Source organism: Gymnoscopelus microlampas (assembly GCF_963454915.1).
Source record: "Gymnoscopelus microlampas genome assembly, chromosome: 21".
In the NCBI taxonomy this organism is placed as follows: domain Eukaryota; kingdom Metazoa; phylum Chordata; class Actinopteri; order Myctophiformes; family Myctophidae; genus Gymnoscopelus; species Gymnoscopelus microlampas.
Window position 1 is genome coordinate 25,335,071 of NC_139958.1, and position 72,089 is coordinate 25,407,159.

The following is a 72,089-nucleotide window of genomic DNA, read 5'->3' on the forward strand; positions in this document are numbered from 1 at the left end:
GAACTGTCCACATCTCGTCCTGAGAGAGGAAGCCTCCTCAGAACGCTGTAAAGTTAGCCTGATTCATACTACATCGTACAACAACGCCCTTGCCAAAAATACCAGATGTTCAACTAAAGAAAGTGTAAGAAGAATAAGAAATGTAGCCTAATTAACACTTTGTTGCATGGTGGTGTTGCTTGTCACTGCATGTAATCCTATAGGGCTGAGGAGGTGGCACCTGTCAGCAGGGAGTGTTTGGCGGGAGGAGTAGGATGAAGGCTCTACGTCCTCCCGTTGGGGGCTCCTCACTGGTAGGTGAGTCAGTAGGATACACCAGCAGTGACAACACTTTTTATGTGTTTCTTTCTTTTTTTCTTTCTCTCCTTTATTTTTACCCCTGAGCACTGTGAGTGTTGTATGTGGTTTGTGTAGATTTGTGTAACCGGGTGGGATTGTGTAGCGGGTGGGAAGGGGTTTATGTAGGATGAATGTGTACTGTCAAAGAAAACATTTGAAAAAATGTATAGAAATATTAAAATGTGTGTGGGGAGGAATCAATTGGCATTATGACTAAATTGGGGAGAAAAAGGGGTAAAAGGCAACACAAAAAAAAAACATGCATTGTGTTACAAAATAAAAATATCCCAAAAAGAATTGTATCAAGATAAAATACGAAAGCATACTGTCAAAGTAACTTCTATTCTATCTACATATTAATCTACACAATCTCTATCTGTGTGTCCCGGCCATTACTGTATGTCCCATACATGCCCATCGGTGTGCAGTGCTGAGTGGCAACACGCCAAATGTGTTTGTGTTGTAGACACTCGACACAGCCGGATGCACCACGGTGGTAACACGATACGCGTTGATGTATTTTCTGTTCACCGTCAGTATAGCATGTACTGTATGTGTGCATGTGCTGGGCATATAGCCTGGCAAGGAGCAAAGAATCATGACACTCTGAGAAGCTTCCGGAACCTTTATTGCCGTGGCAATAATCAATAGCAGCGTTCCCACAGAGACGTCTCTTTGCTGGCCGGGTCAATACCCGTCACTCAGTGTCCCACCCATGGAATAGACCTTCTTAGTCAGCAACAAGAGCAGGCTTGCCTCTCCTTTCCCTTTCTTTCCTGTCCTGTAATCTCGTTTCCTTTCCTCTCTTTTCCATTCATTTCGTTTCCTTTCCTGTATTCTCACCACCTTTCCTTTCCTTTCCTTTCCTTTCCTTTCCTTTCCTTTCCTTTCCTTTCCTTTCATTTCCTTTCCTTTCCTTTCCTTCAGTGGTTCTCAAAGTGGGGTCTGGGGACCCCTAAGGGTCATGAAGGGGGTTCCAGTGGGTCCCCAGCAAAATGAGGAACAGTTTAATGTAGATCACTGCATATCCCCTTTTTAAAGAGAGAAATCTTTACAAGTCTTATCTTGTGGGGGTCCCTGGCACACAATCTTTTCAAAAGGGGGTCCGTGCCCAAACACAAGGGTCCTGTTTGAGAACCAGTGCTTTACTTTTCTAAGGAGAGATGTTACATTTTTTTATTCTTTCCATTCCTACCGTTGCCTCTTATTATAGTGTTTGTCTGTGCACGCAAGGGACATGGTTGAAACAATGCAACCGGTCTTTTCAGGGGAGTGAGTGACACATATTTACTAAAACGGTTATTAAGACTCTACTCAAAGCACTGCATAAATTCATTATAAAAGATGATACATTATCCAGTATCAGTCCTACATTATTTGCCATGACAGCTTTCTGAAGAGTAATCAAATGTAATTACTCTTGATTACCCGAAAGTTAATTTACCTTAAAATGTATAGAACTGGCAATCAAATTTAATATTGATTTCTATTGTCATACATATCCACGGTTCTGTCAACAACCATGTTTGCCAATGACGTTTCCATCAAAATGGCATACTCCCCTTATTAATATGTCCAAGTTCAACAGGAAAAGTGTTATTTAATCAAACTTATTTAGAATTTGTTTACTGGATTTCGATACAGCAACTAACCAATCATGGTCATCAGTTTTTCATGGAGCCAACTGTAATCCCATTACATGTAAAGCCTAGTTCAGGACACAGTGAGCATTATGAAGGAGGGATGTTTAGGAGCCAGCAGCAGTATGGATAAATTGACCGCTGGGCCAGTAGGCTTGGCATTTTTTACCCCAAGTGGCCAATACTGCTGTTTGACCCAAGCACTTTAACTGAATTGCTTCAGTAAAAAAAATGACCCGTGTCCTTCAGTTCCAGTCTCTAAGGTACACCACTGGTCAGCATGAGGGGATTGACACCCTTGCTAAATACTACATGAGGTAATTTGAGAGGCACTGCGACTTGATTCAAATAAAGTATTAAGAACATGGAAGAGAACAGATCACTTTTTAAATACCTGTACTTCCATGGTTACGTATATACGTTAAAATGAAAATGCCAATTAAAAACCATAAATCTCAACAGAAAGATTTTTTTTGTGATTGTGACCAATGACCATATATTCTATTATGCTATTATTAATGATGGTAAGCCTACTTGTGTTTTAGATCCCTGATGATATACCCAACAGTATATGAACAACGGAATTGAGACTCAAAGATTATCGCTCTGGAACTTAACCACTTAAGCCTTAGACTGGGATCAAGTCGCTTTGCAGGTTGCTGATCCGGATCCAGTCTGGGTCTAGAGCGGATATGGATAGTAGGGCAGGGGAGAGGCTCCCCCAGCAGTGCACCCGAATGACGTGTTTTTGTAACCTGTTTTTTTAGGACCCTTTATGGTGTCTAGTTAAGATTTCTTCTTGTTGCCCAGGTAATTTTAACCCTTTCCTCCACCTATCCCCAACCCGAACCATAAGATGGAGATATAGAAAATACCATAACTCTTATAAACAACATACAGAAACAAATGAACACATTTATATATATAATTTTGACCCAAGGAATTCATTCAAGTGGTTATTATTCATATTCAAGCACGTCTTGACTCTATTTCAGGACAGAAACTAACAGAAAATGTTCAAATCACATCTATATTTCTCCTTGTAGTAAATACTTAAGGTGTATTCTTTTTTGCCACATGTTATTTATAAACCCTTATCAGTGGTGTGTTCTATTTTTTTTTGGAGGGATACGATAATTATTCCCTGCACGACATGCACATGGTCGTGGAGCTACACTAGCCCGTTTTCAAAGGATGAAATGGTTAGTAGAGGGCTACGCTTGGCTACGAAAATGCTCTGCAGGTCACACTACATAACGTAACACGGTGGAACACACCACTGACCCTTGGTGTCTAGTTAAGATTAGTTAAGACAAATAAACCCACTTTTTCATAATTTGAACACAAGGAATCTAATGGAAAGGTCACTGACATGGTAACCATTCTTTATTGGTGAAAAACACACAAATATCACATTTCTGGCTCATGTTTAGGCATAATGTAACTTTCTTAAGTAATCAAAACACAATTTCACTGATCAGTATCATCCATCTCATCATCGATCTCCACCTCATCCTCTTCCTTATCATCATCATCATCAATTGTGTAGTATAGACGCCCGACAAAGCCGGATGCACCACGGTGGAATCGAACCCACAACCCCCGTGGTGGTAGGCAGGGACTTTACCACTGCACCACCCGAGCGCCTTCTTAAATATTATACATCTTGTATGCTCACGATTCACCAGGAGCCTGGATGGCTTGGTTCCAGGTTCAGAATATACTTACAGTACAAAAGTAACTAACATGTTTGCAAATTTGTCAAACTTACAAGCTCACACCGGTCACATCACGCCACGTTGTGAGCTTGTAGATCGGCTACATTTCAAATAGATTAACTATGAAATAGGGCTTAATTGTTTGATGTATGTTTTGCAATGATAATCTAAATCAACAAAGTAACTTGTAACTACATTTTTCAAATAACTGTATATTTACATCTGAGATGTGGTGGGGTACATTTTAATACTCAAGTAAAGACAAATTGGCCTGGATTACTGGCGCAGCGGTCCAGGCACCTAGACTCAGTATAGCCTGACAGTGTGTCGCGGGTTCAAGTCCTGATCCCGACAGCCTTTGCTGCATGTCACTCCCCATATCTCCCCGTTTCCTGTCAGCCTGCTGTCCCATCACAGTAAAGGCATTAAGCCCAAAAATAAATCTTAAAAGTACCTCAAATTTGTTCTTAGTAAATTAATTTATTATTTCCTGTTCCGTGGGACACACAGCGTAGCTATTCATGGAAATGTATGTTGAATACATTTGTTTCTATCTGTAGGCTACAGCAACATCGACAATGGACCCTTTTGGGTCTATAAGTCAGGGACTGTACACTGGCAGCAAATGGACCCTTATAAGAGTCACAACGAGTCGTGATGCGATGCTTTGGGAGCTTGTCGATCTTCTATTTTTGCTATGTTGTCAGTGAAAGTGGTTTAGTCTGTCTCTGGGTTTCATGGATATTGGAAAAAAATGTAAAGTATTAACAAGAGCTTGTGACTAAATAAGGCCTAATAACTACATTGGATCCATTGGAACACAGGTTATTCTTTTTTTCCATTTGCTGAGAAGCAACAGTTTTGGACATACAAGGTTTTCACACAGACGATATGTACCAAGTCATGTGAGATTGCTGTAGTGTTCCCACTCCTTCTCATCTCCTCTGCCTTGCTGTGGATGACGCTGTCCGTCGCCTCGTTGCCAAGCAACAGTGCAGCCACTGTCAAAGAATTCTGGGGGCTGTTTAGGCAGAAGCATGCTTGGAGGGGGAAGGTAGGCGTGCATGCGTGTGTGGTTGTAAGTGTGTGTGTGTGTGTGTGTGTGTGTGTGTGTGTGTGTGTGTGTGTGTGTGTGTGTGTGTGTGTGGGTGTGGGTGTGTGGGTGTGTGTGTGGGTGTGTGTGTGTGTAACTGTGTGTGTGGGTGGGGGGGTTTGGGGCAATAAAGGTGAGAAGGGAGCTGCAGGACAGCTCGATGCTCTTCTGAAAACAGATCTGTTTGTGGATTCCCTGCTTACTTGAGAGAAATCATTTTTTTGCGATCTTTTGCAACCGTATGCTTAATTAATAATCCATTGTTCAAATTAAGCATTAGTGATTCTCCAAGACTCTCTTACTATGCGTCATTCACCACAGATCCCCACCAATTCAAATTACATACATTAACCATACATTATGAAAATGATACTTAAAAAGTCGACTTTTTAGGAAATTAGGTGGGAAACTAAGATGCATTTATTTATTATTATTACAATGTATAATCAATGGATTTTTAATTGTCATTCTTTATTGATGGGTGATCTTCAATAGCAAACTACAAATGGAAACAGCATGAGAACATTTTTTGTAATTCCACACTTCCCATACCTCCATCCTCAAAACCACAACTACAAGCAACTTTTTCAGTCGACGGAACATGGCTAAACTATGGCTGGACAGCATGCATGTTAACACTGGATGATATTATTAGTATTGTTATGTATTGTAGTGAATGTATTTAAGTCATACAAAATATAACTGTCAGAAATGCTGGCCACTAAAAAGTTTAATCTGTGTCATGTAGCCTACCCTAAAAACCAAATAGTAACCACTGAACACGATGGTGTTGCTCATTAAAACGACTGATTTACAAGCGATGGGTTGCATGTTTTGCATCGTAATTCAGTGAAAATGTGGCTTCAATCCTTTTCACTGCCAACCTTTTCTCACAAATTATGTTTTTACTTTCTTGTTGTAATCCTGCTGCATTGTTTTTGCACCCCTTTAGGAATTACTAAATTAACGTGGGAAATTAGTATGAATATGGCACAGGTTAGAAAGATGTCTGGCTAGTCTTCTACTGTAGGATACAGTATGCTACTGCAGTAGTTCACTCCTGTTGCATCAAACAGGTGACACGTTGGGACAGGATTTGACCATGCAGCACCCATTAGACGCGACAGGACCGTGCGTTAGACGTTGACGCAGTGGGACGGTCCTATCTAGTCACATGTTGACAAGGAGGGATGACTTATGGTTCCATGCAACTCGAACAGCACTGAGTCTGCAGAAATTGGCTTCGCACCACTCTGCGAGGCCACTCGCTCGTCTGGCGGCTCGCTCGGGGGTGCCTCACAGGGCTCAAGTCCGCTTCTGATAATGCACATGCCTTGTTTTAAATGGATATTTTTTTAACTTTTTTCTATCGATTAGTCACCCCATGGAGACTTGAATTCATGGACATTATTTAGTTTTTGTTGCATTCCTAAGCCAATAATTTGATGTGGTTCCGGTAGGAGACACAAAGGAGACTGTGGACTTTGACCTTATTATTTAGACCTTGAATGCCCTTATATGGTCGTGGACACTTTAGGCCGGTTAGGCCGACTTTATTATTTAGACCTTGAATGCCCTTATTTGGGCGTGGACACTTTAGGCCGGTTAGGCCTAAAGTGCATACTGCATGTTCTGTATTCTGCTTATTGTATGTTCTGCTTACTGCATGTTCTATTTGTATTGTTGTTACTCTGTTGCCTTTTGTCCTGATGTTGTGTACCTTATTTTGTAGTATTGTTTCCTGTCTGCCTTTTTTGCTGTTTCCTGTCTTGTCTCACTTACCCTTGATTTAGAATTATTCTACACCTGTGTCCTGTTGTGCCCCAGCCAATCCTTGTGTTGATTTGTCTTGTGTTCACCTGTGTCCAGTTAACCCTGTGTCTATATATATTCCCCTGTTTATATAGTTCCTTGTTAGGTCGTCGTTTGATGTTAGTGCTGTACTTAGGCTGAAAGCCATCTGTATATTCTGTTCCTGTTTTGCCATCCCCATTTTATGGGTTGCATAACTTTGGTTAATAAACCTCAAAACCTTTGAACTTTGATCATTGGTCGTACTGCTTTTGGGTCCTTCGAAGTCATTCCTGACAGAGACTCTTTGTGTCTCCTACCAAAACCGCTGCCGGACATCAAATTATTGGCTAAGGAATGCGACAAAAACAAAAGAAATATCCATGAATTGAAGTCTCCATGGGGTGACTAATCGATAGAAAAAAAGTCATTTTGGGGGTGAACTATCCCATAATAAGTGTCAACCTATTACAGGTTGGGAATGAGAACAGCACTTCCGTGTTCCAGTGGGCGGCGGCCTTGAAAAACGTGACGGTGGAGTCCCACCGCGTCAAACGGGCAACACGCCTTTGCCCACATTCGTTACTATAGTGTGAATTGAGAAATATGTTGCAGTAGCCTACCAATAAACGTCCCCTGTTTGCTCTCTGTCCTCACCATGTTTATGCTTCTCAAATTCCTCTGATCTCCTCTACATCCTCTATAGCTGTGCCCTAGCAGCAGGAGGGAGATGCCTTCATGAGGGGCAACAAGCATGATTTATACACCTTCGTACGACGGTGTCTCATGGCAAAAAAATAGCAGAGCTTGTAGATTGGCTGTTTTTGGCATGCGACACTGTCCTACGACGGGGTTCAAATCAAGCACCAGGGGAGGTTTATTTAAGGAATTCCCCTGTTCCCTTTGTCCGCTCTCTCCTCTGTCCTCTCCATCTCTCGACGGGACGGTTTCATAGCCTACCACACTGATCGGGCCTCCTTCTCCCCTGCCAGGCCTTTTAGCCAGCGGGTTAAACATTGATTTGTGAATGGAGGAAAGCACAGCGGCCCTGCTAGAGTGCACTGGTCCCCTACTGTTTGTGTACACACACACACACACACACACACACACACACACACACACACACACACACACACACACACACACACACACACACACACACACACACACACACACACACACACACACACACACACACACCCCTACCACAGCTTAATAGCAATCATGAAAGCTAACTGCTCCCACTGAGATAAAAAAAGGGACTATTTCAACTGGACAATGCTGCATGGAGCTATTTCTGTGTTGGCATTAACCAGGCTTTTAATTTCCTTTTTATGCTCACAATGTCAGAGTTGACATCCACTATTATGATTGTGTTTCTCACAGGCTGATGAGTTGATCGGAGTGGGCAAACTCAGCCCACATGGAGGCCTAAAATGTCAAAGTCGAATTATTTTGCCAATACATCTGACCTTTTTGACACTATATGCTTCTCCACATTGCACTTAAAATGCTTCATATACATTTGTGGAGTAAGTGATATGTTTTTGTTAATAAAACAAGTGTGAAATAGCTCTATATTCCCATGGTAATCATTGCTATATTGTTTGTTAAGTAACAGGGGTCCCCCTGTCTCTCCAGCTTTAGTAAAGGTCAGGATACCAATTTCATCCAATCAGGAGAGAGAACTCATACAGGATACAGGATAAACAAGTGAAAGTGCTGGTGAAACAAAAAACTAAAACAAAAAAAGAGCAGATAATATTAAATTGGAACAATGTAACAATTTTATGAGTACTCTTTCCTGATTTTAATGAAATTGGTGACCCGCCTGAAAATGTGTTTTCTGCTTATTAAAGAGCTGGAGAGATGGTTGAACAAACACTCTATAGCAATGTTTTTTTGTTGTTGTTTTTTCAACAAAAACCTTTTGTTTAAACCAAAAGAATATCACATAGGCTACAGCATCTTTAATATAAATACAAAAAAGGCAATAGGGCCTTCAAAAGCACCTCAGTTCATATGAACAACATACTTTTGTGTTGCCTCGTTGTAGGCCGAGGCTAATAATAACCATAGCCCCGAGAGTCATAGCTTGAGAATGCCCAGGTATATAGGTCTATATTATAGGGAGAGAAAACAAACCCTCACACAGGACGATGCAGAGAAGGAGAGGAGAGGACAGGAGAGAGGGTTTGCTTAAAGCGTTCAAAAGAGCAATGAATGACTGGCTGGAAGAACACATGAATGAATGAATGAATGAATGAATGAATGAATGAATGAATGAATGAATGAATGGCGCGCTGAGCCTGAGAGGGGCTCTGGCCCTGCGGATCAGGAGAGGTTAACTCTACTACTTCACACGGATGAAAGGGGAAAAAACGGATTCAGCTTTAAGCAGGAGGACCCCTGCACCCAGGGCGGGATCAGCTGGGGATGATTTATTAGAGAGAGAGAGAGAGAGAGAGAGAGAGAGAGAGAGAGAGAGAGAGAGAGAGAGAGAGAGAGAGAGAGAGAGAGAGAGAGAGAGAGAGATCCATAATCCATGTGGTAAAAACTGGACTAAATGTCCACTGAATCCAAACAATGTTTTTTTAAATCTCATATCATTGCTATATTGATTACAATAATTGATTAAAAGTAGTTCACCATTGAAAAATAACTAAATTAAAATATAATGGTAAATATAATGGTCTGGGGATCTTTAGTGTAATTTGTAATTTTTTAAAAATGTATAAAAAGCATTTTTTTTTACTAAAATATAAACGTTTTTTTATACAAAGATGAGATCTGCAGCCCAGACCGGTTAGTAGGAGTAGCCTATAGCCTATTTTCACATGTGCATTCTTAATAAACACAATGAGCAAATGGAAAAGAATTGTGACTAAGATAATCTATGACCTCATTGTCCTGTATAGTGCCATTGACTTTTATAGAAATTCATAATTGTGTAATTTACTAAAAAACTGAACTGGTGGTGGCCTCCCAATCATGTTTAATACATGGGCACCATCCAATTTCACTTCTGGCGCTCCGGCTTCGTATAGGCCAGGGGTCTTCAATAGGGGGTCCGGGACCCCTTGGGGTTCCCCAGAGTTACTACAGGGGGACCGCCAAATCTTTGTGTGATTAGATTTTTTATTTATTTTTACATTAACCACTTGAACCCTATTACCCCTATTCTGAGAACTTATGTCAAAAATAGCAGATCTACAAGCTCACAACGCCTCCAGTTGTGAGCTTGTAGATCATCTATTTTCGGCAAAGAGGTTTGGTGTTGGTCTATGAAATCTATGAAAATACAATTTTATACAGTAGCCTGTAGTGGGGGGGTCCCTGCTTCATCTCTCTTTCAGTTAGGGAGTCCTTGGGCAGAAAAACGTTGAAGACCCCTGGTATAGGCTAAAATAATGTCTGAGTTTCTGTAAAAATGGTTGGACATGGCATTGAAGGAAGGCTTTATGTCCAAGTGCCTGGTTACGGCGTTGCACTAGTGTTTGCTCACACAAGAGAGGAAGCAAGAGAAACACAAACGTCATGCAGTGAGTAAACAGTGTTGGGATTGTAATCTCTTTTGGGTAGAAAATGGGGCTGTTGTGTCTTTAAGAGGGGATGCTGGTCCCTCGATCGCAGCTGCTGGCCTGTGTGTGTGTGTGTGTGTGTGTGTGTGTGTGTGTGTGTGTGTGTGTGTGTGTGTGTGTGTGTGTGTGTGTGTGTGTGTGTGCGCGTGCGCGTGCGTGCGTGCATGTGCGTGCGTGGTGTGTGTGTGTGTGTGTGTGTGTGTGTGTGTGTGTGTGTGTGTGTGTGTGTGTGTGTGTGTGTGTGTCACAGAGGACAGCGGAGATTCATTACTTCAGCAGCACAATGGACATTTATCACCCCGTGGTGTTATTCAAATTCAGTACCAAGCGAAGACCTTCCCCACTCTCTCTCTCTCTCTCTCTCTCTCTCTCTCTCTCTCTCTCTCTCTCTCTCTCTCTCTCTCTCTCCCTCTTTCTCTCTCTCTCTCTGTGTCCATCGGAGGAGCAGGAGGAGTAGCAGGAGTAGCAGGGTTACCAGGGTAGGCTATTGTTAGAGCAGCCGAAGAGAAGCCAGGAGGGCAGAGAGCTGTAGGCTAGACAGCCACAGATCCCCTCCATCCACTCATATGCTGCTGAGGAGTCTAATAGCCTATAGCAGCACCGCGATTACCAACCTGCTCTTCCACACACCGACCATGTTAAGCCATATACTACTATCTCCTCTTCTCTTCTGATCCGTTGTGTCATCTATAGCTGGAGGCTCTTGGACGGAGGATAGATTCATGCCCACGGCGCACGTCGTGGGAATTGAGCCAAGGACGCACAGGAACTAACGGATTTTCCTCTTTTTTTTTCTCTCCTCCTCGATTTCATCCGCTACCCTTACAGCTCAAACTGCTATAGATGTAGCAACTCCGAACTCATCCCTGTCCAAGTTGTTACATTTTTCATTTTTATTTTGTATATTTTAAAGAGAAAGGACATGGATGTTTTGATCGTGTCTGTGTGGAAAGCTGTGTGATTATTACTGGTGTTCGTTCTTCTTGCTTCATCTCTCGATGACACGCGATGGGGGAAACTACAGGTGCAGACATAGCGATATTCCTCGGATCGTGCGAGCTCTTTGGACTTTTAAGGGAGGAAGTCTTGTTTAGCTAATACATCTGTGTTATTATGCAGTCTCCTCGACACAGTTAAAGCGAGTTAATGGCATCTTGTTTAACATGCAATGACCATTCAGCCATCGTGTACTGTATAGGCCCCAGAAATCCAGACACACAGTTGGGGTTAACTTTACCCCCATGCAGCCAAATACGTCTTTCAAGAATTAACAATTTGACAGAAGTAGACCAAATTAAGTAGGCCTATAGCCAGTAAAATAGTATGCGTGCATTTCACATTTATTTAAAAGAACATAATAACCTAAATAAGTGATGCAAACAACATTGCATAATAGCTAATAATAGCTGCCTATATGTTTTACGTTTAGTGTGTGTGTGTGTGTGTGTGTGTGTGTGTGTGTGTGTGTGTGTGTGTGTGTGTGTGTGTGTACTTAGGGGGTACACTAGGACAGTGGTTCTCAAACTTTGTTATGTCAAGGACCCCCAAAATGATATGTATTTGGCCACGGACGCCCATCTCAAAATATTTTGTTCCAGTGACCCCCAGAAACAAAGATTTGAGTTACAAATGTTGGCTTTAAAAATGTATACCTAGATATATTCAAAGATTTGTGCAAACTTTCACGATTTTTCAAAAATAGCCGATCTACAAGCTCATCATAGCACAGCACTCGGTGCCGAGCTATATGAGCTCGTATCTGCTATTTTTGAATAGCCAAAGTATACAATAATGGTTAAAGTGGTTAAAATGATAGGGACGCTATATTAACTTATTTAGCGGGGGACCCCCTGGTACCCCGCCAAGGACCCCTGGGGGTCCCCGGACCCCACTTTGAGAATGCACTAGGCTACATGTCAAATGTAGTGCTATACCCCCCCCCCCCAAAAAAAAAACAACAACAACCAAACAAAAACAAAAACAAACAAACAACAACAACAACAACAGCCAAACAAAAGCAAAAACAAAAATAACTTTATAGAACCTTTCGATGTCCTTCAATCGAAAGTAGGCCTATCAGAAATTAACATGTTATAGTTATTAGTTATTTCAGCAATCGAAGCAGGTGCAAACTGCAGCATTTGCATCACTACTGGGACACAGAGGCTAATTAAATCATTGGTTCTCAAAGTGGGGTACGGGGACCCCCAGGGGTCCTTGGCGGGGTACCAGAGGGTCCCCAGCTAAATAAGCTAATATAGCGTCACAAATCATTTTAACCACTTTAACCATTATTGAATAGGCTACTTTTGCGAAAATGTTGGCAAATCTTTGAAAAAAAATATATATATATATTTGTACATTTTTAACCCAAATATTTGCTTCTGGGGGTCCCTGGAACAAAATATTTTGAGATGGGGTCCGTGGCCAAATACATATAATTGTGGGGGTCCTTGACATGAAACAGTTTGAGAACCACTGAATTAAATGCATGAATCGCTTCTTTTTAATGTTTTGAGACTACTTTCTGAGTCTTTAGCGACTGATTGTCCAAACGCAATTCTCGAGTAAAGCGTCAATCTATATCCCAAGAATTGTGTATGGACATCTGTTGCTGTAGACTCCAATTCATCATGTCCAGCCGCCACTCAACAAGATTACATGGCTTTCTTTCAGGAAACACAGCTAGGTAGGACTGCAATCTAATTTCATTTAATTGTGACAGTAGGAAACGAATTCTGATTTGCATGTTATAACACGATATTGGGCCAATAAAGTGGAGTAAACCTTATTCTGCCTCGTGTAATGTGTTTCTCACAGTGTGCGTTATGGTAGGCCCAAGTTTTCTTTAATACACTTTGTGTAAAAAATAAATAAAAGAAAGAATCAAGTGACAGGTCTGTTTATTTTAAATATAAATATCGTCTAGTAGTAGCATGGATGTGTCGACTGTTTGACAAATTGTACAATACAGTTACTTGACTCTCCATAGAGGGACTGAGGGAGGCCTACGATAGGGGGCTGACAGAGGGGTATGGGCCAGGTCTAACAAGGAAAACATCATTGAAAACCAAATTAATTTTTAAATATGCTATAGCAGCCAAAACGACAGGCTATGTGTTCAGTTACATGATGTATCAATTAAAACCATTGAGGTACATTCATGTTATTCTAGATTATTTTAGTCCACATCCTGTATAAGGCACATGCATTTCTAATGGGCCTAATTGTGAGATATAAGGCATGATATAGTCAGAGACCGTTTGCAAAAGGGAAGGCTGTTGTTGTATCAATGAAAGATTGTCCTTAAAAAATAGTCATGTAATAACATGAGCTTCGATGACGCTGGTGCCAAATCTGTGTGAAGCTAAATAGCGTCACAGACAAATCACGTGGGATACTTATTGGTGATGGTTATTGATCTTCCTAATTTCTCCTTTCATTAATTTTGGAATTTGAATACCTAAAATGACCAGAAATATAAATAATCTGCCATATTCAATAATCGAAACAAAAAGTAATATGTTTTTTTTTAAAGAATAGTATTTGTATTTATGTTAAGACAGACAGACAGACAGACAGACAGACAGACAGACAGACAGACAGACAGAAAGAGAGGCAAAGTGTGGAGGCTGCTTTTTTTTAATAATGTACAATAGGCCCACAAACACGTGTCCACACCAATATGATGGTCCATTGTACTGAATCAACCATGTTCATGCTGTGCAGTACAGTCAGTTGTCTATTCTGTCCAATTAAGTCGTCATGCGATTTTGCCTTAAAAAGAAATATGTAAGGTTTGTGTATAAACACAAACCTTTACCAAAACGGTGGAAGCTTCAATGACTTAAACAAATCTAAGGGCTAAAGAGAATTGCATTTACTGAATGTAGACCTATTCTATGATGTATGTGGCAGCAAAATACATTTCCTATAAGGGCCTATTACAATGTTCCGTTTGACTCACAGACCTTCAGCTTTGCTCAGTTTTACTAATAGACTATTACAATCACTTTAAGTTTGTAGGATAAACACAAATTAGATTAGCATTAGGCATAAGCCTATATCTGCGTGAAACACACTCGCAATGACAAATAGTATTTTATATCAATGTGTATTGTTTAGGCAATATCGAGTATAGGCTGATATGACCATGTTATTCAGATTCAAATTTAGCATGCGGATGCGATTATGAAACTTCTGTGATTAAGACGTGGGCATAGACCTAGGCCTACTTTATTGAAACAAGCGGCCTCAGAATGATTACTATGTGATAGCCTAACTGCTATGGTTGATGTTCTGTATTGCATTGTAGGCTTAAAGCAGTGGGTTTCAACCCCTTTCATGTAAAGGTCCATTATTTATTCGGCATTTGAGCCACGGACCACCATTTGATGAGCTTTAGACTTTTAGACACAAGACTTAAAATATTTTGTTATCGTTGGATATAGGATTTTGTCCACAATTCCATGCTGTGTTGATGTTGGTACCATATGAGAGATCCGATAACAGGCCAACATTGATCAAAATAATAATAATAATAACAATAATAATAATAATAATAATGCAGATGTTTTAACAATAATGTTACTCTTGAGAGCATACAATGAAACCAACTGGACCCTTACGGGTCCATTTGGTTTCATTTTACGCTCACAAGAGTTAAAGATCTATAATGGTACATTTGGTTACCAGCTCTCCATCATTTAGCTGGGGACCACCTGCAACCCCCTCAAGGACCACTGGTGGTCCCCGGACCACTGGTTGAGGACCACTGGCCTAAAGGGGTTAAGTAGCTGGGCTGCATTTTAGGCCTATCCGTTTTATAGCCCATACCTGGATAGCCAGGCTATACTCTCGTAGGCCCTTAATTATGGTAACAGGAAGAGTGGGCACCTTGATGTTAAATTGGCTATTGTTCCCAAAATGTTAAACAATAAAATATTTGGAAAATGATCTTAAGTAATGTAAAGTATACAGTACATTCGACAATTAAGGCCTATATTAGCCTACTATTTCTACAATTGCTAGAAAACTAGGCCTAACCAGTAATTTTGGGCATAAACAATAAGTTGGTGAGTATGCTATGTCAGTCTGATAATGATGTGTAGCTTACCATGCATGTTCAAATCATGTATAGCTTACTTTACATTTACAAAGACCCTTTTCCAAATTCTTTATTTTTTACATTTTGAAAAGAATAGCCAATTTTGACCAATTTAACATCGAGGTGCACATTCCTTAACGCACACTCTTCCTGTGTCAATTAGTCTAATAGGTTACACCTTGCTACCGGACTGGCTTCATCCGTCGTGGCCTAGATTCAACAAGGTGCTGGAAACATGTCACATATATATATATATACAGTATACTTTGGTCCATACCGATATCTGACATGACAGCATCGCAGGTGCTGCACATTCCTCGGCTGCAGTGCACAGTATGGCTACACCCCACGTCCCCACAATGCAAATCTCCCATTCCACCATACCACATCCAAGAGGTGCTCAGACCGAAGCATTTACCTCTGGTGGCTGTGGGAAGCCATTAGACTGGTCACTGCTACATCAAACTCATTGTCAAGTTCAAGCTCCAGTCTGAGACTATTTGAGTGTTTACTGTTATGCTGCTGCTGCTGGAAGGAAGTGGTTAGAAGATGTGGACCTGAAGGCTACATGGTGGCCTTAGTTGGTAGGCCTACCACAAGGGGGCTAAGGGGCGCGGGCCCAAAGTGTGACAAGAAAATACGGTATAACAGGATAGGTGGGCAGACTGGGCACTAGGGACATCTGGGCACCTCGATGTAAAATTTCCAAAATGTAAAAAAAAAAAAAAAAAACATTATATATGAAAAAATGGTCTTAAGTAAAGTATGCATGATAGAACATGCTTAAACATTCGCAATTAAGGTCTAATATTTCTACAATTGCTACAAAACCAGTCATTTTGGGGCAAAAACAAGAAGTTGAGGGGTAAAATTAAGTCTAATGATGTAGGGCCTGCTGTGCATGATCACATCATGTAGCCTATACTTTACATTACTTAAGGCCATTTTTCAATATATATATATATATATATACATTTTTACATTTGAGATAAAATAGCCAATTTTACATCGAGGTGCCCAGATGTCCCTAGTGCCCACCTATCCTGTATCCGAAAATATCCCCCACACATTATGCCACCAGCAGCAGCTGAACCGGTGCACCATGGAGTTCTGCTGCTAGCCCTTTATCTCCAAGAATCAACGCGTTGTGCGTTCAGAAATGCTCTTCTCCGGCACACCTCGGTTGTAATGTAGCCTATGTCTGTATGGTTTTAATTTATAAGCTCGTTCGAATCAGTCTGGCCATTCTTCTTTGACCTCTGCCATATCAAACAGGCATTTCGGCCCAGAGAAACGCAGCTCACTGGATGGATATTCGCTGCCTCAATAGGCCTACATTACCTGTGACAATTCTCTGTAAACCCTAGTTGTGCATGAAACTCCCACTAGATCAAACCAACCACCAACACATTTTGTTCCCCTTTTTCCTTTTTTTTCCCTTATAAATTATTTGACAATTTGGCCAATGTTTTAGCAGGCTATTTGTTGATTACTTTTGATTAAAAACGTCGCTATATATAATGTCCCGACCCACAGGTTGAGAACCACTGGTCACTAGCCTATCAGCAAGGGAGATTTTGCACCAAGGATGTAAGCGCAACAGCAATGCGTAGTGTGTAGGCTGCAGACATGGCTGCAGATGAGTTTAGACAAGGCCTGCAGAATGATGTTTAGTAGAGCCGCCCACAAGTTGACTTGCCTGTGCTATATTAGTTGAATCGGATGGGGTAGGCCTACATAATACATTACAAATGTAAAAATCTTCTAAGAGATATAATCCATTCTGCCAGCTAGCAGGCAATAAGTCTAATTAATTTCTGTTGTTTGACATAAAAACGCATGTTGTCGTCGTTTTTACTTCATAATCGTATACACGTTAGAGTCCTGACTGGAAAGGTCAATCCCTTTCGCTGTCACAGTATGGGTCTCCCCGCCACCCCACGCCCCCCCCCCCCAAAAAAGAGAGAGAGAGAGAGAGAGAGAGAGCGAGAGAGAGGCTGACACAGTGACATGTTTTCTCCCTCTCAGCCTTATTAGCATTTTCTTTCTGCCGGCCATTATGAGTCGGTTTCCCGTTGCAAATCGGACTCCACAAGCGAGAAAAGGTTTAAGGTCGCCTCGGGGCGGGCGTTGTGGGGAGGGGCGGCCCCGAGGCTAGACGACGACCTCCCGCATGGTAGGCCTACTGTAGTGCTTCTCAACCTTTTCAGGCCGCGACCACCTAAAATTATCATATTTCAACTGGGGACCCCCACCCACCCACCCTGACAAGCACTTGGAATTTTGATTCTGTTCCACTGACATATTGTGAAAATAGCCAATCTACAAGCTCCTTTCTTATATTTTTTGTCAATTTTGGCCAACATTTGAGCAGTGTTTATAGTATAGTTTGTTGATTACTTTTGTTGCGGTAATGGTCTTTTAATTTCTTTCTCTCTTTTTTGAGTCCTAAAAAGGTCTTGTAAGTCCTTAAATTGTCACTTCACTGTCATCTGGGGACCCCCCCCCCAAAAAAAAAACATGTGGGGACCCCCAGGTTGAGAACCACTGGCCAACTACTGTAGGTGCCTTGCTTCTTATGAATATTCCGACTGAACGGTAAATAGTCCCAGAAGCCCCGTCTAATCACCCTAAAACCCCAATCTGATCACACAGCTGGGTTCAAATCGATCAGCTATATCACGGGGAATTATCGAAGCGTGTTGTAAGAACCTAATTTATTGAGTGAGGCATTATATGGTAATAGGTGCTTTAGAATCTGGTCTGCAAAATTACGCATTATGTTCAGACGGTTTAGAGGCGTTTATGTTGTTGACACAGGCCTAGGTGAAAGGCATATAGCCTACATTATTTCTATTTAACTATAGGCTAAATTGTAAAACAATGATTATGTAAAATTGAACCAGTCAATTTAAAATGTTTTTATTGCAACTAGGCCTAACATATATAGAAAATGGAAAAATCAACACAAAACAATTGACAAAATATTTTTTTTTAAAAAGGAAAAATAGATCAAGAAAAAAAACTGACAAATCATGTACATTTTATTTTTACCATTAATATTTAGGCACATTTCTTGATAATTAATTCATGATATTTCTAGGCTACTAGACCTATTTTAGAGCAGTGAAATATTCGAAAAGATAAACTGCATTGTAATTTTAGAAATACATTCTGGTGACCTTTCAAGACTGTACAGTTAATGTAACTGTACATTTGTAACATTAACATTTATTTTTGTGGTGGTAATTATGTGGTAAAAGATACAGAGATTTTAGATTTTTATTTAAATTAGACCAATTGCATTGAATAAAAAACAACAAAAAAATCCATTATCTGTGAGCAGCATATATATATAAACAAAATCAACTAATTTCAGTATTAGGCTTCATGAGGTAGTGTAAGGCAATACAACCCCAACATGCTCATGTTTTTGCACAAAATGTAAATGAGGATTATGGTAGAAATTAGGATAAGATGGGCACAAAAATAAGACTGGTCTCAGTCAGGTTCAAGAACAACCAATCTCATCTAATGTTTTGCATTCTATTGTGGAAGAGCAGGAGGTCATTTTAACCCCTGCTTTAACGGTCAAGTTGGCCATGAAGAAGATAATGCATTTTACAACAATGGTCTGGGAGTGTAATTGCATGACTGACACACACACACACACACACACACACACACACACACACACACACACACACACACACACACACACACACACACACACACACACACACACACACACACACACACACACACACACACACACACACACACACACACACAGAGACTGGTATGACAGCAGTCAAAGCCTCCAAGCACTTCTTAAACATTGTGCCATTCAATGAAAACATTTCCTCATATAACTCAAGAAAAATTAATTTCCATAGCTTTTAATACGCTTCCTGCGTTTCTAGTTTCTTACTCATTCAAAGAACATCCATCACATCCATGTAAAAAAAAGTTCACTGACTATACATCCATAAAAATAAAGGAATTTTGTTTTTGTTTGTTAGAAAATCATAAGGCAGATATCTCACAAACATAGAGAGGACACAGTCAAATCCTGGTAATTTTTACACTTAGGACAATGAACACTCAGGATTTTCATATGGGTGATCCAATAGAACTGAAATCATATCTGAAATGAATCTGATACAAGAAAATGAAGAAATGTTCTAGGTTGGTTGGTTCATGTGACACTGACACACTGACAGTATAGTTCCATTGTTGTTGAAACAGAGACGGTTTCCAGTATACAGTTCGAAGGTGTGTGCATTTGTGTATGTCATACAGCTGGATGTTGGAAATGTATTATATAGCTTTTAGGGTGAGTGTGTGTGGTACTCTGTTCATCTAACCGCCATGTAGAGTAGAAATGAACACAACGTTATCCTGGTCCTGAAGCTGGTACTCCAACTCACCCTATGATCAACACACACACACACACACACACACACACACACACACACACACACACACACACACACACACACACACACACACACACACACACACACACACACACACACACACACACACACACACACACACACACACACACACACACACACACACACACAAATATGGCCAAAAGAATTGAAAACATTGAATTATAAATTGAATCCATCCATATGACTACATCGATATACAAGTTAGACCATCTTATATCTAAAAATGACCAATTAGTCTTTAATCCACAAGCTCACACATAAAAATCAAAAGTCAGAATAAATAACCTGAGGATGTGCAATATATGGGCAATATATCAAAAATGATATCATGATATGAGACTAGATGTCTGGGATTTTGTAATATAATAATTTGGCATAAGTGTATTTTCCTGGTTTTAATCACATAAGCCTTATTTTATACTGTCAGAAAGGGTCTGAAAAGGTAAAAAGAAAAAAAAGAAAAAACAAATTGCAGATCTACAAGTGTGCATATCTGCAATTTACCCCAACACTACTGTGCACAAACCTGTCCCACTGATCACACTCACTGGGCAAACACATGTGCATAACACTCAAGAGCTTGCTGTGCAGTTGCATGTTGAAGATGTAAGTATTATGGTACATGGTACCAGGCAGGCATGTCTCATTTTATAGCCAGAAATGTCTAATATTTCTGACAGATTTTACTTCTTCATATTCAGTACATAAAAACGGAACTGGAGGTTTTCTAAGCAATGTTTGTGTGTACAGATCTATTTGGGTCCATTCCTACATTCTGTGTGTGTGTGTGTGTGTGTGTGTGTGTGTGTGTGTGTGTGTGTGTGTGTGTGTGTGTGTGTGTGTGTGTGTGTGTGTGTGTGTGTGTGTGTGTGTGTGTGTGTGTGTGTGTGTGTGTTTGCATAAACCCAGCAATGCTGTCACTCTACATCGTCTGGCCATAAACATGGCTCCTCACCATAAGCTCCCAGTCGGCATCATTGATGAGCACCAGAATGCCAGGTCTCCTGTGGGGAAAAACACACTGTTACTGGTTATGCACTATTCCCAATGGTAATTATAAACCATCTAGTATATACGCGTCGTGTGTTTGTGAACAAACGCACGTGTATTATGCATGCACATGCACGTACACACACTCACAAATACTCAGATATTATGTATATATATATGCTCAAGCAATTCAATGTAAACATTATTCATATTAAAGAAGTTTAAGCACTGATGGTCAGGAGAGGTGGACAGTCACACAATATGTAATAATTTTGAAGATACTACATTTGAAGGGGTTCTGAAATTCAGAAAATAAAACATTGAAACCACTTAAAAGAAAAAACAGGGCAATTTTATTTCATAAATACATAGGGCTACATATTAATTCCATATTTATGCTTATGTTAGGAGATTCTTGCAGCTGACAAATTTTGACATGTCAGTTTAGTCAAGCATTGTGTCACAATCATCCTACTCTGAAAAGCTTATACTTAACCAAAAATGCTATCAGACTACAATAATTTTGGCCCTCAGAAAAATCAAATAGTTTTGTGTGTGTGTGTATATGTGCATGCATACTGTATGTGCGTGCATGCATGCAAGCAAGCACATCTGCAACAAATTGAATTCTGACAAACCCTGAATGTTTGCCATATACTGCCCCAAAACAAACACCTTGAGATGCACTTTTGAATGGTACTGTATCTATATTGCACTTTGAATGCATCAGCACCATTTCTTTTACCAATGTTGTCTGCTCTCTCTACTTTTTAATGTTTTTAAACGGCTTTGCCTCTTTTTTTTTAAGTGTCTATTGTTTTTAAAATTAAATAAAGAATTAATGGTATTTTCTCCCCTGTATGCTTAGTGTGTATTGTGGAAGTGACAATAAACTGATTCTGAACAAATAAATAATACAGGATCCATGTTTATCCTCTTACATCTAAATAGAATATAACGTAGTAATTTGAAGGCAATGCATACAAGCATTCTTTCCAACCATAATGACCAAATAGTGTTTTACATTTATACCTCCCATCCCAAACATTTTCTGATTTCAGTCAGTCCCATCTGCTAACCTTATCCCATCTGAAGATAATATTACCCATCTCCACTGAACCCAATGTTGCCCTGAACAAGGGTTGAAAGTAATGGAGAAAACGAGCAGTCAGTAAATGGATCTGACTGCAATATCCCCCACATATTCTGTACTGCTGGGTGAGTACCTTTTATTTTTTTTTAAATGACTGAAGGAAAACAACAAGGATATACAGACACCCTCCTTAATGAGTTAAGCAAAACAAAAACATGAAATCAAGAAAAAGCTAAAATGAAAAACAATAACTGGCAGTGTATCTGCGGTGTCCTGAATGTTCTGTATGGTATGGGGGCAGGTGCTCAAATTAGCTATAGCAATCTGTGACGTCAATATGAAAGGTCATTATGAGAAAGAGCTACAGCATTACACACACACACAAAAAATACACACTACGAACAAATTAATTGAGAAAAGAGCGCACACACTCTTGCTCTCGTAAACATTTTTAATAGAAAATAAAAACCGTTCAGTGTTTTTTCCCCTTGTTTTTCTTAAGACCGAGGGGAATGCACCAAATTCACAGACCTAATGTAGAAGGTTTAAAGGTACCCCAGCAATTCTCTATTCATTGGTTAGGTGGTGCTATAAATAGCCTTCTATAAAAAGGTAGCCGTAAAAGTCAGCCAGTCTTAAGGCTGCTCTTAGCCCTGGACTAACACACACATACACACACACAGTCACACACACACACACACACACACACACACACACACACACACACACACACACACACACACACCTCAGTGAAAGCTATAACACAGCATTGTTTTAAGACCAATGCACTTAGGTGCGTTCACACAAGGTGCAGACAACAGAAAAGGCACTTCTGAACCGTAACTCAATATACATAATACTAGAGTTTGATTTTCAAACATGTATAGATTCTGACCTATAATGCAAATTAAAAAAAAACATGTTGGTCCAATATCATCGCAACATCCAAGTTATGAAATAAAAAATGTGTGCGAATATGAAGCATGCATGCATTTTTGTATGAGAGAGCGAGAGTGTGTGTGTGTGTGTGTGTGTGTGTGTGTGTGTGTGTGTGTGTGTGTGTGTGTGTGTGTGTGTGTGTGTGTGTGTGTGTGTGTGTGTGTGTGTGTGTGTGTGTATTAGTTTACACAGTGTCTCCTTGGACAAAGAGCTCAGGACGTTCTTTCAGCAGGTTCCGTCGAATCCAAAGTAGCAGCTGCTTCATGTCCCCTAACACACACACACACACACACACACACACACACACACACACACACACACACACACACACACACACAGGCAGGCAGACAACAGGGGTTAAAGGTTAGGGGTTAAGGGTCAAGGTGCGTGGTTCCAGCCCTCCGGTCGATGTGACGCGACAGAGGCACTAGGCGGGACATGGTTGATTATGTAGGTGTTTGTGTATATGTTGGGGGTAGGGAGAGGACATTGGAGGTGGGGGGGGGGGATGGGCTGACCGATGTCCCGTGGTATCGAACAACCAGGAGCGATATTATTCACCTTGGTTAAAAAACGCACATATACATATATATATATATATATATTTATAGTATATACACGCACACACAGATATTCACTCTACAGATTGTACAAAAGTACAAAACATGGGGAAAATGCTGAAAAAAGAAAATCATACAATTAAATATATTGTATATTGCTCTTCCATCCCCATCTCAGTGGTAATAATGTAAAATATATTACCAGTAAAGCCAGACAACTAGAAAATGTAATTTCCAAGTGGTACTCGTCTTTGTTAGCGTGGGCTACTTCTAATCGCAAAACGCTTTTCGCCTGAGCTTGAATATCAACGATGCTTGAATTTTCTATGAGTCTGACCCCTTGAACAATCAGATTGACCTTGTCTCAACAATAGATTGAGTCTCACTCAGACCTACAGACAATCACAAAGCCAAATACAAAGAGCGGTATTAGGATAAATCCCCAGTAAACATTTAACTATGAATATATAATAGTTATGTTTATCTGAGAGGTTAAACATTCAAGGTTGTGTGAGTGCTTTTGAGTGTGTGTGTGTGTGTGTGTGTGTGTGTGTGTGTGTGTGTGTGTGTGTGTGTGTGTGTGTGTGTGTGTGTGTGTGTGTGTGTGTGTGTGTGTGTGTGTGTGTGTGCATATGTGTTTCCTGTACGTGTTACGTTTCCTTATGAAACCTATGGAAGTGGGAGAGTGGCATAAGTACTTGCACAAACACAATAATGTATATATATTAACATACATACATACATACATACATACAGTAGACCAAAAAAAAATCCCTGCTGATGTGTTCAAAACAGTATACAAGCATCACCTCTAAATTGAATACATTCATGTATCCTACAGTGTATCATTGCTGTTGGGCGGAAGCTTTGTACACTATGTAAGTATGTGTATGCGTTTCTAAAACCTCTATTTTTTTCAGGAAATGGAAAAAATAACATGTGTTCTGTTCCTAAGGTCTGTGTGTTGGCAATACACACTACAACGCATCAAAAATCTTGAGAGGTTAATTTAACTCGGAGTGTAGAAATTGACCAAAGTTCAGAAGAATGCAGAAAATGTAGTGTAAGTGTTTGTACTGAGCTTAAGTTAATTGGGTAGAGTGAAGGAATTACAGTGTGAAGAGAACAAGTATGACTTACGCTAAATGAAAGTAACTATGTGGGATGATAAAATAAATAATTCACCAAAAAAAAAGGACAACCCACTACTAGAACACTGGCTTTTATTGCCTTTTATTTATCCATTTTATCATTGGTTTGTGAGCCATTATCTACATGATTCTCCAAATAAAGGGGAAGAGGATCATAATATGTGTTGGCCAGTTAGCTATGGCTGTCATTAGTGAAACGTGCACACTATCAGCGGAATATTGCTGACACAGCCACATCAGGAATGGTTTGGGCTCACAGTACTTAGGAATGTCAGCGCTGTTGGGAGATTTCATTACAGGCTGCATGTACTGCAACTCTGAGAAAATGGCATGCAGACTTTCTTGTCCTAGTTCTCTAGTTTACTGGTTCTCGATGTGGGGTCCGGGGACAAATGGAACCAAACGGACCCGTAGCTCTCAAAGTTAAATGAACACAGAGAATTTTACAGTGTAGATTGGGGTCGGTTAAAGATTGTACCAAACAGGGCCGTGACCGAATGCCTATCAAACTGGGGATCCTTGAAAAGTCAAAAGGTTGAGAATCACTCCTAGTAGTTCTGGTAGTTTCCCACCCTCAAACTAACTCCGGTGTTTCACACATTTTATTCTGTAAAACATCCTCCTTTCCCAAGGGTTTTCAAAGCTTCTCAAAGATTATGTGCCTGCCTGGTGGTCAGAGAAGCTTGGAAACAGAGGACAACTGAATGTGTAGATGCTGTCCAGTGCGTAAGATGCTGCAATCCCATCTATAAACATGTCTGTGTGTGCATGTGTATGTGTGTGTGCGTGCGTAAATGCACATGTGTTTTCATAGAGTTCAGCTTAATTGGAGTGCTGTCTTGGGACGTTAAGCAATATAATGATAGGTTCAGCTTTACTCGGTTCCAAGCCCTCTCTTATAAAACAAGATGAGAATGCCCCCCACTTCCTCTAACACACACACACACACACACACACACACACACACACACACACACACACACACACACACACACACACACACACACACACACACACACACACACACACACACACACACACAATATTGACCTGCACCTCACCAGGGCTAAAAACAGACCCAATCACTACAGCAGTCATAACTCCTTTGTAGAAAGTGCTTTCTTTTCTGTCCCCGACTTCTTTCAATACTGGTATTTTTCTCCGCCATTTTCTCTCTTTCATTCATTCAGTCTCTCCATTTGCTCCCTTACTTTCTTTCTTTCTCTCTTACATAAAAGCTGCTATATTCTCCTCTATCTCCATCTCCTCCTCTCCCAGTCTTTCCTTCTTTTCAGTCTTCATGATCATCATTTTCCATCAAGAAGATACGATATAGCGCCACCATCAGGCCGATTTGTTTGGGGGTGCAGTGATTTGCTTGGCCTGCTGGCAGTGTGCACAAAAAATAGGCGCCAATTGATCCAGCGGTTTGCAAGATTAGCTCCACAGTCCACACTCACAGGGGTGAAAACATAATCTCCCTGGTCGTCGGGATGGCTAGAAAGGACACGAGAGAGAGAGAGAGAGAGAATGGGCTGTCGAAGGATGAATGAAGATATGAGAAAAGGTGGAGAGATCAGCTCGGAGAGACACAGGGACATAGGCAGTTCAGGTGAGGATGGAAAAAAACTAGCACATTTAAAAAAAAACACAGCACAGGGCAATGTGTCAGACATTATTGGTGCATCTTGCGATAGCCATGTTGAGTCATGGGAGGGAGGGATTGATAAAGGCGGGAGAATTCAGACGCCAATTTCCCTTCTGTGTGTGTGAGTGGGGGTGTGCTATCCATCTTTTCCCTGATGTGAGGAGCAGAAAGTATGCGAGTCTTAGATCAGGGGGGTATGTGTGTGCACGCGTGATTTGGGGGTGGGGTCTTTCAGTCGAGGGTCATCAATCACCTACTGAGGTCAAAGAGAAATACGTAGGATTCAGAACCAATTATATCTGCCTGGCCTGTACCCCACAACCCCCAACCGCCAGCCCACCCCAACTCCCCATCTCTCTGTAAGCCCCTAAAGCGGCGTGACCGCGGCAGACAAAGTGTAACGTACTTTAAAGCTCCAATCTGGAACTTGTTTTATAATACAATATGACTAACTAACAACTATGGCGGTTGGAGGTGGCTTTTCTATTGATAAATGTATGATCCTGTGTTCCAGCAGGAACACTACTGGTTGACTAGAGGTATTGCCGGAAGCTCAAAGCATAATATGTCCCTTGCTCAAGCGAGCATTCCATCTTAGCTCAGCAGTAGAAATTAGGAAAAAAAACCTTGTGCGGGAAACCCGGGTTTGAGTTCCGGGTAGGACAAAAGTATTACAGGTTGTAGCTTTTAACTCAACCGCAGCTAACACAGAATGACATGGGGGGACTCTCATAATCAGCAAACCTGACAGAAACCTTAAATAGAAAGTCAAAATCAAGGGATTCCACATGATATGAGGCTAAAAGGCAAATAATTACATTCTCTCTCTGTCCCCCTTTCTCAATCTCACACACTGACTGACTCTACCCCCCCCACCCCCCCACCCACACACACAGGTCGTCTGGTGCACCAAGGTCATTCTTGGCTGACATTCTCTGCTCTGGTCAACTATTGTCTTTTGGTTGTCGTGGTAACATCAGTGTCACAAATGCACACCCTTTATTTGATAAAATACCATAGGCCATATTTCTCTCTCACACACACACACACACACACACACACACACACACACACACACACACACACACACACAAAATGGACCTGTGTGGGTTGCAGGCCTAGCCATCAATGCTGTAGAGAGCCTATAAAGCTCTGCGTAAAGTTATGTTCATACAAGATTTGTGTGGGGCTGAGACATTTTAAAACCCCTTCCTTTACCCCCTGCTTTTGCGAAATCAGCAGGATTTTTTAAAAAGATATATATATATATATATATATATATATATATATATATATATATATATATATATATATATATATATATACATACATATACATACATACATATACATATATATATATATATATATATATATATATATATACATATATATATATATATATATAGACAATATATATATATATACACACACTCTCATATATATATAGACAATATATATATATATATATATATATATATATATATATATATATATATATATATATATATATATATATATATATATATATATATATATATATATATATGTGGATTATTTATGTATATAATAATTTTTTTCACATAAAGCCGCAGACAGAAAACACACTCAAAGTGAAAACTACAAAATAATTCTACACAAAAACGACTTTGAGCTCTGTCACCCCCCTGCACCCCAGAAATAACATAAAGTTCCCCTTTACCCTCTGAACTACCTCCCCGTGTGTGTGTGTGTGTGTGTGTGTGTGTGTGTGTGTGTGTGTGTGTGTGTGTGTGTGTGTGTGTGTGTGTGTGTGTGTGTGTGTGTGTGTGTGTGTGTGTGTGTGTGTGTGTGTGTGTGTGTGTGTGTGTGTGTGTGTGTGTGTGTGCGCGCGAGGGGATAAAAAGCCCATCGGCATTATCAGTAGGCAGCATTTACAAGTGAAAGAGCTGGCAGAAAGGATCAGTTAGGGAGAGAAAGGACAGACCCAGGCAGCCTCACAGATGTTAGAGGAGGGGAGGGGATGGGAGGAGGAAAGGGTAAAGGGGAAATGGAGGGAAAGAAGTTAGGGAACCAGGGGCCTGAGTTATACTTTGTCATAAGACGGTGTCTCGTGCCGAATATAGCAAATCTACAAGCTCACATTGTGGCACGTGCAACGCACTGTGAGCATGTATATCTGCTATTTTTTGGAGAATAAATTAAGAATGAGAAAGGAGGAGGTCAAGTGAGAGACAAACCATATCCACTTGAACCCTAGCATCCCTATTCTGGCGGGAACATTCACACAATATATCAGATCTACAAGCTGTGAGCTTGTAGATCGGCTATTTTCGGCAAAGACATTTGGGGTAGAGGGAACAAAAGAGCGGGCCTAGTGTAGCCAACTGGGGTCAAATTTACTAAGTATAAGGGGTTTAAGTGGATATAAAGAAGATAAGCAACTACAGGACAGAGATGGTATATGATATGGTATTTGTAACCAGGTGACGACACAGTGACTGCATGATGGCTTATGCCCAGGCCTCTTTCTTTGTTTCCTCTCTCCTTGCCTCCATGCATCCTTGGAAAGGAATTAAAGGATGCAAGTGAGAGAAACCAGAATTTAATGTAGAGGATGGACTTGGGATGGGATGCAGCCAGTGACTCCTTCACGAAGGGAGAGACAGGGAGACACAGGTGACAGGTGATACTTACATGGCTCTGATTGACTTGGAAGAGTCACACGATGTTCTTTCACACCATCAAAGAGTAGCTCAGCCCCACCTCTAATCAATAACAAAACAAAAACACACATTGAAGTAACAGATTATATTTGGTTTCATAATATTTCAAAAGCGTCCTATAATGTAACTTTAAACTTCCCAACACAACTGATGACACCATTTTGAAATTAAACACACACATTGCAATACATATAATGGTGCACCAAGTCTGCAGTATAGACTACGTGTAACGTGCACCCCAGCCTAGGCCTGTCACAATTATTACAGAATCGCCTAATCGCAATTATTTTGCCTAATCGTCATAATCCTTTCCATGTTGAACATTTTTCATATATTTGCAAACATTTTCAAAAGAAGTGAAAATTACATATCTACAAGCTCACAACGTGTCAGCTTGTAGGTCGGCTATTTCCACTATCAATGATAAATAATCCATAATCAAAATGTACTTGATTCAAATTGCGGAAGTATTGGCATCAAAATATTCTTTAAGTACCAAAAGCAAAAGTACTCATTATGCAGAATGTCCTGTTTCACAACGTTTCATATGTATAAAATGTATTAAAATCTTTTGAAAATAGCAGATCTACAAGCTCAGAGTGCACGTTTTGAGCTTGTAGATCGTCTATTTTCAAATAGCCAAAGTTTAAATAGGGCTTTAATGGTTAATGTATGTTTTGTAATAATAATTCAAATCTATAAAGTAACAAGTAACTAAAGTTCAAATAATTGTAGTGGAAAGTACAATATTTGCCAAGTAAATAAATGCGCATAGCAGCACATTCATTACTTTTCTGTGGAAAGAGCACTGAGTAGCTCTCAAATCTATTGTGACCACAATAATTGCTCTCCAATAACTATCCCTGTCAGTGTCATTACAGCCACACAGTTGCTGGGTTACACACAATGGTCATTTATATTGACCAGATCTGTAGAGGGCGCAGTGGAGCAAATAAAATCATTTCCGTTTTGCGGACATAATTTGATTTTCTGTCCCAAAAGTGTATTATACAGAGAAGGTGGGGTCCTGAGAAGCTTCCCACCCTGGAGAATAGACTTTCAACAACACTAAACTGCCTTTGTTTCGGTGAGTAGCTAAATAGTTGTGTTTCTTTTTACTAAAGCCGGAGACCTCGCACGGCAGTGGAATATTCGCTCTATGAGAATAGCAGCGCGGCTGGCAGACTGTGAGAGAGAACTCACTAACGCTCTGGACCTGAGCTACACACAGTGATGAGGATGATGCCAAAACTAACTTCACTGAGCTAGCATCTAGCACTGGAGCACATGTGATTTAGTACGTCGTAAGGTACAGAGGTTACGTCGTAAGAAACATAGGATACATTGCTAAGAATGTTAAGCAACGTGTCGCTGTTATGTAACTCCAGACGACACATACAGTCGGCGAGTATTAATGAACACATTAGCTCTTAAAACTAGACCTACCCAAACTCCAAGTGAAGAGCTACGGGCGCCGCCATGTTTCTGACTGTAAACACAGGAAGTAAAAGACGCGCGTCAACGGAAGTGACGCGTGCGAGATGATTTATTTTTCTATACGCACGCACGCACGCCGCACACACACACCCACACACACACACGCACACGCACTCACACACACGCACACACGCCCACACACACATACTAAAACTAAGCTGAAGGAAAGTCAAACGAATGAGCTAAACAGTTAAATTGAATGTAAACGTGAAAATACAATAGAAAAATGTATAAAAAGAAATGAAAACAAAACAAATATATATAATAATATGTTTTTTCCCCATATATATGTGGATATATATATGGATCTCCCTGTGTCTGAAATAAAGATTGAATTGAATATATATAAATATATATATTTGTGTGTGTGTGTGTGTGTGTGTGTGTGTGTGTGTGTGTGTGTGTGTGTGTGTGTGTGTGTGCGCGTGTGCGTGCGAGCGTGTGTGCGTGCGTGCGAGCGTGCGTGCGTGTGTGCGTGCGCAAGCGCTCTCTCCCGTGTGTGACACATGAGTGTGTGTGTGTGTGTGGTGGAAGTTCCACTCCAAAGTGGGGTGGGGGGGCTTCACGGGGTGGAGGTTTAAATTGCAAATCTGTTGCCTTCTGTTGGTCCAAGCCTTCGCGGGCCTTTTCCTGTCTTCATTCATGTGTTAATGAGGAGTCAGTCCATGGGGCAGATAGATAGACTAGGCTGGGCCTCACCCACTCCCTGGAGGAGTGGGTGAGGTGGTCAGTGGGGGACTCAGAAAGCGAGGGAACACATTTTGAAGGATTAATGAAGAAATGATTTGGTAAGAGTGGAACAGACATATGCTGCATGCATTATAGTTGTTCACCATATCAGAAAACAAATGGCTTAAAATCTCTGCTTTTTGTTGAAAATTGAAGTCACAGAAATGTGGTGGTGGCCTCGTGATTGAACATTTGTATTACGGTTGTGGGGTCCGGGGACACCCAGGGGTCCTTGAGGGTGTTCCGGGTCCCCAGCAAAATGATTCATGGTTACGAACCAAATGGACCCGTACAGATCTGTAACTCTGAGAGTGTACAAATGGAACTAAATGGACCATAACCAGAGTTATGATGGTCTGTGGCCCAATGCATTTCAAACCGGGAATCCTTGACATTAAAAAGAAACACTAACTTAAGTCATGGGATGAGAGCAAATAGACAAGTGTGGTTGGTTATGATATGAAAGAACCCCCATAGATGGAGATATCCCAAGAAAGATATCACAACCATCAATGTCTGTCATATTTTGTCACACAGTAGTGTCGGTCGCCGAATTGAACAGATATTCAAGCTAAAAATGTCAGTGACACATTGTAATGTCATGAGTTTAACTAAGGATGTAGCTGCTAGCAATGGCTGCTATGGATACATTTACACACAGATATTTTGTTTCTTTGGGTTGGTTGAGAAAGTGATGTGTAAATAAATCTAAATATCTTTCCCATTCAAACTGATCAGAGCTGAGAGCTGCTCATAGTATAGTTAATGAGATTACTCAGTGATTAAGGTGATGTGCTGTGTATAAATTACTTTCAGAGGACACACAAGACAGGATCCTGAAGGTTAAGGGACATAAACTCTTTATGTACTCATGAAGCCAATGAAAACCTGAAACAGCTTAGTCCATATAAATAGACACCAGTTAATTATTGTGAACTTGACTTAACGAGGATGTTATTTCCTAATGATCCAAAGCATTTTTTGCAATATTGAAAAAGCAATGTGCTTCAACCCATTACTATTTTTAATTATGATAATGTGTTCAGTTATGTAAAATATTGAACACTTTTATTTTAAATATGCATTTCAAATTATAATTAATATGTTTTAATCATTGTAATGCATAGACATTTTAATGTATCTGAGAGGTTTGAGACAATATAATCCCCCCCCCCCACCCCCCCCACACACACACACACACACACACACACACACACACACACACACACACACACACTCACACTCACACTCACACTCACACTCACACTCACACACACACACACACACACACACACACACACACACACACACACACACACACACACACACACACACACACACCATCTCTGCTATTGTCATCCATGAGTACAATTGTGTATTCATAAAGCCCTCCAAAAGAGCCATGGGATCTCACATTAATTTCTCTAGTGCAGTGGTTCTTCAACTTTTTTAATTCAAAGGCCCCCCATAACTCTGAGAGTCTAAATGGAACCAAATGGACTCTACAGGGTCCATTTAGTTCCATTTGTACACTCTCACAGACCTACGGGTCCTTTTGGGAATCCCCTAAAGGGTCCCTGGACCCCACTTTGAGAACCACTGCTCTAATGATATCCACACTTATGTCTTTCCTTATTTTTCCTCTCCCGTACAATTTTTCATCCTCCTTCTCTTTCTCTCATGTTTACCAGATTAGTCTCTTTCCCCTTTTCTTCATGCATTCACTTTATGATTTCTGGAAAGTTTAGCCTTTCACTTTCCACATCAGGTATTATCTTCACCACTGGTCTATAGATTCATGTAGACTAAATTGCTCCCTAGTCTCTAGTCCTCATAACAAAGGGAAGTTGCAATACATTATTATGTGAGTAGCCTACAGACACATAAGGATGAACACCACTAAACATTTGGTAACTTAAGTTCAAGTAGACTGGGATTAATCCATTCCCATTTATGTTACCAAATCAATCGTAATAAAGTAATGGTCATGGGCTGTAATTTTGTTTAGGCTATGTTGCAATGCGACCTGGCTCTTCGCTCACTGCTTCCCCCTGCTGGCACGTTTTTGAAACTGACTGAACAAACTTCAGTCAGGGACGAATTATTTCAGCCTGTTATCCATGGATGGATGGATCATGGAAGTTATTATCTCACTCCAGCTGCCAGTGCCAGCATTTGTTTAAACTGACTAATGTTTTTAGCATATGTCAAAATGATAAAATGTCTCAATCCCTTTGTTGTGTTTGACAATACATAGGCTACACAGAACAACTGTACAAAGACTGCACAGAGTCTATGTTTTTGTTTGACAAGGCAACGGTTATTATCCAAGCATGTAGGTCTGTAACAGGTTAACCCAGAGGAACGTGCCGTGGCTAGAATTGGCCACAAAGATCCTGAAGCACAGCTATACTTCCTTGGCCACAGTGTGACAGCTGTCATAATGAGTTCTTTTTTCGTGACAATGATAGTGTGGTTAGAAGTGTGTCGGTCGAACAAATCAGGCCAAAACACGCCTTCACTCTGTGGTAAAGAAGCTCTCAGACAGTTGTTGTAAGGCACACGTCGAGATTTGGCATAGGATTTTGGAAAAGTAACCCCAACCCACAGCAGGGACTTTCGGTCCCGCTGTGATTGGTTAGTAGTCAGGAAACCACTGGTTTAGCTTTATTTTACACAAACCCGTTCAATTTAACTAGAATTAACCTTGGCCTTAACCATTGATGTAACCAAGATAGGCAGCTGGCTCTAATAATGACCCCTCGGTGTAAATCAATGGCGCAAATTATTCTCTAAACAGGCTACCTCAAAACTGTTGTACTGCACATTTGTACATCGTTGTCTCCCAGGGCAACCAACTGGCCAATCACAGCGAGATGGTCTTTCCGGGCAATGGGACTTAAGGTCTAACTAGATTGGGCTAAATTCGCTTTGTAGATTGCGGATCCGGTCTGGATATAGAACCGATACGGAAACAATGCATGTATCTATGTGTGCGTGGAAATTACCGGATACAGAAGGCGGGCTGCATCACACCAGGACCAACCGTGCTTAATTCGGTATGAAAAACGAGGCTTTCCTCAGGTAGCAGAAAGCGTGCGGAAAGCCTGCTGGTGACGCGAGGTTTGGTTGTAACTTGGCAAACACAAGTAACTAAACATAAGGGGGGCTGAGAAAGCGGGGAATGACCTCCTTTTTCTTGGAGTGCTGACGCGGACTGGGGCTATACGTGATCTGATCTCCTGCGATACAGCACAGAAGTGCAGCGGATTTGAGTAACGTCCACCATGTTACTTTGGTTTCTAGTTTTGGGGGCTTTGGCTGTACGAACAGAATGCTACTTTTCGGAGGAGAAGTACCCAGAGGAGTCGAAGATGCAGCCGCCTACGGTCGTTATCGCTATTATAGCGAGGAACACGGCGCATTCCCTGCCATACTACCTCGGGGCTTTGGAGAGGCTGAACTATCCCAAAGATCGCATCTCTGTGTGGTGGGTCACTCTCCGGCTCGCATGTAAAGGTTTTGTGTTTGTTTGTTTGTTGAGGTTCTCCTTTTCTTTATTCAAAAGGACAATCGCAGTCAGATTAGATTCTGAATGCAGCGGTTCTAACGTTACCCCCACCTCCTCTCATCCCTTGACGTCCAAGCCCTCTTGGATTAGAGTCTGCATGTTATCTCAAGTTACTTACCTCACTTTTAACTTGAGCAGCCAGTTGTTCCAGGCAGAAGACCAGGCTTTTGCACTGGATATCCACACACATCCAGACAACAGATTGAGTTAAGAAATAGCCAGGACTAAGTTGATTCAGTACAGGATTCAGTACTAAATTTAAAACATTGATCCTGATCTGAGTGATGCTATTAAACACTGATCAATCATAACCCTACTTGCGGCCCATAATGGGGTTGTCAACGTACGATAATAGATAATACTGTAGTTACATGGTAATGATTAACTTCATTATATTTATTATTTATTTTGTATAAAGTGACTGTAAAGGCCTAGTGTGGAAAGGTTGGTCTGTGAAACCGCTATTGTTAATGATATCATACGATGCCCAGTGCCACATCACATTTTTTTTGTTCACTACCCCCCAACAGGTGAGCGCTATCATGTACTTACAGTCTGTCTCTCTCACTCACTCTCTCACACACACACACACACACACACACACACACACACACACACACACACACACACACACACCGTGTTGCAACAACTGTTCCACCTGGAGCCTTGTTCAGATGAATGGCTAGTCACAGATCATATTAATATTTACAGACTTTCATTTGTGCTTTATCCTCCCCTTTCATGTTCTCTCTTATACACACACCCAGACCAAGGATAAACTGTGCAACATGTCCTTTTTAACAACAATGTTTTTCCCACTTGTCACTCAGGGCTGCCACAGATCACAATGTTGATAACACCACAGCTATACTGAGAGAGTGGCTGACTGTCATGCAGAAATTTTACCATTATGTTGAGTGGAGACCCATGGACCAGCCCACGTAAGTCTAAATATTCTTGTGTAGAGCCCAATCGAAATATTGGTATGGATTTGCTGTACATTTGACTAAGGTCTAATATTTATACAAAATCTGATGTCATTCTGGCATACACAATAAGTTGAAGGGTACATTTTGGACTGATAATTATGTACCGTGCATGTTCAAATCATGTATACTTTACATTGTTTACAACCACTTTCCAAAGCATATATTTTTATTCTTTACTTTTTCACATTTTGGAAAACCTTTTCAATCTCACATTGAGGTGCCCAGACTTCTCAGTTGCCCACTCTTCCTGTATCGTCTGCTTGTCCTGCGTGTGTGAATAGAGGATAATTCTTTTAAATTGTCCAGAATATGATAAATAGGTCATTATGAACAAAGTCGCTCTTACACTTATGTATGAGGGTATGTTTGTCACGCTCACATTTTAATCTTCAGTATTGACATTTTTAAAATAAAAGCACTCTGGACCTGGATTTTACTGTTATATATCATGATAATGTTTTACTTAAATAGATAAATTAACAAGAAATGGACTGCTGGTGATGTAGTGGTTAAGACACTAAAATCTGAAACCTACCACATCCCTGCTGCCTTGGATCAAATCCCCCCAGAGCATTTCTCCTGTGTTGCACCCCTGTGTTAGTGTGTTGCACCCCTGTGCTGTCTCAACCACAGATACTCTCACATTTTGGGGCAGCCATAGCTGAGGCCGTCTGGGAAACAGAAGGTTCCTGGTTCTCGCCCCGCCCTCTATGTGTCGAAGTTTCCCTGAATAAGACACTTACTGTAATCCCTAACTGCTCCCTGAGCGCTGAACTAATAGCACTCACTGCTCCTAATAGTTAGGGTGGGTAAAAGCAGAGGACCAATTCCATATATGTGCAAATATACAGTGACAAAATACCCCAAAAGATTGTTGACCACATTTCTTTTAATAATAAAAATAATGATGATAATTATTATTATTATAAAAAAATAATTGTATAAATCTGTGTCTTTACAAGGTCATACACGGGAGAACTGGGTCCCAAACACTGGCCCAACAGCAGATATGAGTATGTGATGAAGCTGAAACAGGCAGCACTCAACTTTGCCAGGAAACGCTGGGCTGACTACATTCTGGTATGTTATTTGTTTGTTTTTTTGCAACATCTGATCATCATCAACGAGAGTGTCTGTCTTGTTATACATGTATTTGCTGTTTGCTTTCTGAGTCATGAAAACCATTGGCTTTCTTTTCTGTTTGTACTTAATCTAAGAGCAAGTTTAAAGAACAGTCCTTTCCACAGATATAGTAAATGTGACTCAGGACATGACACTCACTCTCCTCCCCTATCCACCTCCTCCGTTTCACTCTTTTTCTCTGTCTCCCGCAGTATGCAGACACAGACAATATCCTCACCAACCCAGACACTTTGAACTTGATGATCGCAGAGAACAAGTCAGTCATTGCGCCCATGTTGGACTCCCAGGGAGCTTACTCCAACTACTGGTGTGGTATAACTCCTCAGGTAATAATTGCTTTCCACACACGCAAAGGAGCTGTAAGTGATAATTCCCATGGTAATCATTGCTATAGAGTGTTTGTTCAGTAACAGGGGTCTCCCTGTCTCTCCAGCTTTTTTGTAAACAGAAAAAAAAAATTCAGGTCAGGATACCAATTTCATACAATCAGCTGCTGGCAGCCTTCAAAAAGCTGTCTAGCCTCTGTTGTGTATGACTCTGATGGAGATGCTCCTGGAAACGCTCCTGGAAACGTTAGGCCTGATATAGCACTTTACATATAAATAAAGCATTTCATAATGTCTATAAATCCAATCCCTTTGCACCTAGCGCCTTACTTTGCGTGCAGATTATAAGCCGTCTAACTGGCAAAATTGGAGTTGCCCTGAATGCACTTGCGCCACAAGCTTTAGACCTTGTGCCACCTTGCACCATAGATCGTCTACGTGTTATTTTATACTTTTGTACACTCTCAGAGTTAAATTAACACTCAGGATTTTACTATGTTGTCAGTGCATGTGTGCGTATGCCCTGACGCTGTAAGACGCATGTATCCGTGTTTACTTCCCCACTCAAGGGCTACTATCGTCGAACGGCAGAGTATTTCCCCACCCGCCACCGTCACAGGCTAGGCTGCTTTCCAGTTCCAATGGTCCACTCCACCTTCTTGCTGGACCTTAGGAAGGCAGGGATGAAGAAACTGGCCTTCTTCCCTCCTCATCAGGACTACTCCTGGCCTTATGATGACATCATAGTGTTTGCCTTCTCTTGTCGATCCGCAGGTATAATGCCACATGTGCTGTTTTTGAAATCATGCTGCTTATTTAGAGAGACACACACACACACACACACACACACACACACACACACACACACACACACACACACACACACACACACACACACACACACACACACACACACACACACACACACACACACACACACACACACACACACACACACACACACACACACACACACACACACTTCATGCATAGGATTTGGCTGACAGTGGCACCTGTATCTCATTCCATTTAATTTGATTAATTCATGTGCTTTTGATGTTTTCAGAGGTACAGATGTACCTGTCTAACAAGGTGCGCTATGGCTACCTGAACATCCCAGCTAAACCTCACCACACCTTAGAGGACGACCGTATAAACTTTGTCCATGTCCATCTGGAGTCTAGGAGTAAGCACAGAATCAATCTTATTTTATTCTTTCTTTCTAGAAATGCCGATAATAATCCTTGTCACATACCCATGATGACTCATGTATTTTAATTTAAAGTATATTATTTCAATTGTCTTTTCTGTTACCTACTGTAGTTGATGGTCCGGCTATGCGAGTGTCCCGCTATGTCCATGTATTTCCAAAACAGAGGGATCTAATGGGCTTTGATGAGGTAAGACATGTTTGTGTATACCTGGCATGGACATTATAAAGGGACATGACAATGGGCCTCATTCTTGAAACTCTTATTAAAGTTGGTATCAAGACCAACGTCAGAGTCATGAAGAGTGTGTACAGCCTTGATTTATACACGCATGCGTCAAATGATGAATTCGCTTTTAAGATATGAAGTCGTTTGAAGGGATTGGGTGTTTCATATATAGTTGTATTTACATTTGTACTGTTCATTGTACCCTCTCCTCAGATATATTTGATCAACCTGCGTCGCCGTACTGACCGCAGAGAGACGATGTTGTTCGCTCTCAATGAGCTGGAGATTGACGTCAAGGTGGTAGATGCTGTGGATGGAAAGTGAGTACCCTGTCAAATGATCCACTTCAAAAAGAACCTCACACATAATGAATTAATAACTTGAGTTGACTATTTCAAAAATTGTGAAGATTATAGATCTGCAAGCGTGTAGCTATTTTCTTCTTAAAAGATTTTTAAAATGTATGGATTTTTATTTTTTTATACAATGTTATATATTTCTTCTGAAAATGTTAGATTATTCTTTTTATCTTTTGAAATAATAATTAAAATATATATAGGAAACTTACGCGTGACACATAAAAATGGTTCTGTGACCAAATCTTTTCCCCCATTGTTGGGGAAACGCTGCTCAAAATCAAGAGATAATCGGCTAAATCCAAATTGGTAGTTACTGTATGGTTAACCCATTACAACACGGTTGTCATGAAGACACGTCTTGTAAAACTCTCTACACTCATGTATTATTTATCTAGCTAATGCACCTATTGACATACAGATACTATATTCAGATAAATAAAGTTGTATGTGAGCGCACACCAGCCTGCATGTGCTTTGCTTAAATGTGTGCGTGTATGTTCCAGTGCTCTGAACAGTAGTGACATTAAGATACTAGGTGTGGACCTGCTCCCAGGCTACTACGACCCGTTCTCTGGGCGCACCCTTACCAAAGGAGAGGTGGGCTGCTTCCTCAGCCATTACTTTATCTGGAAGGAGGTGAGAACACACACACACACACACACACACACACACACACACACACACACACACACACACACACACACACACACACACACACACACACACACACTCTGTATCTGAGGTCCATAAAGCAATAAAACAGTTTGATCCTAACAAGCCCTCTGGCACGGAAAAGATAGATTCATATTTTCTGAATCCATTTCAAATATGTTTTAGTATCATAGTACAGAATAGGTCACATAGTCTAGATGCTGATTTTATCACTGAGCCCCAATCACATCTTTTCAATCACACTTATGCTGCATCCACAAGAGCAGCAAAAAAAGTGTGTGTGTGTGTGTGTGGAGGACTGGAGCTTTAAATGCATGCTAATATTGCCTTTAAAATGATCCTCTGCATTCTCTCTTCCCAGATGGTGGACATGCAGTTGGATAAAGCGCTGATTTTTGAAGATGATGTTCGTTTCCAGCCAAACTTCAAACGACGAGTCCTTAGACTAGTGGAAGAGGTGGAGCAGGTGGAATTGGACTGGGATATGATGTAAGAGTGAAACGGAGGGGACAGAGATAGTTTAGAAAGAGCTTGTGTTGAACAATGCTGACTTACTTATGTTCCTGTCAGCTATATTTTGGTGATATGGTTTAAAATGTAATGAACATAACGAAAAGTTCCTCCGCAAATGGTTTTCATTGACATGTCACTGAGAAAACTCAATCGCACATTGAATAGATTACGCAAGCATTCATTTGGCTCGAAGATGAGCTCAAATTATGTTTGTATGTACTGTGTTTGCCACGTCTTCTGGACATAATGAAAACGTTTTAGCACTAATGCTTACCAAATGCTATGAAAAGAAATCGAGGAAATGTTGAAGATCATATTTTACCACAACTTTCAAGCATGTTATCTGTATTCTGTACCCCCCCCCCCCCCAGATACTTTGGTAGGAAACGGGTGAATCCCGCTGATGAGGAGGTGGTGGAGAATGTTCACAACCTTGTGGTTGCTGACTACTCCTACTGGACGCTATCCTATGCAATTTCCCTGCAGGGAGCCCAAAAACTCATCAACGCTGAGCCACTTTCCAAGATGCTGCCAGTTGATGAGTTCTTACCCATCATGTACGACAAGCACCCCAAGTACGTATGGTTGCTGTGGTTCTAATGGCAAACACACACACACACACACACACACACACACACACACACACACACACACACACACACACACACACACACACACACACACACACACACACACACACACACACACACACACACACACACACACACACACACACACACACACACACACACACACACACACACACACACTCCCTCAAGTACAATCACTGAATCATTGCTTGTGCACACATACATTAAGTAATGTATATGACATGCATGTACACAGACTACAGCCTGATTGAAGTCAGATTGTTGGCTAAATATAAAATGCATATAAACCAAACTTTATTTGATTTAACCACTGAAGACCTATTCAAAGAATACAAAAAAATAGTCGATCTGCAATGTGACAAACTATTAGTTTTTTTGTCTTTACATCAACATTATGAGAATTGCAGCATTATGAGAATTGCAAAAAACGTCTGTGGCAGTGCCACTGTGTACTGGCATGCACTCTATAAGCTCTGCTCTGCTGGTTGACGTGTGAAGCTAAAACTGACCTCATAACTCAAAAAATAGTTTTACTTATGAATTGTGATTCGTATGTAGACTATCTAGATTTAGGATAGGCTTCGTAGAGCGTGCAGATTAAAGAACCATTGTGAATCCTGTGGTTTTCCATCTTCCAAAGGCTCTGCAGTCGAGGTCAGAGTTTTTGGCCCCGGTCCATGACTAAAAATGTAGGGTTTGACAACCTGATTTAACTTGCCACATATAAACACTGGTCTTTCATCATACAGAACATTCTTCTTTTTATAGCGTACTGATTTCATGGCGGCCGCATCTCTTTCAGTATAGCTGGAAGGCGAATATAGCTCTCTATAACTCTTTGGCAGAGTGTGTAGAGGTAGAAGTTAGTTTGTTGCTGTGCATAGATTATTAATTTATGCACATTTTTTACTTTGTCGCATGAACATTAATGAAAATGTCAATAGAACATTTTTGAGAGATATGCGATAGGGCTGTGTATCGTCTGCTATCTCACGATTCGATTCCGATTCTTGAGGTCACGTTTTGATTAAAAATTCAAAACGATTAAAAAAATGTGAATCTCATAAAAACATTATTCCCAATGAGTTTAATCCAAATTATTATATTGTTTTCATCTGGACACATAACAACCAAGTGCAGCCTAGTTATTTCCGACAGCTCAAACTAAAAAATATACTAGAACATGGGTTTTCAACTGGTGGTCCGTGGACCACTGGTGGTCCGTGAAGGTATTGCATGTGGTCCCTGACCATGCATTTAGTAATGTAGGAAAGTGAAGATTTGTATTTTATTTAATTTTATCGACCACTAGTTGAGAAACAGTGCAGTAAATTACCTGGTGATGTATAATGAATGACGCGTCAATGTTGTCAGTTACTGGGAAGTCGGATGTCAATAAAGAACTTCCACAGAAATGGGAGTTAGAATCTCAAGGGAAACCGGATTACCTGCTTGAGTCACCATTATTAGGAAATGTGCCCATAGTCAATCCCATGTGTCTACTCGCTCATACATAAGTTGCAATGAATGAGTTAACATGAGTTTAATATGGAAGGTTAAGAGAACAGAGTAGAGGCAACCATGGGAAAGGAATAGATCATTGGTTCTCAATCTTTTTTTTGTTACTCTGGACCACTAGCATATCTCAGTTAAATAATAACTGTTAAGGGCTTGATTCAATTCACCTCGAATTAACAAATTAAATAAAGCCCTTAACAGTCATTATTTAATTTCAAGCTCCCCCCACACCACGCCCATATCCCCCTCCCCAACACAACAGTGGTCCCCAGGTTGATTCTCAGTGAGGGTGGTGGTCCCTGGTTCATAATCAGTTGAAAACCCCTGTACTAGAACATCACAGGTCTCCGCCAGGGTTACATGTCGCCTTTCCGACATGTCGCCTTTCCGACGTTAAATAACCCTATACCTAACCCTAACCCTAAACCTAACCGCACGCGGAAGCCACTAGTCGGAGTAGTGAGATGTCGGAATGCAGACATTACCCCCTCCGCCAGTACTGTTCCTGATTAATCCTGTTTTACCTCACTTCAAAAGATATATAAATGATCTTTTGAAGTGACACACCTATTTATAGGTCTCTATTTCATCATCAGCTGTCAAACAATATTTAGACTATTGTTTGACAGCTGCTACACATGGTGTGAGAAAAAGGCCAGTATATACAGTAAAATACTTACAATATATAAATCAAATATGATAACACATCACGTATGATAAAACACTATGTCATAATGGCAGTCTACTGTGTTTAGCTGTACCATTTATCTATAGACCAATTATTTGTTTACCAACATTGAGACTGGACCCACAGGTGATCGTTTCATGCAATCAATTCCCAACATATTGTTTCGGGGTGCGCTGGTTTCAGTTCATTCAACCTCCTCTTGTGTGTTGGCTAGTGAGGCGCGTCCTAGCAAGAACTGACAGAATGGGTTTCATTTGGTGCCGGCCTGCGCGCGCATAGTGGATCTTATCAGTGTGACGTCGTCTGTTAAGGGGTCTATACAAATGTACTATATAGTTAGATAGGTGGTTTCAACAGACTAGTTGCTAAGAGAAGTGTGAGAACCCTTGTGCTAATCACCCTCATCATCCACCATGAGCTTAGAAATCCCTCTTGTGTTTTCAGTGTTTATTTTAGTTCTGATCATGTCAAAACACTCTCCATCTTCTGTCTCTCTCGCCCTCTCTGCAGTAAGGACTACAAGTCCCATTTCCCCAATAGGAACCTGCAGGCCTACAGCACGCGCCCCCTACTGGTGCAGCCTTGTCACTACGCCGGTGATCCAGCCTGGGTAAGCGACACAGAAACGTCAACTCTGTGGGACGATGACTCTGTACGTACTGACTGGAGGGGTTCCCACAAGACCCTAAAAGCTGCGCCTCCACCGGAGATGCTGTCACATAACTACAGGGATGAACTGTAAGGCCATAGCAGCAGGGTGGGTCAGGTTAACGCGTGAGGAACGCACAGTCATTTGTCAGGGAAAATGTTGCTGTGAAAAGGAGGCGCTTCCGAATTCTAAGCTCCTCACGTTGCATATCAATCCGTTATAGCATTTCCCAACCTTTTCTGGATCAGGGCCGAATGCATTTTCAGAGCATATTTATTTTAATGGTCACTCAAATGGTTTGTGTTCGGGCTTGGATCAGTGGAACCAACATAGAACACTTTAAGTTCTTATCGGTATCACAATGAATTGACATTCTCATTTTAAAGAAAAATGAATGCCATGTCCTTTTTTTAATATCATATTTTGTTTTTTATATTAATGTTATATTATCATTGAAATCTTAGTGTTTTGCCAATTAAATGGGGGCCCACTTGCAATAGCCTTGTGGCCCACCAGTGGGCCTCGACCCACCGGTTGGGAATCACTGGTCCATTCCATTTCAACAGTTGGCGTGTGCAATCAACTGACCAGGACTGAATTTCACAAAAAAACATGAATGACTTTAGCACCATTTCAGTCTATGGCACTAACAAGACAAGAACAGTGCTATGTGAGGAAAGCATGTGTACTGGGGCTGCATGCATTGAGACAATCTTTATAACTTGATGAGATCTGAGTGTGTTCAAATGTTGTATACACGTGAATGAGCATGTCTAATATTTATATTCACTTGTGGGGTGCTTGGGATAAACTTGCACAACAGAGGCAATGGAATGCTTCAAAGGGATAATTCACCCTTTTTGGAAGCTAACATGCAGTACCTCTCTTCTCTGTATTATTTTCTTTCCTTTTTCCCTTTTTTATATATTCAATATTCTGAATGATACTACGGTACGATGGAGAGCTTGATGTGTGTTTGTGGTATACTGTACCGTGTTTGAGTGAGTGCCTTTTTATGATTGCATGCTCAGGATTGTAACATTAACCCAGCTTGTACAAGGCCAAAGGAAAATCCTTGACATGGAATTCTCTAATCTTTCTTTTTCTTTGTTCACCACTGAGAGGCGCTGTTGCCTGCACTGTTCACATGTCTTGGTCTAACTACCTTCAGCTTAGATTTTCTTTATTTCTATTTTTCCTCTTTCATCGATGCATTCGGTGTGGCTACATCCTACATTTAACTTGTTATTGATGGTGCCATAATAATCATGACACAATCAAAGGAACTGTTAACAGATATGACCAAATGGCTAAACATCATAATAATGTTGAGTTTACATTTCAACTGGTTTCTTGAATGAATGTTTGTTCATTTCAATGCCAGCTTCATGTCTTTTCAGAGGGCTACTTTAGTTATTTTAGATTAGTGACTCCGGTTTAAATCTTGCATTTTCTAGTTGACAGTGGATTTAATAATATATACATATATTTGTTGTATTTGCAAAGATTTTATTTTGTGTCACGGTTATTATATTTCCTCATTTGTTGCCCCTTGAACTCCCAACAAGTTTTATTTATTTTCTTACTTTTTTTTTCTTTGGTTTTACTTAATCTTACTTTATGTAAAATGTCTTCATATGGGTTACATTGGGACCCAAGTTTTTTTTCTTTTCTTTTCAGTATAAGCAATTATTAGTTCAACCAAATAGATAAACTCCCACTGGGTGAGACATTGTTTTGATTTTATTCACCTCGCAACATTTTTTTCTTTGCGTCCTTTCACGTCAAAACTACTTGTTTACAAATGTACATGTAGGTATGTCAAGTGCCTTGAAAGTTTCAACTTTTCCAGGGACCATGCAATAGTCTGCAATAATGCATGTTGATTATTTTTTACTGTTTTTACTTAACCTTACTTTATATAAAATACATGTCTAAAACTGCCTTCATCTGGCTTACATTGGGACCCATGTTTTTTTTTTTTTTTTTTTACAGTATAAGCAATTATTAGTGCAACTAAATAGATAAACTCCCACTGGGTGAGACATTGTTTTGATTTTATTTACCTTGCAATGTTTTTACATTTAAATGTTTTGGTCCTTTCACGTCAAAACTACTTGTTTACAAATGTACATGTAGGTATGTCAAGTTCCTTGAAAATGTAAACTTTTCCAGGGACCACACAATAGTCTACAATAATACATGTTGATTATTTTAGAATCAGTTATGAAACGTTCATTGTAGTGATAAGAAAGTGGCAGTTACCGTAGTGTTTTGTTTTAAATAGGATGGTATTTGACACCAAGAACTAACTATGTGTGGGATTTTTGTAAAAATGGTTTCATATCTCTCTTTAATTCTAGGACTGTGCTGACAGATTGCATTAGTTTATACACAGGGTTGAGGTCAATGGGTCCAGAAATGAAGTGGTGTTGTAATTATTTTGTCCCTTTTGTAATAACGTGACTGTAGATGTCAAGTTCTTATACCTGATCGTCTGGACTGGTTTCATATATTTTCTATATTACTGTATGTGTATTCTATTCTCTCTATTGCCTGTGTCTTATTTATTTGTCTTATGGCTGAAAATATTTAGCCTCACAACATGGAATCAATGTGCAATGGTTTCTCTGCCAAAGAAAACCGTGTTACAGTGGGCCAAGAATGCTCTACGTTTTATTTTTTATCCCCACTTGTGGCAGGGTTCTTAAAGATGGCCAAGTCGATCCGTCTGTCCGTCCATCCATCCATCCACTTTTGTCTCAAACAACATATCTCAAAAACTATTGAGTGGATTGGCATGGAATTTGCTGTGCAGAGTGCACCTTAATGATCCAGAGGATGACCTATATTGATTTTGGTGACTTAGTGGACTGCAGCGCCATTAGGCCAAAATTTACACTTGCACACAGTATTATGTCAAAATCTAATGGGCTAATTCAATCGTCATGAAACTAGCCGAGTGTATCCATGCTCCAAAGAGGATGGCCTTTACTGATGCTGGTCACCTTTGCTCTAGTGCCAACCTTTGGACAACATGTCTGATTGCACACAGTATCTCACAATCTAATGTGCAGCTTGCCATGAAACTTAATGCACTCAACAAGGATTGAACCTACTGATTCTGATTACCCCAGTCCATTCTTAGATAGATCTTTATTGCTGTTGTGCTCAGAGAACAATGACAAACTGTTTCGCAACTCTTCAGCAGTGTGTGACATAAATGTTTTTAGATTAATACTCCCTGGAAGATGAATCTTGAATTTGAGTGACCCTATGATATGACCTTTCCTCTAGCGCAACCCCCTGGCAAAATGTCAACTATGCTAAGATATCACATACTCGTGTTGGGTGTAGAGCTGCACAGGGCTGCTAGTGGGACTTGTTTCTAAGAAAAAGACTTCAAGCAATAGTTTTTAATTTTCCAGTAGAACTCATACTTGATACCTGTGCTATAAAATATGATATTATGGTGAGTATGTCAAAATCTATGTCCAACTTTTAATAAATATGTGATTGTTCATTAGAATTGTGTGTATCTAATTCATATATTTTTTAAAATATGTAATCGAGGAGGATCTATTGTGCAAAAGGCCACTAGGTGGCACAATATTTTGAGATTTTTACTATGTAACACAGGGTCATGAGTCAACCCATCTGCTTCCCAGCATCCATTTAGGGGCCAAAAACTAGAAGCAGGATGCATTTTGAAAACATGCAACCCATCCAGCCTTTTAATTGTGTGTCCTATATAGACCACACAATTAATAGATCCTGAAAATCTGAGAACAAAGCATTATTTTTCATCTGTGTAAAATAAGTAGCCAAAATGAAACAATAAAATAAATAATTCCCAACAATCAAACAAAGTATTTTTTATTTCAATTCAAGTTAAGTGATCCATAACAGAACAAACAGCAGCAATAACTATCACCACCAAAAGTGTTCATAGGCAATCGTACAGGCAAAGTATGGATTAACATCATCAACATCACACTATGACAAATAGTGCTAATGGAAACCAGAAAGAAGGCCAAATCCCGAGATGGGAGCCTGGCAGTTTGCACTGCGTCAGTGTGGATACAGTACATCCTTTGAATTCTGTGTCCACCAACAAAACATACAATTGCGTAGAAAACCACTGAAACCACCCTACTGCCTGAGAGTAATCTGCATTGATGACCTGCAGTGCATAACAATACAATTAAATCTGCTGTCCATGTTGATCATAAATAATCAAGAGTTTTAGACTGCCTCCTAATAAAGGGGCTACAGTGAGATCTTATCAATCTTCTGTGCATCTGAAAGAGTGATCTGGATTGGAGTAGACCTAGATGGCAAACATAATGTGAAATAAGTGGAAGAAACTGTACTGAATTAAGTCAGGTTAAATGCGCTGCAATACCTAGCACATGATATGAATCTAACATCTTTCTTCAACTAGGCTAGAGAGAAAATAAGCAATAAACCTCAATGTAAAAAAACAAAAAACATCATGCTCCTTCACTGTGTTATGTCAATCGTGCGGGTCAGCTCTTTGTACTGGATGAGGTAGTATGGGTAGCACTGACAGCTATCAAATACTACAAACATGGAAGGTTTTGACACGGAATCCACACAGGTGTCATAGAGGACCTGCGGTGTTCTTCTTGGTGGTGGCCGGCGGTAGATGGGATTTCCCCGGCTTGAGTTTCCCACCAGGACCTTGGCCAGGAACATGTGTCGGACTCCATCCTCTGACTGGTGTGAAAACTGGTGGCTGTATGAGGCCTTCAAGGAAAAATAAGAACCTTGACCGTAGGCCGATCCATGGGTCCCTGACACACGTGGGTCAAAGTTGTTGCAGCATATTTGTGGCACTACCTTACTGGTGGTTCCATGGAAGGCGTGTCTCTCCAGCGACCTTGTTGATACGGAGTTTTGCGTCATGTACGCCTTGTGCCTGCAACACAAATGTTTGTGTTCATATAAAAACACAAGGATAATTTTGCTAAATTATTTCTAAATTAATTTGCTTACAGATCTCTGCTTAACAAATCAAAACAAGTCAACTGCGCAAAATATTGTTGTCATTGTTGCACCATGATGTTGCAAAAGAGTTAGGCCACAGACACACCTTTGGAACTTGTCCCAGTGGAGAAGGTTCTGGATTTGCTGGATGCTGATAATGTCCATCTCGGTCTCAGGAAGGCCTTGATGGAACAGGTTTTGGACCCTGAGGAAAGCCTGTGTGCCTGTCGGGACATCCACCATGCTGTACTCCAGATGTGGGACCAGACTCCATACAGGAGGGTACCAGCAAGCAAAGTCCTCCAGCGGGTTCACGTTAAAGTTGGCCTCAGGAGGCTCACTGGGAGTTCCTGTCCTGAGAAGGTAGAGAGAGTGGTCCAAAGAATTTGGTAGAATGACCTGGCATACTGTGAATGTGGTTTTGATGAGATGTGGGACATCTCTTTATCAATGATATCGATCAAAGTTAATCTTAAAAACAAGACATACAGCATCAGAGGTAATGATGTAACGCACACTAACGCACACTGCTTTGGTTGAATTGACATTATAAAACATTGAGCGGTCCCTCAATAACTACTGGGGACAAATATTCAATGTATTTTCTCATGTGTGGAACAGTAACACAGCCATTTTTGGCATTACTCCCCCTAACTGTACGGTCACATCTCCACAATCAAATGCTTTGGCATTTGCCTCCTTATTAGGTTGTAGTCTAATCCTTTTTAATTGGAAGTCCAGTAAGCCACCCTCTTTTTTGCAATGGCTAAAATAAGTTCTGTCTTTCCTACCTATGATATAGAGTGTGTAAAGCCTGCAAAAACCTCTTTGTAGATTTTGTTGAAGGATTTTCCTTTAATTAAATTAATTTTCTTGTCCGGCTAAGATGTTATTTAGTGATGTGAAATGCTGGAATTAGATGTATAGAGAGGGGGGGGGGGTGTATATGTGTTTTATGTCATATTTTGTATGCTATGTACATGTTTATAATAAGAAATTTGCTAAATAAACATTAAGCAGTAATCAGTCATCGCATATATATATAAAAAATCTATAGAATTTCCCGCCCAAAGTCGCAGATTATTCAAGGTTTGATCATTTATTTGACAGCCCTAGTACGTGAGAGAAATGGAATGAGAATTGACAACAAAGTCATTGAGAGACATTGAGATACAAGAAGAGACAGAGACAGTTGAGTAAAATGCACACACACACACACGCGCGCGCATGCGCATACATACACTTACTTAACATGTAAGTATGGCTCCATGGATGCTGGGGATCGGTAGGTGGGCCTGCAGCGAATTCTTCTCATGGATCCTGTGTAGACGTTGGTTTGAGTCATAGTACCGAAGTCCACCTTGTATTCTTCGCTGCCGATTCGTACGGTGCGTACGGCCATACTTAGCAAAAGCAACTCGGACACTTTCTAATAGGTCACATAAGACACAATAAAACATGGAAATTAACTGATATTACAGCACCCACCTTTGCGAGCTCACAACGCATAGTGCTGTGACACGTTGTGAGCTTGTAGATCTGCTGATTTTGCTATTTTCTGGAAAATGTTTTAGAATGTTTTAAAGGCACAGCAGATCATTTTAAATGCCGGTTATTCAAATAATGTGAACAAACAGTACTTCATAAATTGGCATTCCCATAAACAATACATATGTTTTATAAATGTTGGAAAAAGGTGTTTGAACGGCTACTGTAAATCTGCCCCGCCCCAACATTCAGTTGTGATGTGAGTGGAGGAAGTCCACCCTGGTAAACTCACCTAAACTCCCTATGAACAAATACAAGGATATTTTCCATATATGTATCTAACTTAACCTTTTACAGTAGAGAGGCTTCCAAATATTATATTAGGTTTTGAATGGTAAACATTTAACACTTCCTCCACTCGAGATGTCATCACATGAAATCACAGCAACGTGACGCAAGACTGATTGTCACGGTCTCCATCTCCGTCTGTCTGTCTCTCTCTGTCTGTCTTTCTTTTACTAACGGTCTGTCTCTCTCTCCACCGTGGCCACCCCCACATGCCATTCCATCACAACTCAATCCTATTAATACACCTGTCTCCACTCCCTCATCAGTCCTACAGTTCCCTGCTATGTGGACACTTCAATAATCCGCTTGCTGCCTATAAGACTGGACTCATTCTACTCAATCACTGCCAGTTGGTAAAGTGTATCATACTGTGTGTTTTCCTTAGCCATCGTAAATCCCTAGTGTTTCTTATCCTGTTAGTTTTGACTTTGTTCCTTTGAAGAGTTCAATCTCCATATTGTCCTGTCTGTACTATTATTGCTCCATTGAGTGTGTTTGCCTGCTTTGGACTGCTTCTGGTTTGGTTGCCAATACATGTATTGTACAAGTAACCCTGTCTGTGATTGCCTGTGTTTGGGTTCATCTTGCCACAGATTGTGACACAGAGAGGAAAAGTGAGGCAAACAGGAGGTAAAGTTCAAGAACTGAGGGTCAAACTAAACCACAAAGAAGAAGAAAAAGTCCTAACCTTTGAGTATTCCTCCCATATACCGGCGTTCCACCAGTAGATTCGCCACTTGGTGGGGAAGTGGGCGTTCCTGATGGGGTCAGTGGTGTTAGACAGACGTCTCACACTAGTATACTTGTGCCCCACTTTGTTTTTCACCTTCATCAGTCCAAGATTCAGGCTCAATGTGTCCAAACTAAAAGGAATACAGGATACATCATTGCCTGTGAAATCCATTGAATTTAAGTTTACAGTAAAATAGCTCCCCCTTACTATCATCAATACCATAAATGTCCTGATTGGGAATGAGTGGTACATGAACATTAGCCTGGTAAACCCTCCCTTCCGGAGGGAGGGTTTACCTGGCTACATGAACATGTCATGCAGTTGCTAATACACTACAGTACATGAATGTATTAGTGACTTTTATTTTCATTATGTGAACCCCATTTCTGATAAATAATATTACAGAGAAAACATGTGCTCGCACACTCACACAAAACACAAAGTTTGTGTTATTCTTTTTTCCCTCTATGTGTAGTGATTCATGACCAAGGTGTTTGAACCCCAATGTGGGTTCAAAAACCCACATTGTGAATGATAATTTGATTATTACGTGTTTTTTCTTAATGACAGACACTTTTCTTAACCACTTTACGCTGGCGTCCCTATTTTATGCATGTTGTTTTAGGCAAAAATATCAGAAAAGTGTTGGAAATCTTTGAAAAACGGTTGAACATTTTGAAAATTGAGTGGTTACACCTAAATTATACTTAATCGTACGGCAAAGTATATGAATCAGCCATTACTCACCCATCCTTGATTTCAATCTCTTCCATATTGACATTACAGTAGTGCCTCTCCAGACACAGCTGAGCGTGAGAGTTTAGGTCAACCCACTGACCGGTGCTCTCGGGTAACAACTGCCAGTGAAAAGGGTAGGGAGTGTGGTGCATCTCACAGCTCTCCCCCTTATAGCACCAATTCAAGAGGAACTCATCACAGATCTGGATGTCACAGGGCTGCTTGGTGTGGAAATTCCCGAATGCACCCGCATGGTTTGCTTGGTGTGGAAATTCTCGAATGCACACGCATGGTTTGTCCGGGGCCGAACGCTTCTTAGACTTAGAGGTACGCGCTGCTGGGGTCAGAGAGGAGGATAGCGCTTTCTTGGCAGGAGAGTTGGGTTGGGTTGCTGGCTGTGGCTGGGAGATGATGATCGGGAGAGGGCAGAAGAATGAGTTGTTTGTTCCTGGCGTCAGGGCAAAGGGATTAACAGGAGTGAGGGCTGTGCGGCTACTTGGCAGGACGGTGAGGAGAACGTTGGAGGTGTTCTGGGGGAGTGGTACGTACTGGATGGTGATGTGAGGCTGCTTCGTTGGGGAAGGATCCTCTGAGGTCCTCAGGGCGTCATGACATGGATCATATCTCTGGCTTCTGCGTTTGGTCTTCGCTGCCTTCGGTGAGACTGTGGAGGGCATCGGTGTTATAAGAACACTGATGCTGTACGGGCTGACAGTCCAGGCAACATGGACCTGTTGAGACCGCATGGCGTCCCACACTGGGAGGTCGGTGTTGGTGTCGGCCGGGATTTCAAGGAGAACAAGAGATGGGCTCAACATTCTGACCTTAGAGATGGTAGACAGAACCTCTACGGCCGGAATGTCAGCCTCTTCAGTTCTCTTCTTCCGTGTGCTGGTCATCTTTAGTATTCTGTTGAGACATTGTTGTTTGTGAGCATGTTTTGTTTATTTATATTTTGTTATATTCCTATGGAATTTAATCCATACTTGATTCATTAGATTGTTAAGGTGAACAATCAACAATTCCCAGTGTTTTGTGAGTTCAATGTTTTTCACTCTTTATACCACTGGTTCTCACACTAGGCTCCTTGAGGGGGTTCCAGGAGGTCCCCAGCAAAATGAGGAACAGTTTTGTTTTGCCCAATTTTGTTTTGCTAAAATCGCTTATCTACAGGCTCACAGTGTGTCGCCCTGCGATGTGTTATATACCCTGTATATAGGCTGAATGTCTGACCCCAACCATGTCCTGACTCCTGACCTGAACAGTGAATATTGGTCCAACAGGAGACACATCACAAGTCACACGACAATGGTATCCATGATAAAATAGGGTCGACTGAAGCACTTTTGTGCACCAGTCGGTCCTAAAAATCAAAATTCCAGATCCAGTGGTGGAAAAAGTACTCAAATGTTTTACAAGTAGCAATACTGCAATGTAGAAATACTCTGTTACAAGTAAAAGTCAGGAATTCTAAATGTACTTAATGTAAAAGTATAAAAGTATTGGCATAAAAATGTACTTAAAGTACCAAAAGTAAAAGTACAGAATGTCTCATTTCAAGTTTATACAAATCTTTTGAAAATAGCAGATCTACAAGCTCACAATGCATTGCATCGCCACGCATTGTGAGCTTGTAGATCGGCTAATAATACTCAAAATCTACAAAGTAACTCACAACTAAAGTTTTCAAATAATTGCAGTGGAGTAAAAGTACAATATTTGCCTCTGAGATGTAATGGAGTAGAAGTAAAAGTATTGGAAATTGGACTTTAAGTACATTACTTTAGTAAATGTACTCAGTTACTTTACACCACTGTCCAGATCATGTACATTGAAGGGCCTTTATCTTCTGTGATGTTATGTTCCATTTATGTATCTTTGTTTCTTGTCTTATTTTTTTATTTTCGTACAAGTTGACCTGTCCTGCAGTGCAAGCTGACCTCAGCAAACCTGATCTGACGATAAAGTATCACCATCATCATCCGCCATCGTCATCATCACTGCACCACCACCTCTACCAACAATCACTACATAAAAAACGTCCCAATCTAGCAAGGTAAAAGTGAAAGATCCACGTTTTAATAACTTACAGTTGGGCCTACGCCTTGATCTTGTATTGAACTGTACTTTCCTGGGCTTTTTTTTGCAAACTGCTAATAAAGTGAGCCTATTCAATCAATCAATCAAACCTTGCTAGGCTTATACAGTGTTCACTTACCACGACCCCTTCCTCGTTCAACTTCTTCTCAAGGATTATGAAGTTTAGCGCAGAGATGTTTTTTGCCAGCCCTTCCAAGACCTACATGAGCATTGAGCAGACTGCTGAAGGTAGTGGAACCATTTAGTTAGTAGGAAGGAACGTACCACCTTCAACCAGCCTGGGGAGACGTCATGACTCGTGACCGTTAATTAAGTGGTATATATATTCTATGTTTTACACAAAGTGTAGCTATTTGGTGAAAATGTGTTGAACTGAGCAATTCTTTGGAAGTAAGGACATGGAACAAAAGTCAAGTCTTATTACTTGAAATCAGGTTGAGCTAAAAATAGCTACACATTGAAAAGTGCTATTCAAATAAAGTCATTTATAGCATAATCAACGATTTAAATGGGGCTCTACAGTCTACAGCACGGTTTGGATTATTATTACAAAAAAACATTAATACATTAATAGATCTTTATTGCTGTTGTGCTCAGAGAACAATGGAAAAACTCTACAGCAGTGTGTGACATAAATGTTTTTAGATTAATACTCCCTGGAAGATGAATCTTTGAGTGACCCATACTTCATATAGTCCCTGTGTTTAAAAATATATATATTATATATATTATGGTGAGTATGTCAACATCTGTGTTCAACTTTTGATACAGATGTGATTGTTCACAATTAAAATGTGTCTAATTCATTAAAAAATGTATATGTAATCGAGGAGGATCTATTGTGCAAAAGGCCACTAGGTGGCACAATATTGTGAGATTTTACTATGTAACACAGGGTCATAGGTCAACCCATCTGCTCTCCATCTTCACAAATCCCAGGGCATCCCAGCATTAATTTAGGGGCCAAAAACTAACAAGAGGCAGGATACATTTTGAAAACATGCAACCCATCCAGCCTTTTAATTATGTGTCCTATATAGACCACAATTATATTAGGTCTGAGAATAAAGCTTTCTTTTTCATCCGTGTAAAATAAGTAGTCAATTGAAACACTTTTAAGAGCAATAAACTTCATACCTTTGGAAATAATTTCTAACAATCAAACAAAGTATTTTTTATTTCAATTCAAGTTAAGTGGTCCATAACATGGTCCATAACAGAACAAACAGCAACAATAACTATCACCACCAAACGTGTTCATAGTCAATCTTATAGGCAAAGTATGGCTTAACATTAACATCACTCCCTATGACAAATAGTGCTAATGGAATTATCACCCGGAGATGGGAGCCTGGCAGTTTGCACTGTGTCAGTGTGGATACAGTACATCCTTTGAATTCTGTGTCCACCAACAAAACATACAATTGCCTAGAAAACCACTGAAACTGGCAAACATAGTGTGAAATAACTGGAAGAAACTGTACTGAATTAAGTCAGGTTAAATGCACTGCAATACCTAGCACATGCACATTATATGAATCTAACATCTGTCTTATGAACTAGGCTAGAGAGAAATAATCAATAACGCTCAATGTAAAAAAAACAACATGCTCCTTCACTGTGTTATGTCAATCATGCGGGTCAGCTCTTTGTACTGGATGAGGTAGTATGGGTAGCACTGACAGCTATCAAATACTACAAACGTGGAAGGTTTTGACACGGAATCCACACAGGTGTCATAGAGGTCCTGCGGTGTTCTTCTTGGTGGTGGCCGGCGGTAGGAGGGATATCCCTGGCTTGAGTTTCCCACCAGGACCTTGGCCAGGAACATGTGTCGGACTCCATCCTCTGACTGGTGTGAAAACCGGTGGCTGTATGAGGCGTTCAAGGAAAAATAAGAACCTTGACCGAAGAACGATCCATTGGTCCCTGACCCTGACACACGTGGGTCAAAGTTGTTGCGGCATATTTGTGGCACTACCTTACTGGTGGTTCCATGGAAGGCGTGTCTCTCCAGCGACCTTGTTGATACGGAGTTTTGCGTCATGTACGCCTTGTGCCTGCAACACAAATGTTTGTGTTCATATAAAAACACAAGGATCATTTTGCTAAATTAAATCTAAATTAATTTGCTTACAGATCTCTGCTTAACAAATCAAAACAAGTCAACTGCGCAAAATATTGTTGTCATTGTTGCACCGTGATGTTGCAAAAGAGTTAGGCCACAGACACACCTTTGGAACTTGTCCCAGTGGAGAAGGTTCTGGATTTGCTGGATGCTGATAATGTCCATCTCGGTCTCAGGAAGGCTTTGATGGAACAGGTTTTGGACCCTGAGGAAAGCCTGTGTGCCTGTCGGGACATCCACCAGCCTGTACTCCAGATGTGGGACCAGACTCCATACAGGAGGGTACCAGCAAGCAAAGTCCTCCAGCGGGTTCACGTTAAAGTTGGCCTCAGGAGGCTCACTGGGAGTTCCTGTCCTGAGAAAGTAGAGAGAGTGGTCCAAAGAATTTGGTAAAATGACCTGGCATACTGTGAATGTGGTTTTGATGAGATGTGGGACATCTCTTTATCAATGATATCGATCAAAGTTAATCTTAAAAACAAGACATACAGTATCAGAGGTAATGAATGACGTAACGCACACTGCTTTGGTTGAATTGACATTATAAAACATTGAGCGGCCCCTCAATAACTACTGGGGACAGATATTCAATGTATTTTCTCATATGTGTGGAACAGTAACACAGCCATTTTTGGCATAACTCCCCCTAACTGTACGGTCACATCTCCACAATCAAATGCTTTGGCATTTGCCTCCTTATTAGGTTGTAGACTAATCCTCTAGTCCAGTCCAGTAAGGCACCCTCTTTTTTTGCAATGGCTAAATTAGTTCTGTCTTACCTATGATATAGAGTGTGTAAAGCCCGCAAAAACCTCTTTGTAGATTTTGTTGATGGATTTTCCTTTAATTAAATTCATTTTCTTGTCCGGTTAAGATGTTGTTTAGTGATGTGAAATGCTGGAATTGGATGTAAAGAGGGGGGGGGGGGGGCTGTATATGTGCTTTATGTAATCTTTTGTATGCTATGTACATGTTTATAATAAGAAATTTGCTAAATAAACATTGAGCAGTAATCAGTCATCGCATATATACAGTATATAAAAAATCTATAGAATTTCCCCCCCAAAGTCGCAGATTATTCAAGGTTTGATCATTTATTTGACAGCCCTAGTAGGTGAGAGAAATGGAATGAGATTTGACAACAAAGTCATTGAGAGACATTGAGATACAAGAAGAGACAGAGACAGTTGAGTAAAATACACACACGCAAATGTACCGACACTTACTTAACATGTAAGTATGGCTCCATGGATGCTGGGGATCGGTAGATGGGCCTGCAGCGAATTCTTCTCATGGCTCCTGTGTAGACGTTGGTTTGAGTCATATTGCCGAAGTCCACCTTTTCGCTGCCGATTTGTACGGTGCCTACGGCCATACTTAGGAAAAGCAACTCGGGCACTTCCTAATAGGTCACATAAGACACAATAAAACATGGAAATGAACTGATATTACAGCACCCACCTTTGCGAGCTCACAACGCATACTGCTGTGACACGTTGTGAGCTTGTAGATCTGCTGATTTTGCTATTTTCTGGAAAATGTTTTAGAATGTTTTAAAGGCACAGCAGATCATTTAAAATGCTGGTTATTTAAATAATGTGAACAAACAGTACTTCATAAATTGGCATTCCCATAAACAATACATATGTTTTATAAATGTTGGAAAAGGGTGTTTGAACAGCTACTGTAAATCTGCCCCGCCCCAATATTCAGTTGTGATGTGAGTGGAGGAATCCACCCTGGTAAACTAACCTAAACTCCCTATAAACAAATACAAGGATATTTCCTTATATATACATCTAACTTAACCTTTTACAGTAGACAGGCTTCCAGAGCATTGCAAATATTATATCTGGTTTTGAATGGTAGACATTTAACTTCCTCCACTCAAGATCACATGACATCACAGTAACGTGAAGCAAGACCGAGTATCACGATCTCCATCTCCATCTGTCTGTCTCTCTCTGTCTTTCTTTTACTCACGGTCTGTCTCTGTTTCTCCACCTTGGCCACCCCCACATGCCATTCCATCTCAACTCAACCCTATTAATACACCTGTCTCCACTCCCTCATCAGTCCTACAGTTCCTTTGAAGAGTTCAATCTCCATATTGTCCTGTCTGTACTATTATTGCTCCATTGGGTGTGTTTGCCTGCTTTGGACTGCTTCATGGTCTTGACCTGCTCTGAACGCCTCATGTTCGTATAAGCATCTTCCCCTCTGGTTTGGTTGCCAATACATTTATTGTTGAAGTAACTCTGTCTGTGATTGCCTGTGTTTGGGTTCATCTTGCCACAGATTGTGACACAGAGAGGAAAAGTGAGGCAAACAGGAGGTAAAGTGAGAAGTTCACCTTCCTGTTTACCTTTTTTGTATTTGGGAAGGCGGTATCCAGGGTCCCTTGACGCTCAAACCACTCTCTCTCGTACTCGCGGCTACCACTGTCAGCTTTCTGCGTCATACTACTGCAGTTAATGGTACCTTTGAGAAATCTCTGCAACTTCTAAGCGACGAGATATTTGCCACAGTCAGTGGTAGCCGCGAGTACGAGAGAGAGTGGTTTGAGCGTCAAGGGACCCTGGATACCGCCTTCCTTAATACAAAAAAGGTAAACAGGGTCCCGAAAGGGGCTAGGGTCAAACTAAACCACAAAGAAAAAAAAATCCTAACCTTTGCGTTTGCGTATTCCTCCCATATACCGGTGTTCCACCAGTAGATTCGCCACTTGGTGGGGAAGTGGGCGTTCCTGATGCGGTCAGTGGTGTTAGACAGACGTCTCACACTAGTATACTTGTGCCCCACTTTGTTTTTCACCTTCATCAGTCCAAGATTCAGGCTCAATGTGTCCAAACTAAAAGGAATACAGGATACATCATTGCCTGTGAAATCCATTGAATTTAAGTTTACAGTAAAATGGCTCCCTTTACCATCATCAATACCATAAATGTCCTGATTGGGAATGAGTGGTACATGCACATGCAGTTGCTAATACACTACAGTACATGAATGTATTAGTGACTTTTATTTTCATTATGTGAACCCCATTTCTGATAAATAATATTACAGAGGAAACATGTGCTCGCACACTCACACAAAACACAACGTTTGTTTTATTCCTTTTTCCCTCTATATGTGTAGTGATTCATGACCAACATGCGTTTGAAACCTGTCAAAAACCCACATTGTCAATGATAATTTGATTATTACCACATGTGTTTTTTGTTTATGACAGACACTTGCATAATGTCACCTTTCACTGGGCCTGTTTTGTGTTTTCTTAACCACTTTACCCTGGCGTCCAGGGAAGGATTAAGACTTTGTGGTGCCCGGTGCTTGTACCCGGTTCGGTGCCCCCCGGGAGCGGTTTGTCAACGGGGGGGGGGGGGGGGGGGGGGCGAGTCGAAAAAGAATGATTGTAGCGCTCCTTTAGCAGCCCCGCTTCTACATTTCGGCGTTCTTCGCCGTTTTTTTTTTTTTTCTCACGCCGTTTGGTGCCCCCCCCAAGGTTGGTGCCCTGTGCTTCAGCACCTAAAGCCCGTTGGATAAGCCACCACTGCTGGCGTCCCTATTTTATCCATGTTGTTTTAGGCAAAAATATCAGAAACGTTTTGGAAATCTTTGAAAAAACGGTTGAACATTTTGAAAATAGGACTTAAGTGGTTACACCTAAATTATACTTCATCGTACAGCAAAGTATGAATCAGCCATTACTCACCCATCCTTGATTTCAATCTCTTCCATATTGACATTACAGAAGTGCCTCTCCAGACAGAGCTGAGCACGAGGGTTTAGGTCAACCCACTGACCGGTGCTCTCGGGTAACAACTGCCAGTGAAAAGGGTAGGGAGTGTGGTGCATCTCACAGCTCTCCCCCTTACGGCACAAATTCAAGAGGAACTCATCACAGATATCGATGTTACAGGACTGCTTAGTGTGGAAATTCTCAAACGTGGGTGGTTTGTCCGGGGCAGAACGCTTCCTGGACTTAGAGGTACACGCTGCTGGGGTCAGAGGGGAGGATAGCGCCTTCTTCGCAGGAGAGTTGGGTTGGGTTGCTGGCTGTGGCTGGGAGATGATGATCGGGAGAGGGCAGAAGAATGAGTTGTTTGTTCCTGGCGTCAGGGCAAAGGGATTAACAGTGAGGGCTGTGCGGCTACTTGGCAGGACGGTGAGGAGAACGTTGGAGGTGTTCTGGGGGAGTGGTACGTGCTGGATGGTGATGTGAGGCTGCTTCGTTGGGGAAGGATCCTCTGAGGTTCTCAGGGCGTCATGACGTGCATCATTTCTCTGGCTTCTGCGTTTGGTCTTCGCTGCCTTCGGTGAGACTGTGGAGGGCATCGGTGTTATAAGAACACTGATGCTGTACGGGCTGACAGTCCAGGCAACATGGACCTGTTGAGACCGCATGGCGTCCCACACTGGGAGGTCGGTGTTGGTGTCGGCCGGGATTTCAAGGAGAACAAGAGATGGGCTCAACATTCTGACCTTAGAGATGGTAGACAGAAGCTCTACGGCCGGAATGTCGGGCTCTTCAGTTCTCTTCTTCCGTGTGCTGGTCATCTTCAGCATTCTGTTGAGACATTGTTGTTTGTGAGCATGTTTTGTTCATTTATATTGTGTTATATTCCTATGGAATTGAATTGATTCATTAGATTGTTAAGGTGAACAATCAACAATTCCCAGTGTTTTGTGAGTTCAATGTTTTTCACTCATTATACCACTGGTTCTCACACTAGGCTCCTTGAGGGGGTTCCAGGGGGTCCCAGCAAAATGAGGAATGTTTTGCCCAATTTAGTTTTTCGGATATTCTGAAATAGCCAATCTACAGGCTCACAGTGTCCCCAACAATGTCCTGACCTGCACAGTGAATATTGGATTGGTCCAACAGGGGACACTGGGATCCATGATAAAACAGTGTCGACTGAAGCACTTTTGTGCACCAGTCGGTCCTAAAAAGAAATAAATTATAAATATAAATAAATATGGAGCTTAATTCCAGATCATGTACATTGAAGGGCCTTTGTTTTCTGTGATGTTATGTTATGTTACATGTACAGTATGTATCTTTGTTTCTTGTCTTCATTTTTGTTATTTTTGTTGACCTGCAAGCTGACGACCTCAGCCAACCTCATCTGACGATAAAGTATCATCATCATCATCATCACCATCATCATTCAACATCGGCATCATGATTCATCACTGCACCACCATGCCTCTACCAACAACAACCTCCACCACCACATAAAAACACTTCTCAATCTAGCAAAGCATAAGTGAAAGATATGTATAGTGATGTAAAGCTTATATGTGTCTGTCATTAAATGTTTGGTGAATTGAGTACAAAGGACCCCAATGGAAACAAGCCATAGGCTTTCTTGGGTTTAAAATCCTCTTAGCAGACCTCGTATTGAACAGTACTTTCCTTTTTGCAAACTACTAATAAAGTATTCAATCAATCAATCAATCAAAGCTTCATGCTTTAATAACTTAGTAACAGTTGGGCGGGCCTTGCTAGGCTTATATACAGTGTTCACTTACCACTCCCTTCCTCCTCCTCAAGGATATTATGAAGTTTAGCGGAGAGATGTTCTCAGGACTCCAATTCCAAAACCATATAAAAGGTCTAGAGAAGGAACCATGTATTTAGTAGGAACGAACGGGCCACCTTCAACCAGCCTGGGGGAGGGAGGAGCACCCAGCTGCGTCCACGCAGACGAGACTTGGTGGGTGAGCGTTGATACGTGAGCGCTGCTGTGTGAGGACCGGAAGTGTTTTTTTTTTGTGTCGCGCGTGCACAAGCGCGTGCGCAAGCATGCGTGTGCGCGTGCACAAGTTTACGTGCGTGCGCGCATGCACAAGTTTACGTGCGCGCGCGCGTGCACAGGGAGACGTCGAGTGGAGAGCGCCAGGTGACGTTAATTAGGAAGTGGTATATTCTGCTTGGTTTGTTTTACACCTAAAGTGTAGCTATTTAGTGAAAACGTGTTGAACTGAGCAATTCTTTCGAAGTATAAGGACACGCAACAAATGTCAAGCCTTATTAAAAATCAGGTTCAGCTAATAGCTATTGAAAAGTGATATTCAAATATAGTTATTAGCATAGCAATGATTTAAATGGGGCTCTACACAGTCTACAGGACTTGCCCAATAACCTACTGCTTTCACAGAACATATTGCATGTATCCCATTTCCCAAGTAGGCCTACTATATATTTTCTAGCTGTCTAGCTTGACAACAACATCAAATGTTGGTAGCTTTTAATACACATTCATTATGTTTTATTCCATCACTTCATGTCATAACATGTCCTCAGCCAGACAGTCACATAGATAGGCTACAAAGTATCTACTTATATATAGAGTAGTAGGCCTACGTAGCTCCTTAATTTTGAAATAGAGTTTTTGTTGTGTTGTTGCTCAGTTATTTCCTATGAAGAGTAAGTAGCTTAATTAGCTAGCTAAGCTTTTAAAGTAGCTTGCAAAACACTAGAACCCACCACCACTCACAGTCCAGTTGCACTGAGGACTCTACTCAACTTTATTGTCTCATCACAGGTTTATAGTAGGTGGAAAATATATCAACATGTATATACTGTAGGTGTGTGGTTAAAATAACAGTGGGATGAGGCAGTTAAAATGGTAGCAGATGCAACCTTATGTAGACTACATAAGGTGAACGGAAAAAAGGAAAATATAAATAAAATTAGTCTGTTAAAAGTTGCAGATTATAACAATGTAAGCACCTGTTGCTTAGAGACACATTAGTTTGTTCTGAATGGTGTGTGATTTTGCGACAACTAGACATTATCATTACATAATATACACATCTATACAAAAAGTTATGCATTTTTTAAAAATTTACTATATCAGTTCTATATCAGTAATTTCCCGTGCTTTCATCCCCCCGTAACCTCCTGACCAGGGTCCCCCAGGGGTCTGAACTTGCCCCCCTCCTCTACACCAAATCTCTTGGTTCTGTCATCTCTGCTCACAAGCCCTCCTATTATTCTGATGACACTCAACTGTTTTTCTCCTTAACCCCACTCAGGGTGAAGAGAGCATCGCTTCCACCACCTCAAGCTCAATGCAGATAAGACTGAGTTTCTCATCTTCCCAGGTAAGTCCTGCCCCATGCAGGATCTCACTATTTCCATGGACAACTCCCTTGTTGTCTTCTGTTTCAACTGTCAAAGAGCCTGGGTGTTGTCTTGGACAGTCAGCTGTCCTTCATGGCACACATTCCTGTAGGTTTACACTTCATGAATGATCAGACCCTTCCTCGATCAGCCTGGAGTCTGCCCCCTTATCCAGGCCACAGTCCTCTCAAAGCTTGACTTCTGTAACTCCCAGCTTACTGGCCTCCCAGCTCCCAGTGTCTTCTAAATGCCTTAATTGTAAATTGTCTTCACAATACACTGATCTATGTTCATCTGAAATGGAAACTAGGGTAAAGGGCAGAGGCAAAGTTCAGAAAAAATCTGAAAAACAGATAATAGTCAAGTAGAAGCATAGCCTAAAGGACACTGACATATATTTGTCTTAATATTCATTCATGCTCCCTTTACATATTATTTATGTGACCTTTCAGGTAAAAAACCTTTGAGATACAACATTTATTTTCAAGGGAGCACTGACCAGGGCAGCAGCAGTACAAAAGTTACAACATACAACAAACATTTACAAACATTTACATAAAAAACAATAATAGCACATATAAAAAGCGTACAATAAGCGTTAACTATAGGGAAGCAAGTGCAATTTCAGATGGAGCCTCAGCCTACCATCAAATCAGACAATAAACTTTTAAAAGACCTAAAGCGAGATCAGTTCCTTAAGCTTCAGATCTGTGTGCAAGTGATTCCAAGCTGTATGGGGCAGCATACATGAAGACTCGTTTGTCAAGTTCAGTTCGACTCTTGTCTAAGGGACAGTAAGAGAGTGTCCCTTGAACGTAAACTGTAATTACTGGTTTTGTGTGAGATGGACCACAAAGGTAGGAGGAGGGAAGCAAACCAAGGATGGATTTATAAATAAATAAGTAACAATCAGTGAGTCTGCACGAGGCCAGTGAAGACCACTGAACTCTGGCATACACGGTGCAATGATGAGTGAGAAACCTGCAGCCTGTGACAAACGTCAGGGTGCTGTGGTACACCGTATCACAATCAGTTTCATTTATGACATCACAGTTTTACAGCTGTAAAGCAGTGGGTAAAATGTTTTCCTTTTTTTGTGCACGCTCCATTTTTGTAATATTCTGTGAGAGAGAGTATAGATTTAGAGTGAAAGCAAAGGGAAAGAGATAGAAAACAGGTAGATAGAACAAATAATGATACAGTACATACAGATTGTTACACCTATGTGAAGGCAGAGGTACATGCTATTTAGAACATTAGCATAATTATGCAGGTGTGTACGTGTAATTTTAAAACATTAGCGTCATATGCAGGTGAAAAGACCAGTTTGTGCAGCACGGGAAGGTGAAAAGCCGCCGGGTAGAGTAGAAACGGGTCAGAAATCCCCTGTTCAGGCATTTGATACTGTGATAGAGCTTGCCCAGGCCATTGTTTGTGGAGTAATGGCGTGATTGGATCTTGGATCTAACCAGGCAGTTTTATTTCTTGGCGTCAAAGAAAAGAAACATGTCCATTTAAATGATGTGACCGTCACTCATACTTCTGTGTGACCTTGATATTAAGCAATATGTCCACTAGAGGGCAGTTCAGAATCAAAGATCGTCTGACAACCAGTGGTGGAAGAAATACTCTGATCTTTTGCCTAAGTAAAAGTAGCAATACACAATGTAGAAAGCATTGATGTCAAAATATACTTCAATTACCAAAAGTAAAAGTACTCATTATGCAGAATGTCTTTTCACTTTTTTTTTCAAAATCTTGCGAAAATAGCAGATCTACAAGCTAACTACATGCATTGCCACACCGCAACGCGTTGTGAGCTTGTAGATCGTCTTTTTCCGAATAGCTGAAGTATTACATCTAAATAACTTGTAACAAAAAATGTTAAATGATTATTGTGTAGTAAAAAGTCAAAGTATCAAGAATCAAAGTATCTCAAAATTTAACTTAAGTACAGTACTTGAGTAAATGTACTTTCCACCACTGTCTATTATCAATGTTTCATATTCATACAGTATAATAAAGTATTGAAAAATGGAAATACTCAAGTAAAGTAAAAGTACCTCAAACTTTTACCCAAGTAGGCTACAGTACTTGAGTAAATGCAGTTAGTTACTCTCCACCACTCTGACAACAAACATGGTGACAGTCACTACTGTTACACTCACATGTAATTCCCTGCTCTGCTCCATTTGTCTGGTCTGTATGCTTTCAGAAAATGTTGAACATAAATGAGCCTTAAGCCTGTGTAAAGGATCATTTAAACACATTATACGTTAAATACATTAACATTTTTGCACAAGCAGTCAAGCACATCTGAGAGGTCTAGCATGTTCAGTACTGTACTATTGCATAGGGATTAACCATTGCAATTTGCACATAATTGATAATTATGGCCCTCATCACAATGCCATCACATCCTATGTTTAGACCTGTCCCTCAGCTGAAGGAACAAAAGACTTGACAAACTCTGCAGTTCTTATATTCCTTGTCCTTTGTTGGAACCTGCTGTGTAGAGAATGGGTAGGGACACTGATGATGCAATCAGCCTTATTCAAGTTTTTTTGCGCAGCCGTGCGGCTGACGTCTGGTCACACCCTACTCTCGCCATCCTGATAATGCCCTGCAACCTGAATGTGCATAGCCTATTAACAAACACACAGATTAGGCCAATTGAGGAGCCATTCGCCATGAGGTTTTAATGCATTTTCAGGAAGTGTGTTTGCTTCTATTAACCCGCAGATCTTGCTTTGTGGAGATTACTACTGACTCTCAAATACTTACAGGTACCCCCTTCTCTCTCTTTCTCTCTCTCTCTCTCTCTTTCTCTCTCTCTCTCTCTCTCTCTCTCTCGCTTGCCAAAGTGTTGTGAGCTTGTAGATCTGCTACTTTCACTACTTTTGTGTGACACTCTTGTATGATGAATTAGGGCATTCATTTATGGGGGGGAACATAAAAGGTTAAAATATGGAGATGATGAGCTTTCTGCCTGAGGCTGTCAGCAACGATACGTTTACATACTGTACATACCTATTTTACCTACATAACTACATACATACTTTGTTGTATGACAGTGTCGTACAAAAGTAGTGTCTGTCTGTCTGTCTGTCTGTCTGTCTGTCTGTCTGTCTGTCTGTCTGTTTGTGTGTGTGTGTGTGTGTGTGTGTGTGCACACGTCGTGTGTGCATGCCATTCTACAGTGAAGTGCCAACAGAGATACTTTTTTCCTACTTTACTATTCTATTATCAGTGGTGGAAGAAGTACTCAGATTTCTTTTTTTACTTTTGTAAAAGTAGCAATACCACAATATAAATAAATACCTGTACAATATAGTAAAAGGCCTGTATTTAAAAATGTACTTGAGTAAAAGTATAAAATATTGGCATCAAAATATATTTAAGTACCAAAGCAAAAGTACATAGCTGAAAAGAAAATAGCTGGTCTACAAGGTCACAACTGTGACCTTGTAGACCAGTTATTTTTGAATTAGTATAAAATTGTTGCCAAAATTGCCAAAGTATAAAATTGTGCTTGAGTGGTTAATGTATGTTTTGTATTAATAATCTAAATCACTAACTAACTTGTAACTAAAGCTGTCAAATAATTGTAGTAGAGTAAAAAATGACATTTTTGCCTTTGATATGTAGAGTAGAATTATTTAAAGTATCAAAGTATCGAAGTACCTCAAAATTGTACTTCAGTACAGTACTTGAGTAAATGTACTTGAGTTACTTTCCATAACTGTCTATTATCAATGTTTCATACACATACAGTAACACACAAAACTCAGCTCATAGTCCAGCAGTTAGTCTGGCCTGTCTAGGGCTGAATGAACTGGAGAAATCCCACTCGAATGGGAGAGGAGGGAGGGTGTTCAAACTCAGTATGTAATTGGCTCATGCCTGAGAGGCTGGGTTTTGCCACAGCTTGGCTATAGGAGGTGTGTGTGTGTGTGTGTGTGTGTGTGTGTGTGTGTGTGTGTGTGTGTGTGTGTGTGTGTGTGTGTGTGTGTGTGTGTGTGTGTGTGTGTGTGTGTGTGTGTGTGTGTGTGTGTGTGTGTGTGTGTGTGTGTGTGCGGGTGCGCGTGCATGCGTGCGTATGTGTGAGGTTAAATCAGGTAATCAAGAAGCAAACAGCTCACCAGTAAAACACTACAGCCTACTTGTGCCCTTGACACACATGGCTATGTAGTTGGCTGTTTCATGATAGGGAAGTCTGTACTGTACAGGATTGGGTTTGGTCTTCTCTTTCCAGGATCACCAGGGATTTACAAGCTTTGCCACAAGCATGTGTGTTGCTGTCATTTCTAATTACACCGCTCCCACAACTACAAACACGAAATTTGGGGTGCTAATTTAACAACTTTAACCCTAGCGTCGCTATTTTGGGAATGTCATTATAGGCAAAAATATTCTGAAATTAGGATGATACTGAAAATGTTTTGAACAACACAACCCATTGTGAGCTTGTAGATTGTCTATTGGCTTATGCTAAAGTGACACTATAGTTTTACTGTATTGGGCACATTGTACAAAAGATGCATGTTATACAATATACATGCATGTTCTGATCAGATATTAACAGAATAATGCCATTAAAACACATCACACACACAATGTTCTTTCTGCACACCACTAGACAGATTTGATCATTGCACATGTTCTACTTTTGCTTGGCTTGCTTTCTGGGTTTAGATGACCTGAGATAGTAACAGCTGCTGCCCATGACACACACACACACACACACACACACACACACACACACACACACACACACACACACACACACACACACACACACACACACACACACACACACACACACACACACACACACACACACACACACACACACACACACACACACACACACGCACACACGCGCGCACACACACACACTCACACGCACTCACACGCACACACACACACGCCTTATTTGTTCCATCAAAGTGACATTGTCATACCACAGTTGACAATAAACCATGAGCTACCAACTATCAGGATTATCACATACTGTATACAATATACTGTTTGAAATCACATACATACATGAGTACATGAGTATACATATAGGCAGTGTGCTTACATGCACTACATCACAAACACATTATACTATAGTCACTCTCCACAGTTTCCCTTTAGGCCAGTTTTGCACTTTTTAGAACAGGTTGTACAAGACCACTCATCTCAGTAGTCTCAGTATAGATAGCTTTTTCTATGGCACATTTTTTAGATTTAGCTTTAGAGCGCATAGTTCTAAGAGGAGCAGCCTTGTCAAGTACAGTTTGACAGGTTGAAAGAAATGAGGAGAGGGACAATGCCTTTTCTGTGGCCGAATTAAAGGCTGCAGAGAACTGATCAGCAGTGGAAGGTTTAATTGTGGGACCCATAGTGGTTATGGCACACGGCTTGCCCCCCCCCCCCCCTGTGTTCATAGCCCAAAGGCCAGAGGGTAGAGTGGTTAACTCCACCTCTGCGGAAGTGGGGCTTATAGGAACGAGGGAGGGGATTTTACATCTCCAAATTGACTACAGGTAATAACCTGTAAATATAGGGACGTTTGGTCACAAAATCATCATCATACCTGAAATAACTGCCCCCGTACAGGCATGTTCCAAGCTGTATCATACAAACATACACCATTTTCTGGAATGGCCCAGCTTGTGTTTAGTGAGTAAACACAAGTATGGTACTGCACGCCGTTCCTACAGCTTTTTGAGCAATTGCACTGGCTGGAGGAACAGCTCAGATTGATAACATAATCTGTGATTAACGTTTTCTATTCAGACCATTCAGCTCAAAACCTGTTCTTCCAGTCTAATGAACAAGAAAGCCATGGAAGTTCAGGTGTTAAATTTCGTTTTTGTTTTACACCATCAAATGTATTGTGTTGACATGCATGCTATGATCCCACCTTTTTTAGCTTCTATAAATCAAAAACATTCCTTGAAAAAACGTACAAAGACTAAAACTAAATAAAAACTAAAGCAAGTCAATTCCTAACTAAAATGAAACTACTTTTACACTTGTAAACCTAACAAATAATTATCAAGCATCAAACTAATTGAATATTTCATTATGCTGGTTGGAGTGGCTCTGTGCGCATTCCTGCGTGCACGTGTTCGTGCTCTTAAAACTGCGATGCTGTAACCAAACAGCATCATCCCAGAAGCCATATAGATCAGTACACTAGTGCTTTGTTTAGAAATGAACCAACAGCTACAATTCCATAAAGGTGAGTTACAGGCATTAGATAAAGGCTTTTGTTTTAATTTAATTAGATTATATTGCATTTTTATGTTGTATTGCCAATACATCATTCCCAACAAGTCTAGGCAATGTTGTTTACATTCAGAGTTCATTTTGAATTATAAAAAGCAACCCCTCTGTGTGCCAGCGTTGCTATTTAGAATATGAAACCTTTGAAGTTCAATATCTCGAACATTCCGAATGCAGATGAAACTTTATAATTACTCGGTCATTGTTGTGATTTTGGTTGACCAACCATGTGGTCCCTTAAGTCTCCATCTAACTTAGGGTGGTGAGTGATGTTTCAGTTGAGCGGAGAACAAGATGACACCAGGCAGTATCACATGACAAGTTCTGAAGTTTAATACACACATGGAGAGTATATATACAGTAATTGGACACATTATGTGACCAGAAGATATATGAGACATGTTTACAAATCACGGATCACGGGTATCAATTATGCTTACGTAGATGAGTGATTCACCACATGTGTGTGCTGGATCAAGCAAATAAAGGTCATAAATCATGACAGTTATGACTTGTGTAATCTGTAGGCAGAGGGTGATGGGGTGAGTTAACCGTTACTATTCCATGACCTGTTAGGGACCTATTGACCTTCTCAAGGTGGTTTGTGGGTATATGATCAACTGTATCATAGATAATATTGCTTAAATATTATTTTGGCGGAGAACACAGAGAGGAAGGAGGGATAAAAAGCTAGTATATTATGTGGTTGAAACCAGCAGAATGCCCCTCATAGACGAGGTTCAAGGGTCATATATTTTGTAACCACATTGTTGGCTTATCTGACCTGGGCTGTGGAGCAGAGCGGAATAAACCTGTTCTGACTTGTCTTCTTCATAGGCCTCAGGCCCAGTGGTTTGAGATATTGTATAACAAAATGTAACCACTTGAATCCATAGCGTCCCTATTTTGGGCATGTCATAATAGGCAAACAATCTGTGGAAACAGCAGATCTATGAGCTCACAACGTGTTGATCACCTATTTCCGGCGAAAAGATTTGATGTAGAGGGAAAAAGGAGGGGGCCATGGATGGATAGAGCTCTGGGATGCTGGAGTCCCCCAGGGTTCTATCCTCGCCTCGGCAACCTCTATTGCTTGGCAACCTGTTATATCAAGTCAAGTGAGTGAGCAGGTGAGCAAATGAGAGAGGGAGTTAGTGAATATTGTTGCTGATGGGCAGAAACCTCTCCATATTGTAACTTTTATGTAAATGAATGCCCTACTTGATCACACTACAGCAACATTTTGAGCTTGTTAGATCTGCTACTTCTGCTATTTTTGAATTTGAATCCTGAAAAGTAACAGTTTTGGACATGAGGTTTCCACCTGACAGAGCCGAAATGCAGATAAATAAGACAAGTCTGACCAGTCGATTTCATGTATTTACTTTATGATCCAAAAAGTTAATACAAAAATAAAAAGGCAGGTTAAAACCAAATAAGGTTATAGACGATTGTCATCTACTTCCACAGGCCTTATTCGGCAAAATATTCAACAATGTAGTCGAGGGTAGGTACCAGCACCAACTATAAACTCAGCTTACCCACTTTTTCATCTCTAGCTTGTAGGCTATGCAAGTTTTTACTCATCTTTTAAATCAATTAAATATCTCCAATTCTATCTTTCAATAATAATAACACCAGACCAGACTTGTTTAGGTTAGATACTACTGGATATTTTTGTTTTTGTCAATCATACAGGGATACATAATCTGCAAACAGACAAAATGCTATTCGTGCATTTTAAATTTTGAACGTATTAATTATTAATGTAATAAGCTCTGTTTCGTTTGGTTGCAGCGACGTGTTTCCCTCTCCTACTGTACTCTGCAGCCTGTCTTGTGAGTGTGGGTCAGGGCAGCCCAGGTTACGTAGCTGACATTACATTACTACGAGACCTATTCTAGTCCCATAGGAACGATACGAAGGATCTGACAGCCCGAGAGCTGCCTGCCACGCACTGCCGAGATCACCAGCAGAAATACACACAACTATTCGGCCATTTTTCGAGTTTCCACGGTGCTAAATCCTTCACTCCGACCAGTTATTTTTTTATCAGTGGATTGTAACGGGCCTGCATTTCGGAAACATTAAAAAAGAAGCGGAGACGAAGAGGATTGTAAGTGTGCGCGTGGCAGCTGCTGCTGCAGTCGACTGTTTTCTTGCTCGTGGAGAAACTTACACTTGCAGTCGTTTCCTATACAGCAGCCTTGAAGTAACGGTGCCAACTGGCAAGTATAACGAATGTGATGGCATACATTATGATCGCATACGTTATACTTGGCAGTTGGCACCGTTACCTCTTTGCCCGTGTCTGTTTTGATACTGTGGTGGGCTGTGGGCATGTGGTAGTGTCCAGTTTCATTTGAAATGTTTGCGTGGTGTGTGTATGCTTACTAACTAGGCTACATCTGCGCGCTTCGGGGTGCATTGAACTTTCGATACTTTCTTGATCTCGGTTACTTTGTTTACTCGCAGCCGGGGCGATGCCTGGAATTTGTATAGCCTATCAGTGTGTTACTGTACTATTAAGCCAACCCGGGGCAATGCACGCATTCTTTAGCTAGTTTTTCCCCCCATGTCGATCTCTGCAGGCTGACATAAGGCATTTTATT

At 40.8% G+C, this 72,089-nt stretch overlaps 3 protein-coding genes across 3 annotated transcripts in view; 2 read left to right on the plus strand and 1 right to left on the minus strand.

The window, feature by feature from the left end:
• Positions 1 to 18,537: 18,537 nt before the first annotated feature.
• urm1 (ubiquitin related modifier 1) lies at positions 18,538 to 30,303 on the minus strand. Its single transcript, XM_084046789.1, has 5 exons — positions 30,261 to 30,303; positions 28,786 to 28,856; positions 22,940 to 23,021; positions 20,685 to 20,733; positions 18,538 to 19,700 (listed from the first exon to the last, which is right to left on the minus strand). The coding sequence occupies exons 1-5, from the start codon at positions 30,293 to 30,295 to the stop codon at positions 19,632 to 19,634; spliced, it is 306 nt and encodes a 101-aa protein (XP_083902915.1). The 5' UTR covers positions 30,296 to 30,303; the 3' UTR covers positions 18,538 to 19,631.
• A 3,833-nt stretch (positions 30,304 to 34,136) lies between these two features.
• On the plus strand, positions 34,137 to 46,009 carry cercam (cerebral endothelial cell adhesion molecule). Its single transcript, XM_084047776.1, has 12 exons — positions 34,137 to 34,530; positions 35,442 to 35,552; positions 36,563 to 36,680; positions 36,935 to 37,069; positions 37,639 to 37,843; positions 38,136 to 38,255; positions 38,393 to 38,469; positions 38,722 to 38,828; positions 39,371 to 39,503; positions 39,901 to 40,028; positions 40,424 to 40,627; positions 43,380 to 46,009. Exons 1-12 carry the CDS (start codon positions 34,328 to 34,330, stop codon positions 43,609 to 43,611), a joined length of 1,773 nt encoding a protein of 590 aa, XP_083903902.1. The 5' UTR covers positions 34,137 to 34,327; the 3' UTR covers positions 43,612 to 46,009.
• Positions 46,010 to 71,411: 25,402 nt separating this feature from the next.
• Positions 71,412 to 72,089, plus strand: part of sardh (sarcosine dehydrogenase) — a 52,764-nt gene continuing 52,086 nt past the window's right edge. Inside the window, exon 1 of the mRNA XM_084046887.1 lies at positions 71,412 to 71,593. The gene's annotated coding sequence lies outside the window, so the exon portion shown is untranslated. The remainder of the gene's footprint in view (positions 71,594 to 72,089) is intronic.

What these genes read in the sequence shown, in the direction of transcription:
- urm1 (XM_084046789.1), bottom strand. Translation starts at nt 30,295, where the DNA reads ATGGCGGCGCCCGTAGCTCTTCACTTGGAGTTTGG. An exon ending in GCTCTTCACTTGGAGTTTGG is followed by an intron (nt 28,857 to 30,260) that starts GTAGGTCTAGTT and finishes GTTATTGATTAG; the next exon opens with AGGTGGGGCTGAGCTACTCT. An exon ending in TTTGTCCAAGGAGACACTGT is followed by an intron (nt 20,734 to 22,939) that starts GTAAACTAATAC and finishes TTTTCCCCACAG; the next exon opens with GAGACCTGGCATTCTGGTGC.
- cercam (XM_084047776.1), top strand. Translation starts at nt 34,328, where the DNA reads ATGTTACTTTGGTTTCTAGTTTTGGGGGCTTTGGCTGTACGAACAGAA. An exon ending in AAAGATCGCATCTCTGTGTG is followed by an intron (nt 34,531 to 35,441) that starts GTGGGTCACTCT and finishes CTTGTCACTCAG; the next exon opens with GGCTGCCACAGATCACAATG. An exon ending in ATGTACGACAAGCACCCCAA is followed by an intron (nt 40,628 to 43,379) that starts GTACGTATGGTT and finishes CCCTCTCTGCAG; the next exon opens with TAAGGACTACAAGTCCCATT.